The 67,305-nt window shown below is 35.4% G+C and overlaps 4 protein-coding genes across 5 annotated transcripts; 2 read left to right on the top strand and 2 right to left on the bottom strand.

Annotated features, from left to right (window-relative positions):
* Positions 1–15,960: 15,960 nt before the first annotated feature.
* Positions 15,961–44,079, top strand: LOC132049817 (probable WRKY transcription factor 70). Of its 2 annotated transcripts, none has more exons than XM_059440757.1 (3): positions 15,961–16,483; positions 16,929–17,033; positions 43,490–44,079. In XM_059440757.1, the coding sequence occupies exons 1-3, from the start codon at positions 16,134–16,136 to the stop codon at positions 44,025–44,027; spliced, it is 993 nt and encodes a 330-aa protein (XP_059296740.1). In that variant the 5' UTR covers positions 15,961–16,133; the 3' UTR covers positions 44,028–44,079. The 2 variants fall into 2 exon arrangements, with proteins under 2 accessions (XP_059296740.1, XP_059296739.1); XM_059440756.1 differs by lacking the exon at positions 43,490–44,079 and adding an exon at positions 17,155–17,918 and having other exon boundaries at positions 16,006–16,483.
* On the bottom strand, positions 28,844–30,969 carry LOC132049816 (uncharacterized). Its single transcript, XM_059440755.1, has 5 exons — positions 30,652–30,969; positions 30,427–30,567; positions 29,404–29,523; positions 29,166–29,261; positions 28,844–29,060 (listed from the first exon to the last, which is right to left on the bottom strand). The coding sequence occupies exons 1-5, from the start codon at positions 30,868–30,870 to the stop codon at positions 28,944–28,946; spliced, it is 693 nt and encodes a 230-aa protein (XP_059296738.1). The 5' UTR covers positions 30,871–30,969; the 3' UTR covers positions 28,844–28,943.
* On the top strand, positions 35,926–37,487 carry LOC132049819 (WRKY DNA-binding transcription factor 70-like). Its single transcript, XM_059440758.1, has 3 exons — positions 35,926–36,292; positions 36,540–36,644; positions 36,775–37,487. Exons 1-3 carry the CDS (start codon positions 35,955–35,957, stop codon positions 37,322–37,324), a joined length of 993 nt encoding a protein of 330 aa, XP_059296741.1. The 5' UTR covers positions 35,926–35,954; the 3' UTR covers positions 37,325–37,487.
* An 8,264-nt stretch (positions 44,080–52,343) lies between the features above and the next one.
* LOC132049815 (uncharacterized) lies at positions 52,344–53,743 on the bottom strand. The gene is made up of 2 exons (XM_059440754.1): positions 53,373–53,743; positions 52,344–53,007 (listed from the first exon to the last, which is right to left on the bottom strand). The coding sequence occupies exons 1-2, from the start codon at positions 53,541–53,543 to the stop codon at positions 52,504–52,506; spliced, it is 675 nt and encodes a 224-aa protein (XP_059296737.1). The 5' UTR covers positions 53,544–53,743; the 3' UTR covers positions 52,344–52,503.
* Between the last annotated feature and the right edge of the window lie 13,562 nt (positions 53,744–67,305).

Here is a 67,305-nt window from a genome sequence, read left to right as displayed (position 1 = left end):
CTTTGTTTGCATGGGCCCCTCGACGATGCCTTTTGGGGCCCGCCCTTAAACTTGTTGGGAGGGAAAGGGTTTCTTAACGATCGAAGCCCAAATGGAATTAAAAATAAAGATGGCTCAACCATGGCCGAAAATGGCAACTGGTGGGCTTCGGTAGGCCCACCAGACTAACTCCTTTCTCATTTTATCTTTTATTTGCATATATATATATATATATACGTGGCGGTTGACGGCAACGTTAGGAAGTCCGGAGACGTCGGCGGGAGCCTCGGGAAAGTTATCTTTTCGTTTAACAACACCGCCCGCACGGAAATGGCTCGGCCCCGGTGGGGTCCGGCGGGCTGGAAGAGCACCGTCGCGTGGTGTCGGTGCGCGCCCGGCGGCGACCGAGCATCTAGAGGATCGAGTATGGGTCCCGCCGGGGTCGTACTCTCGCCCGGATCGAATGTGAGTGAACGGCCTGCAGTCGATGGAGCAATGTGGCGAGGAAAGTCGGCAAAATAGATCCGTAACTTCGAGAAGGATTGGCTACGAGGGCGGCCACGGGGTCCCGGTCCCGAACCGTCGGCTTTCGGTGGGCGCTCGGCTTGCTCCGTGGTGAGAGCGGGTCACCGCGTGCGGCCGGGGGGACGAATGGGGAACGGTCCGCCGGGGGCCTTCCCGGGCGTCGAACAACGGAGCTTCCGGAAGCTTGGTATGGACAAGGGGATTAGTACATTTAATTAAAACAAAGCATTGCGATGGTCCGACGGATGTTTACGCAATGTGATTTCCGATGCTGAATGTCAAATTGAAGAAATTCAACCAAGCGCGAGGTAAGCAATGGGAGTAACTATGACTCTGCTTAAGGTAGCCAAATGCCTCGTCATCTAATTAGTGACGCACATGAATGGATTAACGAGATTCCCCTGTCCCCGTCTACTATCCAAGTAACAAACTACGAAAGGTGTATATATATATATATATATATATGTCTAATATTGTATATGTAAACAACATTTTGTGATATTATTGGAACCCAAACGCATTAGAACTTACGAAATTCGCATAGAAGTCAAATATTTTTTCTTAAATGATTTTTTCATGACAACTAGGTCATGATGATTATTGTATGAAAATTGATAAAATTTGGGGTTTTATAAAGTCTTTCAAGTGATCAAAATTGGAAATTATTAACATATGCATTTTTAAATGGATTTTCAGCAATAAAATTGGCACTATTTTAGGCTTGAAGCCCTTTCAAAAAATCTAGAAACAAAAAAATTGGACCGTTTGGACTAAAGAGAAATGAACTCGAAATTTCTTTGGGCTTTGATGAAAAAGGCTTGAAATTGGGCCAATTTTCATTTAAGGCCAAAAAACTGATTTCCGGAAAACAAATGACATAGAATGGATTCTTTTCAACTTATAGTGATTTAAGGTTATTTTCAAACCTTTTTTTGGGCCCAAATCCCAAACCTTAAGGCATAAAAATAAGAGAAATATATTTGGACCTTTATTTGAAGTAAGATGGTTTTGGGGTACTAACGTGGTGAAAGAATATACGATTTTTTTTCTCTCTCTAGCTCATGGTGCTGGAGTACGTTAGTTAACGTGCACCGGTTGATCATCCATGGCAAAGAGAAGGGCAAAAAGTCAAGCTAAAGTTCAACCACAAACTCAACAAGCAGATCAGGGGCAGGGACAGGGGAGAGGACGACCTCGTAGAGTCCCTCTTGCTACTTTTTTGACCTCCGTGGAAAAACAAAACGAGCCAAACCCCGATCCAAATTTGGGAAAACAACTCCGATTTTGAATCCTACCCCAGCTCTGAGTGATACTGGCGCCTTGTCAAGTTAAAATAGGGTTGCTAAGAAACTGAATTTAACTCCTCAAAACCTAACGGAACAAGGGGTGGCATCTATGGGGAATAGGGTGCCTCTAGTGGTCTCGCTTGCGATGAGGGCCAAAGAGAAGTTACAGGAATATGACAATCCTCCACAGCGGAAGCCGAGGATGGGACTGCTCCGGTTGATCCCTGGGTCAATTTGTTCAAAAACAATAGGGTTGCAGTCAATGGTATGCCTCTACGCTATGTTCCTCCTGTCTTTATAGATGGTGTAGCTGTAGCCAATTAGAAGAGGATGATGTGAGTGTTGAATTAGGGAAATGGAAATGTGCTCTCATTATATATTTTGTTGGCGAATGTCTTGGGTTCAATGCTATGCAAAAATACATATCTCAAAACTGGACCAAGGTGGCTATACCGACCTTATACCTAGATAATGATGGCTATTTCATTGCCCAATTCTAATCTGAGGAGGACATGTATGGAATCCTATATGGAGGGCCTTATACTGTCAATAATAGGCCGGTGATATTGAAAACCTGGAGTAGGGATTTTGACCTCAATTCGGAGTTTGTTGCTGAAGTACCATTGTGGATCCAGTTTCCCAAATTGCCTCTAGATTGCTGGGGATTGGGGTCGTTGAGTAGGATTGCAAGCACTTTAGGAACTCCTATCTTTGCATACGAATGCACTACAAAGCAAACTAGGCTCTCCTTTGCTAGAATGTTGATTGAAGTGAATGTTACTAAGCTACTACCACAGGAGATACTTATTAAGGACCCTAGTGGACAACAACTCACCCAAGCTGTCATCTATGAATGGAGGCCTGATTTCTGCCCCAAGTGCCAAAAAATAGGACACATATGTAAGGAACAACCAGTGGAGCAACTGCCAGCTCCACAAAGAAGAAGGAGAAGAGGCAAACAGGTTACCCAGGAATGGAAAACTACTGGGGTAACTTTACCTGCCCCTATTGCTAATACAGTGGTTGAACAACCTTCTTAGTTAGGTGAGGTAGGTGGAACACAAGTGCAAATTCAACAAGTTTTTCCCAAGACCCCTGAGGGTGCTAGTCAAGGGGTAATGATCACCACCCCTGTGCAAGCTACTGCTAATGATCAGACCACCAGTCCAGAGTATAACTTGGTGAATTTTCTTGTTCTGTCTGCAGTAACCACTAAAAATACTTATGGGTCTTTGAGTAAAGGGAAATGTGAGACTACTGCTTTACCTGTGGATAGAGTTGGAACAACTTTAACTGCTTAACATGACCTGGCTATTTTGAAATATTAGAGGTATTAATAAAAGGTATAAGCAGAAAGATTTTAAGAAGTTTTTAGTGAATAAAAGGATCAAACTAGTTGGCTTAATTGAAACTAGAGTAAAGGAGCATAATGTGAAGAGTAGAATGAAGAATATAGCTGCAGGATGGGAAGTCCTGACCAACTATCAATATGCTGCTAGTGGAAGAGTTTGGGTTCTATAGGATCCAAATTGGTTTGAGGTTAACTTTATTCAGGTCGCTGCACAGCTGATCCATTGCGAAGTTAGGGACAAAACATCTGATGAGAAGTATGTCATTACAGTGGTTTATGGGTTTAATACTGGTGAACAGAGAAGGACTTTATGGCAAGACCTGGAAACTATATCCCTGGGTATCACCTGCCCCTGGTTAGTTACTGGGGATTTTAATGCTGTGCTACATCTGAATGATAGACTCTTTGGCAATCCAGTGACCCTCCATGAGGTACAAGACTTCTCGGGCTGCATACAACAATGTGGAATTCATGAGCTTCCTTGGCAAGGAGACAAATACACATGGTCTAACAAACAATTGGGTACTGAGAGGATTACCAGCAGAATTGACAGGTGCTTTGGCATTGGATGCTTAAGTGGGGTCAAATTAACACACAATATGACCTACCTTTCATTTCGGATCATGCTCCCATGGTGCTCAATCTAAAACATAATACTCTACCTAAACATGCCTCCTTTAAATTCTTCAATATTGGGCAGACCATGCTGATTTTCTGCAGATTGTTGGTAATAAATGGGAAGGGAGAAAATCTGTCAACCCTATGCAAAATGTATGGCTTAAGCTGAAGTCTTTGCAACCAACTCTGAGAGCTCTCAACAATCAGGAATTCAAGTACATTAAATTTAAAATTGAGAGGACTAGGGAGGAGTTGGAAGTCTTGCAGAGGAAAATAAGTATACAAGTTGATGACAGCTTACTTTTGCAGGAAAAACAGGCTATTGTGAACCTTAAGAAATGGTCTTTGATAGAGGAAAGTGCCCTCAAACAAAAGTCTAGGGTGAAATGGGTGAAGCTGGAAGACTCTAACAACAGATACTTTGCTGCGGTATGCAAGGAGAGAAGCCATAGGAACCAAATTCTACAAATTACTTCCCTTACTGGTACTAAGCTATGTGACCCAGTGGAGATCAAGGAAGAATTCATTAAATTTTATAAAAGCTTAATGGGATCCTCAGCAGAAGCATTGCCAGCAGTGTGTAAAGCTACCACGAAACAGGGGCATATACTTAACCAATAGCAAAAACTTGCTCTATGTGCCGCAGTGACAGAAGCAGGCAATAGGGGATGACAAAGCCCCAGGTAAGGTTGGTTACGCTCTCTTTTTTTTTTTTAAAAGTCTTGGCCTATTGTTAAAACTGACATCATAACAGCAGTTAAGGAGTTCTTTAGAAGCAGCAACCTTTATAATCTTATAAACTGTACCATTGTTTCTCTTATTCCCAAAACTCAGTGTCCTACGACTGTGAAGGAGTTTAGGACGATTTCTTGTTGTTCTGTCTTGTATAAAATCATAGCCAACAGACTACATGATGTAATTGGTTCTATCATTTGTGATGCCCAAGCTGGATTTATTCCTGGTAGAAATATTGCTGATAATATAATTCTTGCACATGAGATAGTCGAGGGTTATAGTAGAAAGCATATTTCTGCAAGGTGTATGATCAATTGGCCTTCAAAAGGCCTATGATTCTGTGGAGTGGGTCTATTTAGAGCAAGTAATGACACAACTGGGTTTCCCTCACATGTTTGTTGCTTGAGTGCTTAATTGTGTCAAGACTGTGAGTTACTCTATAATTGTCAATGGTGAGCACACTCCACCCTTTCCAGCAGCTAAGGGAAAAAGACAAGGGGACCCCATGTCCCCTTTCTTGTTTGCTATAGCTATGGAATTTCTGAGTATGAATAATCTGAAGGGTAATAAGAAGTTCAAGTTTCACCCTCAGTGTGCCAAACTTGGTATCACACACCTATGCTTTGCTGATGATCTATTGCTTTTTTCTAAGGGTGATTTGAAATCAGTACTGGCTTTACATCAATTTTTCATGAACTTTTCAAATGCTTCTGGACTTCAGGCTAATATGGGTAAAATTTCAGTATATTTTAGAGGTGTTGATCAAAGGATGAAAGATCAGATTTTGCAGTAGCTAGGTTACTCTTTGGGTGTATTGCCTTTCAAATATCTTGGAGTCCCTTTATCTACCAATGACCATTATGCAGTGGCTTCCCCTTGTAGAAAAGATCACGGCTAAAATCTCCACCTGGACAGCTAAGAAATTATCGTATGCAGGGAGGGTGCAACTGATCCAATCTGTACTATTTGGGGTGCAAGCCTATTAGTCACAACTATTCCTCATCCCATCAAAGGTAATCTAGCTGATTGATGGCTCCTGTAGGAGTTACATCTGGTCAGGGGAAGATGTGATCACAAAGAAAGCTTTAGTGGCTTGGGAGTATATGTGCAGTCCTAAATCAGCAGGTGGTCTGAATTTGGTTCACCTGAGAAAGTGGAATCAAGCTGCTGTGACAAATATGTGCTGGGATTTGGCCCATAAAGCGGATAAGTTATGGGTCAAATGGATTCATACATACTATATAAAAGGCCAGCTTTTGAGGGACTGTCTAATCCCTAAAACAGCCAGTTGGATGACAAGGAAAATCATATGGGCCAGAGATACCATTCTGTAGACTTCTATTAATTAACGACATAACTTGATCAAATCTGCCTACCTCCAGTTGCTAGGTAATTTGCCCAGGATAGCATGAAAGTGTCTAATGTTTGGTAACCAAGCAAGGCCAAAAGCATGTTTGACACTATGGCTTGATCTACAACAAAGGTTGTTAACTGCTGATAGGTTGTTAAAATGGGGTCTTGAGGCTACAAAGATATATCTTATGCAACCAAGTGCCTGAAAATCACGAGCACCTGTTCGTCCAAGAATTTTGACATGGAGCAATAAGGGGATGTTCAATGCAGTCCACTGGGAGGATTTTATGAAGTGGAGCGTTGCCAGTAGCAAGGGCAAAAGTCAACAAGCACAAATTTGCAAGATGATTATTGCTGAAGTGCTTCACACACTGTGGAGAGAGAGGAACCAAAGAATCTTTGAAAAAAAAAAGTGTCACAGTGGAAAGATTAGCCAAGGATCTAGCATATGTTTGCACTGTTCGTGCACCAACTGGCAGCCAAGTTTTAGTTCAAAATTTTTCTTTTTAGCTACTGTTGTTTGATCGTTAGGAGTTCAAGTGTCATGTATTTCTGAACCTAGCAAGCTGTGTTGGCTAGCTAATTATGTAATGTTTCATGGTAATTAATGGAAAGTTGTTGGTTACCAAAAAAGAAAAGGGTATATTTGCACTATTTGTGTAAGGGCAGGAGTATATTTACACCATTTTATAACGGTAAGGGTATATATGCACCACTTTTTTAACAGGGGTAAATCTGCTCTAAATTGCAAAGTTAAGGGGTGTATTTGCACCTTTGCCCATTCCAATATAATTTATCACCAACCATATTTTCACTCATTTTATTCAACAAAACAAGAAATTAAAGAGGAGGTCTTTCCAAATTGCTTCTACCCTAATGTTAACCAAAGTCAATCATCAAGCTCCGATTATTATCAACCGTCCGATGATGTCCAATTAAAGCAGCGTTCTCATCAGAGTCGTCTGATCATGAGATATCATCTACCCTTGTATTACTGATACTACTAATTGTAGTTTGGAGATGGAGATTGAACGACGGAGGGTTCTATTGATTTAGGTCCTTTTGACCGTTGAAGTACGATTGATTTTTCTCAAAAATTTGTTTGTACTCTATTTTTTTTTTTTTAACATTACGTTGACGTGGTATTTACAGCGAGGTGTTACATGGTTTGACATGTAAAAACTGTTTTAACTACTAGATTTTTTCTTTCCACGTAATAGTAGGCCCAATTTTACTTACATTTCAATCGATCTTGTACGTAAGCCCTATATATATGGTTTATATAGGTCAACTTGCCCGCCCGTGGAATTTGGAGATTGAAAATATATGTAGTGTGAACAAGAAAGTGGGAGGTGCTATGCTAAACAGTGTTGCCTCCAAGTTCTATTTAATTAGTCAAAACATCTTATTAATGAAATCAAAATATCATCATCACCATGTAGTTGTGGTCGTCATCACCCCCACCTCCATCACTGTAAAAGATAAACGATATTATTCTTAATCTTTTGAGTGAATAAAAAACAATTGGTCAGATTATTTACGAAAGAGACCTGCTTTGGAAGTGAGAAAAGCGGAATTGAATATGATCAGAAGTTACATCACTTAAACTAAAATTGAGAGACCGACTTTATTCCTTCCAAACAACTGAACAAGTAATGTGCAAAGAATGGAAAATCTCACTATTTGATTTGTTAATTCTTATGGTTAATAGTTTAATTAAGTGTGAACATCCAGTGCGGATAAGTATTTACCTTAACTTACCTAATACTGGCTAGATATAAAAATTCCTATTAGTGGAACACATCTCTCGATTCATATGGATACATTTGCAAGCGTTAGTAAAAGGCCAGCCTTTGCCTGTTTGCCATACTACTTTTCTCTAGTTTAAAATCAATGTACTGTCAATGTATAATGTTTTATATTATTAGGTTTAAGTTCACTTACAATAATAAGTAAATTTTCATAACAAACCGGATATAATAGCTTAAAAGATAGAAGAATAACTTGCTACAACAGGTTGAATTATCTTGGTGGTATAAAATTCTCGATATTGTCAAAATCTATGACTTAAATTTTTTCTAAATTTTTTCTTTTCTCAACTTCAATAATTTCCTTAAATATAGATTAAAATTATACATCAATAGTATACTTTCTTTTACAATATTAATGCAATTTAACTGGTTATAATAAGTTTCACTCTATCATATTATGAAAAGTTACACATGATCAGGAGTGTATCCCATGAATAAGCTAGGTTTTGCCCTATATACATGTGTGTGTTAAAATATTCACTAAATATGTGTAATGGATTATGAACCCAGTAAATTTGGTAGAAGTGGTAGAATTACGAATATAAACCCACAAAAATTCAAACCATAGATTTGCCTCTGCCTGCGATAATAATAGGTTGATATTCAAATCATAGATTTGCCTATGCCTGCGATAATAATAGGTTGATTTTACCAATACCTGGTCATCTATGCAGAGAAATGATGGTAAAAGGAATAGAAAAATGAAGCCCATGGTATAAGGACTAAACAATTCCCCAATTTATCGTCGTAAGATATGCCGTGTATTCTGTCAGATATTTCTTACTAGTAACAAACATCACTTAAAGTCCAATGTTTATGATTTGTGAACTGTACACATGTGAACATGTCCCTCACTTCAAATTAAACTACGCCCATCTTGCATCCCAATTCAATTCATCTTCTAATTAAGGGGTTGTTACATAACTACTATTAAGGGCTTGTTTCATAACTACTATTACGGGAATATATCCTCCATATGTTAAAGTAAAAATAACCTTTGCTCGATTTGGTCAACAGGGTGTGTGAAGTTCACATGCTTAGGTAGTTAGAGTGAAGTTACTCCTTTTCACATATTAAAGTAATTGGGAGATCCATGTCAACACTCATAAAAATGTAACGACTTATGTAAGATCCACTTCTTACTTTTAAATGTCGTTGATATCAATGAAAAAGACTTTCAATTTTGCACAATTGTTGTAGCTAATCACATGTTGAAGTTACCTATATACACATTATAATAATGCTACACATTATAATAATGCCTTATAGGATTTTGAATTGTTTATGGTTTTGTTCAGTTTTCGCAAACTGGCATATGTCTATCCTCTCTGTACACACAATTGTTTTTCAAGATTCCCTATTGTTTCTATCCTTAATTTGTACACCTGCAGTTATGGGGACTAAATTAATTGGATGGTGTGGCTGATTTGTTTTTTTCCTCATATTTATCTATTCATGCTCAATTGGCTGTCGCCATAACTGATTAGTGTGGTAAGATAATGGCGATGCAAAGTTAAAAGTCAAATTGATTTCTCTTACTTTCAATTTCTTAATGAAATATGTACCTGATTAATTAAATGGAATGTTCTTCAAGAAAAATAAATCATAATGTGCTGTTCTTAAGGTTTAGCCCAGCATTGTTTTTCCAGTAGAAAAGAGCTTTCTATCTCGATGTAATTTATACTTGTACTAGATGTTGATGTCCGTGCTTCGCACGGGCCCAATAGGTCTAATATGAGTTAACAACAAATATAATATTAGTATGACAACATTTTCGTTCGAAGAGTTATATACGTATGCGAAATTATTTGGTTTCATTTCATCTCAAAAAGTTTTTGTTGGTTAGAAATTTTACATTACTCAGTCCTAACCAAAACTTTAGTAGTATAATTTTAAAGTAACATACCTTATTATTTTTTAATTATGAGAACATTCATTTCTTAAGTTGTAAAGCACTAAGAATCTAACATTCTATTTGTTTTTTTCCTATCGCTTAATGCTATAAATTTATTAGTTTGCAAAGATATATATTTGCTTCTTAGATTGAATTGTATTTTATACAACAACCGTGAGTCATTATACGTTATTCTCCGAAGATCAATCATTTCTTATTTACCATTCACAAATAAAAATTAGAAAGTTCAAATAAGATAATTCAAATGCGTAATTTATTTTCGGGACAGCAGAGTAAAAGTTGTTAGCATGATACAATATTTGCTTCGTTCTTCTTTCATAATTACAATGATATATTATTAATAAGTACTTCTATCATTTATATCAATTTAGTGAAAATATTATCGTGTAGTCTCACATCATAAATGTATTTTCTTTAAAATTTAATTTAAATTCTACTAAAGTTTATGTTATATAGTTACACATCAAATTAATTTTTTGACCCATATATTTTTCTTTTATTTCAAAATTTGTTCTTATTAATGTTAATTGGTTATATTATTTCTCAAATTGCAATTATTTTATTCATTATTTTGTCAGCTTTGTAAATAAAAATTCGCTTGAATATTTTTACTTATATTACTAATAAGTTGTATGTTCAAAACACGATTAACATAACACTATAGTTTGTGCTCCGCATCCAAAACTTTATTATATTAATGTTTGCTACGAATAAAGTTCACAAAATTTTATTAATACTTTTTAAAAGAGAAGACTTGTTTAAAATGAAACTATTTTCCCCTCTTTGAGACAAAACAATAGCAATATTTAAGCATCAGTTGATAACTTGAATTTTAATTCGATTAATTTAAAGGTGTAAAATATTCTATTGTTAATGTATGTAGATTGGACCTAAAGAATACTTATTATTTTTTTTCTCAAATTTTGATTTGGATAATTCTAAAATTAAATCAAATTTACATTAGTTTAAATTATTAAATTAATTTTACATGTTTAAAACGAAACAAAGTAGAAATTTGATTTTCTATTTAAACGAAGAACTACTATTTTTTTTATTTTTGGTGAATATTCTTGGTTTAGCTCATGTTGTCTTTTGCACCTTTTTTTAAGGAAACGTCAATTAGAATTATAATTTGACTAATTTACCTTATTTATTATTTGATCTCCATTTAATATTATTTTTTCTTTACGACATACGCACTTTTCACATTTATTTGAGTAAGAATAAAAATGAAAAAATAATTAATTTTATCTTATTTTAAAATATGAATATTTTAAGTATATTTATTTTAGTAAACATAACAAATAAATGACATGGCGGAATAGCAATACAACAATTAAATATTTAGATTAGATCTCAGGCTAATATAAGAAAAGAAAGAAAATTGTATGGTTTGGCTACGTAAGAAAATTGTATGGTTTGGCTACGTAATCTTTTGAAGAAAAGCAATAATATGGGGTCCACGTTTTTTGCTGTACAATGATTTCATTTGCTCCCACTAATGGGCTGATACGCATGTGACAATGGATCCACCATTATTGACTCAATGGGGATACTTTGAAAATTACATGAATATTATTTGATTTTTTAATATGAGGTTCACGTTTTTTTTATATTGTTTTTTTTTTTTTTTAATATAGGGTCCACTTTTTTTTTTTTACATGAGTTTGAAGGTGGTGGGGTCCAATTTTTTTTTTTTTTTTTTTTGATATTGCTTGTTTTTTTAATATGGACTTCACTTTTTTTTTACATGAGTTTGGAGGCGATGGGGTCCATTTTTTTTTTGATATTGCTTTTCTTTTAATATAATGCTCTTTTTTTTTTTTTTTTTTTTTTACATGAGTTGGAGTGCGACGACGAAACTACCTCCAAACTCATGTTTCTATAATAGTGAAAACTAGATGAAGGAATGGCCGTGGGCGGCACGGCCCAACAATCTCAATTTCAATATGATTCATTTATGTTTCAACTGCTAATGCTGTTTCTAATATTTTTCTTAAAATGTTTATTAAAGCCAATTTTATTTTTACTTATTTCAAATTTTTTGTTGCATGCATTCAACAGGAATTTAAATATTTCGATCCTGATCAATAAAAATAACATCGGAAGCATCTCTACTTCTATGTATACCATTTTTTTATATTTTCAATTTGTGATTATTTTATTCAATTCTTTTTTACTTTAAACTTCAAATTTTGAACCGTAAAGGCAACTAATATTTCTATTTTCTTTTGTGTTTTTCCCCCTTGGATTTTTTTAGCATATTTAATATCCTTTTTTTAATAGAATGTATATTATGACAAATTATAAGCCCCAAATAGAGGTCAACGATTAATTGAACAAAATTTTGGCGAAAATGAATACAATTTAAGTTCGGATATAGCTTGTTTGCGCTTTGTCTAAACTGCAATATAAACTTCTATTGTTTTAAAATTAGTAGAATCTTATACTCTTCAAGATTTACAAGTATTTTTATTTTATTACAAAATTGTTAACATAGATTAAACTATTATATTTAATATCGTCCTTAATAATCGTTTTGGGCGTCAAATGTTTTGAATAAATTCATTTTAAACGTCCTTTATGTTTTGCTATTTTACTTATATTGGTTTTCGTGAATTTTAAATGTAAGAGCCTGTTTGGATGGACTTAAAAAAAGCAGCTTATAAGCTGAAAACAGCTTATAAGCCAAAAAAAGGGCAACTTACAAAAACAGCTACCTTTTAATAGCTTCTAACAATTTATAGCTACTTTTTCTATATTTACAAATCGTAGCTAGTTTTTGTTGTATTTAGTTGTATTTCGCGTTTTTGAAATATAGAGAAATACACGGAAATACAAAATCTGGGAGAGTTCACATTTTTGAAATATACTGAAATACAAAATCTGGCAGAGTAAAAATAGGCTGTATTTATGGAATAGATTCTCTTCTTTCATTTTAAATGGTAAGTCAAATTAAATCAACCATGTATGACGCAAAACTGTTAAGTTCCATAACAAAGCCCAATGTTTCTCTCTCCAAATTACTCCATTCCAAACTTTTAGAAATACTTCCAAATACAGAAAAATATACACTCTAAATACAATGAAATATGATTGATTGTTTAAGAAATATAAAATTGTAGTATGTGTATGTACAATGGAATACAATGAAATATATCAGAAACGTTTTAGAAATTAGAAATACATTGAAATACAACGAAATATACCGAAATATATTTCCCAAGATTTTTCATTTCACCGTTTCTAATCAAAGCATCAATCATAGCTGTCCAGCCAACATTATCCTTAGTAGAAACCAGACGAAATTCATCCATTACCTTATTCACCAATCCATGATCAAGATAACATGATATCGTAAAGAGAGGCAACAATATATCTTTTTGAGGCATTTCATCAAACATCTTCTTCGCATCATTATATCTCTAAGTGCCATACTTACTTGAAAAGATTGTAACTTGAGTATATGCATATCTTAACGAGAAGGAAAAAAAATATTAACACGATTTGGCAGGAGTAGAAGTTGAGTTCCGACATATTTGAGTCGCATTTACATGTTGGTAATAACTCCAAGAAAAGTAGGAATTGAAATCAACTTCTACTAGATCATTGAATCAGATATATACTGTGCAATCACAAAAAGCTTAAGCTTTATGGTTGTGATGTTCATTATTCCAAATCCGATCAACTTGCTCGATAACCGTCCAGATCTGAGAAGAAGCCATGGATTCTGGCATCACCGATGGCAATAGGAGAGAGAATTTTTTTCTGGCATCACCGACGGCAAGAGCAGCCTTTAGCCGGCGCGGCGCCTAAAGCGAGATGCCTGAGCGAGGGTTAAAGTGAGGGGAAAGGGAAAGGAAAGAGGAGAGAGAATTTTTTAGGGTCCGGATAAGATGATAAATGTGTAGTGAGTGAGAATAAAGAGCATAATGTATTTCAAAAGTTACTGGATTAGTTATGAAATGAATTTTGGAAAAATAAAGCTACAAAAATTAAATAAAAAAATAAGGTAGTTATTATTCATAAATAAGTCTTAAAGGTAGCTATGACAGTGTAAAAATTCCAAAAAATAAGTCAAAAGAAATTTCAACTTATCTTTTTTTTAGCTTATAAGTCGCTTTTCAAACTTTATCGCTTTTTAGAAAGCTTGCCCGCAACCGCCCAATTAATTTTTCTACTATTTTAAGACAAAATAACTTTAAGTTCTACGTACCAAACACTCAAAAAAATTTTTTATAAACAACTTATAAGCCCATCCAAACGGGCTCTAAAGCTAGGCTTAAACTTATTATAATACAATAAAAAGAAAAAAGAAGCAAACGAAAAGTGAAATAAATACCTGGTCAGAAAGGTGTTAATACGTGGAGAGAGAAAAGTTGGAGTACAAACGAAAAAATCTTCAAAATTCATGTCACGTAGAACGGAAAAGATAGGTATGGGTTTTGAATGACTGATGAATGATGACAAGCAAAAGGACAATTTAGTCAACTCACTCAAAATTTAATATAGCAGCTACAGTAGAATTCGTTTTCAACCAACCATGTTATTTCATTTTAACTGAAATAACCAAATTACCCTCTAAATGCCAAAGCAAGCATGTTGACCTGCTGTGTGCTTAGCCCCATTTATAGTATAGTAGAATTTACGAGCAATATACAACTCTTATTTTAACAACCTAACATGGGACAATATAATTATTCGAAAAATTTGGAGGCAATATAGAAATATAACGTTTTCATTACGATGAGCAACAAATTACTGGAATCAAGAAATTTGATTTTTTTTTTTTTTTTAAAGGCTCGTTCAGCCTGCCAAATGATTATTACTCTTTGGTTTATAAAAACAAATTAGTAACAGCAATAGATATTCATATCATATGTATATATGAGCAGTTTTCCTTGTTCCCCATCTCCCTCTTCTAAGCCTTTTTTTTTTTCTTTTCTTTTAATCACACGTAATTTGTAAAGAAATACATAGGTTAAGGGATAGAATGTAAAACTTTAGAAGATAACGTGTAAAGCATAAAATAGGATGTAAAAAACAAAGAACCCACCAGGCCACCACAGAGACTAGTAAGACAATGAAGGTCATTTCTCTCATATACTCTCACCGTCTCAAATTATTTATCGTTTTCTATTTTTATTTTACACGCCATAGAAATATCAAATAAGGTATTTGACTAACTTTACCCTTCTTTATATCTAAGTTATAATCTATATCCATTAAATGTTTACTTTATTTGTGTATCATCACCATTAATGATAAAATTCTACTAAGAGTAAAATAAAAAAAAAATTATGCCTTGAACTCTTAAAACGATATAATAATTTGAGAAAACTCTTATCAATAACTACAATAAATAATTTGATATCGAGGGAGTACATTTGTGAATGGTTCTGACTATTTCCGTACTCAGACGCGCAAAATTAGGAAGTTCAATAACTCAACTTGCACTAATTATGACTAAACAACTACCTATAGTTTGCCCCCCCCCCCCCCCCCCCCCCCACCAAAAAAAAAAAAAAAAAAAAAAAAAAGGAAAAACTACCAATTAACTATTGCTAAAAAGCAGTTGACATTTAATGCTTGCCAGGTAGACAGAAATTTTTTAATAATATAATGTCAGGAAAAGCGTGTATGACGATATCACGGTGACAACATATGATTTACGTCATCTGCGATGTGTAACATTTTATAACACCTTACATGCTGTGACAGATTTTTATCTCTCATCTGAAAATTACTACTATAGTATATTTGTAAATAATAAAGTAGTTAAATCTTTTTAATATAAGAGAAGATTCTATTGTAATGACAAATTGAATCAAAATCACTTTACATGGCAAGTGATGTGCTATTTTTATGAGAATGCCATATGCCACATATGCGTTCGGTACAAACTGAGCACATTTAGGACACGACATTAGTGTCCCATCACATTTTGCAAATGAATTTTATAAAACTCATTCATTGACTGCGATTTATACGGTCAGATAGATTCACAATCAAAACCGATGAAATATTAAAAAGTGTTTTATGCACTCGGTCTTGGTGTTTGTTTTTCTCGACCTAATGGCAATTCATCCTTGAAAAACTTCTTACAGCTTGTTTGGATGGTTGTTACCTATTGTATTAAATTGTGTTGTTAGTTTACATATAATATTTGTTTTGCTTTTTATTTAAATTTTATTATATCGTATTTTTAAATTTATTATGTAACAACGAAAAGTCTCATTTTGTCTAATGACTCATTTGGTGTAATCGTGTAGTTACCTTTTTTCTTTCTCATTTTGTCTTATTACTGCATAATTCATAATTTATCTTTCAAATTGATGATGTGTGAGGTTATATAATTAGGGGAAACGATCTATCAACGTTACAATACAACATAATAGAGTATAATACGAAACATTATGGAACAATATGTAACGACCATCCAAACAGAGTGTTAAATTCAACCACTAGCTAGCCTTTTTCTTTTTCGATATAAATAAGCCCCTCACAGTCCTTGACTTCTTGCTATATTTCCTACCGTTGTTTTACACACATAACAAAATATGGAGTCCCAATGGCCAGAAAACTCATTGGCTTATATGAAAATGTTGATCAATGAGTTGAACTGTGGACAGGAATTAACAAACCGGCTCAAAGAGGTGATCAACAAACCTCTATGTGATAGAGGCAAGAATTTGTTGGCAGAGGATTTAGTGGAGAAAATTATGGGTTCATTTTGCAAGACTATCTCAATACTAAAGTCTAGCAAGTCCATAGATGAAGATTCTCAGGTTAATCCGATGGTGGCTGTTTCGTCTTGTTGGAAAGGTGGTCGGAGATCGCCGGATGAAGACTCAACGGGTAGTTGCAAGATATCATCACCAAAAGATCAAAGAGGATATAACAAGAGAAGGTAAGGATTTGACTTAATCTTTAATTTGTCGCCAATATGTCATCACATATAATCTGTTAGCTTGCTTTACTTGAGTCGAAGATCTATCAAAAACAACCTTTTTACCTTCACAAGATAGGCCTAAGGCTACGTATATACCACCCAGATCCCACTTGTGAGATTACACTGGGTATGATGATGTTGTTGTTGTTGTTGTTGTATATTATCTGTTTGCTAACATCTTTATGGTTTTCCAACAATTATAATTAAGAACAAAATTAAAAGAATGTGACGCTTAGTCTTTTTTCAATAGTACCAGCTCTAATTGCAATCAACAAGAAAAATAACATACCAAGTGTATTCCAATAAGTGAGGTCTGGGGAGGGTATAGGATATTTCTAGATTTTTTATTTTATTTTTGATGATGAGTGATGTCGCTAACAAATGGTTGTCAAATATTGAACAGGAAAATTTCAGTGAAAAATGTAAAAGAAACCTCAACTTTGGTGGATGATGGCCACGTTTGGCGAAAATATGGCCAGAAACAAATCCTTGATGCCCCTTTTCCAAGGTTTAATTCTCTTAACACTAAGTCTTGTTCATTAAGAAAATTAAATCAATGGTTAATGATCAATACATGCATATTTAGATTCAGATCTGGTTTACTAACATATGCATTAACATATATGCAGGAACTATTATAGATGCACCTATAAGTTTGATCAAGGATGCCAAGCAACTAAACAAGAGCAAAGAATCCAAGCTAATCCACCTCGATTTCGGACCATGTACCAAGGTCATCACACATGTAAAACTAATTACCCCACAGTTTCCCAAATTCTCTTAGATTCTCAGAAAGATCATGATGATTCTTCAACCCTATTGAGTTTTGATTCCAACACTAATTATTATTACAATCCTTGTTTTCCAACATTTCCTTCAACAAAAAAGGAAATCAAGAAAGAGGTCTCCCTAACTTGCTCCTACCCTAATCAACACCAAATCCAATCATCAAGCTCTGACTATTTTCTCCCGTTAGAATATGATTATTCGACTCTAACAGCTGAGACTTCCGGTCATGTTAAGGCGGCGTTATCATCAGAGTCAGATAATGGGGATTTCATCTCATCTGGATCAATCTACTCTTTTTCTACTAGCACAGATCAGTACTGTATGGAAATGGATATGATGCTAGGCTCAATTAACTTTGGACATTTGCCTTTTCAATTTTAATGGTAGATTTTTTTTTCACTTTTTCTTTTAAGTAGAGCTACTGGTGCATCTAGAACTTGTTCTGTGAGTTTAGTTGAATTCATTACTTATTGTGACTTGCTACAAGCGGTAAGGGGCTTGTAGAAGTGTACTATATTTTTATTTCCGATTTCGTTGACATAGAATTTGTAGCACTGTATGTTAGATGCTTTGACATGAAAAGTGATTTTTAAATTCGTTCCAAGATTTTTCTTCCTTGCGCGCACGTAAATGTGGGCCCAGATTTCAGTTTTATTTGCATTTCAATCGAACTCAAATGACACTTTTGTGAAGAAAAAAAAAAAACGGAAAGGTAATTAGACGGTAAAATTTTACTTGCAGCTTGTGTTTAATTACATTAAATAATATTATCTTATCATGCTTAAGTTATTTAACGTGGAGATCACAAGATAAAGTGAAGAGAGGGAAGTTTATGTACAAACAAATGTTATGCATTTATTAACTTGATGTAAACATCAAATGATTGAGGGTGAGTTTTTTCTGTAACACGATATAGACAATAATTTTCCGGCTTTGGAAATGGAGATTAAAATATGCAATGTGAACTAAAAATAGAGGTGTTAATCAATAGTCGAAATTCTGAAACATCCCAAAGATGTTTACACATATATCAAGATTTTTGAGGTTGAAAAAGAATACAAGAATGCAACAAGCTTGCTACATATCAGAAAGATATTAAAAATAAATGTCCAAACATCATTAAACATCTCCAGGAAGTTTGAAGGTGGAAATGAACACAAGGACGCAAGAAGTTTGCTTAGTATTGGAAAAATATTAAAAATAGATGTTCAATCACCATTAAATCAGTAAGATAGTGTTTCAAACATTTATTGAGATGTGGGTGTTTTCAAACATCGTTAGAGATGTTTAAACATCTCTCAAGATGCTTGGAGGTGGAAGAGAACACAAGGATAAAATTATAATTATAACCATTTGATGATTCAGATTAGAAAACTATCAAAAATATGTTCAACTATTTGTACTTAGAGTCACTGAAATAAATGTTCAATTATCACAAAATCAATATTTAAACATTCTAATTATCACTAAATTAATATTTAAACATTCTTAGAGCTATCATAGTATCTCTCTCAGTATGTTTGAAACATCTTGTGAGAAGTTTGAATAGCTCTAAGGATGTGTGAAGGCGAAAAGAATAAAAGGACAAAACAAGTATGATAATGGTTAGGTGATGATTCACCCAATTGAAAAAATGTCAAAAACATGAGTTTATACTTTTTTTAATTCCAAGTCAGGATTGTATTACCACTCTTTTGAAGAAACAGATATGTGAATGGGGGGCAAGACCTGACGTTTCATACAAGATGGGAGTTGTAGAACTCCAATTTGACTAGAGACCTTTGACAATAATAAACAAGAAAGAAAATGAAGCGGTAATAATCCTGGAAAGCTCAAGGTGGCTCAAATACGAGGGTGCTTGGTTTTCTCCTCTTGAACGATGGTAGTTGCCATCTATCAAAATTAATCAGACCTTTAACATACTTGCGAATCGTATTAAAGTTTGTAAAAAAGTTGTCTCCTCCAGTTGATGACCAAAAGAAGCTAGTCTGTCCGCGACTTGATTGCCTTCTTTGTAACAATGCTTAATAAAGTACCATTGGCATTTACCAATTTTTTGATATCTCCAATCACTCTCTCTATTCTCCATGGAGTCCATATGTCATGGATACAGTTGTGAACCAGCATGGAGTCAGTCTCACCAATTATCAACCCATGGCCTTGTTTAATACACCATTTCAGCCCAAACAGTAGTGTAGCCGCTTCACCCCAATTACTTGTCCCATTACCTAAAGGAATTGAGTACACCATGAGCATTTTGCCACTTCTGTCCCTGACCACATCATCTCCTCCACACTTCCCATTAATGCAACTTCCCTCACTATTAATTTTCACAAAAAGCAATGGAGGTCTAGATCATTTGATAACAATGATGCTTTTCTCGAAATAGTATTGTGAAAGAGCTTATAGATATCTTCCCATGTGTTACTAATGGAAATTCTTCTACACTGGGCACTGGCAAGTTGTGAGATATTGAAAAAAATGTGAGCCTCTGATCTAGCTACAGATGGCCTCTCATTTTCATATTTGCTGCTACACCTTGACCTCCACAATTCCCAAACAATAATAAGAGGCATGATAGAGTAGATATATACTGCTATGGGGTTTTTAGCCTTAATTATGAGTCCAGCATTTCCACAACAGAGCTTTTAGAAAGGTGTTCCTATGCTCAATACCAGCAATACCAGGGCATAGGAATTCTATCGTGGACAGCTCTCCAAGTTAAGCATGCCATCTTAAATGGAACTTCTTTATGCCAAAGCTTGACAAAAAATTGAGAGGGTTCTTTTCTCTGCCTAAATGCTTTCGAGGGTGCAGTAGCTATAGAGAACTTACCATTGGAGGATAACGTCCTAACTGGAGTGTCAGGAAGATCCTTGTGAGCACTGTTTTTGGGACTTAATAACCACCATTTGTTGAGAAAAATAGGGATTGAGATATCTTCCTATCTAATACCAAGTGGAGCGCTAGTTGTCAGTTTCGCTTCTCGAGAGTTAATTTGACAAATCTTTAAAGCAAAATTGGATTAATTTTTTTTTTTTGGGTAATACACTGTGAAATCTTATTACCACCAACAAAACCTTTTGAGTACTACAAACAAATAGCACATGGACCCTTGACTACTCTACAAGCAGAGCGTCTAGGATACATGCCTCAGCGAAAACAGAAATTAACTGCTCATTAGCTAAAGGAAGACTATACATTTCCCTGCCTGTTTAGAACCTATAAACATATTTATCCTTTCCTTAACTATAAACTTTATCTGCTGCACTGCTAAACTAGTATGCACATCTATTCCTCTGAAGATCTTCCAATTCCTGGCCTGCCAGGTAAGGTATACCATTGCCCCATACACAGCAGCTATCATTGGCTTCTTCATGTTGCACCACTGTCTCTGCTTGATCAGACTCAATGCCAGTGTTGTCTCTTGTTGTTGTATTTTTACTCCCATCCACTGCATTAGCTCATGCCAAACTGATTTTGCCCATGTACACTCAACAAATAAGTGTGTAGCATCTTCCACCTCCTGCTGGTCATATAACACACACTCAGCATTATCACACTACATTCCCATCCCCACCATCCTGTCTTTGGTTAGCAGCTTCCTATGGTAGTTTAACCAAAGGATAAACTTGTGGTTAGGTAGTAGCATTTTGCTCCAGATGAGCCCATGTGCATCAATGGTTGTTCCGTGTCTTAGCAATGCTAGATAGATCTTATTGACAGAGTACCTGCCAGTAGCATTTAGAATGTACATGTCATTGCTATACTAGTGTTTCATACCCAATTTGATCCTATTTAGGTTCTTCCAGTGCCAACTGCAACTTCAAGGTGGAACATGAGTCCAAAAATCCTCATAGGTTGCATATAGATTCCATATATCCACTTGACCCATAAAAGCTCTTTATTAGTCACCAATAACCATATGTGCTTACCCACAGAGGCTAAATTCCACTTCTTACTACTCCTGACATTGAGGCCTCCTATCTTCTTTGGGGTGTATATTGTTTCCCAAGATACCAGTGCCATTTTATTTGATTCCTCATTGCTCCCCCATAAAAACTCTCTGTACTTCTTATCCACCATCTTCAACACACTCTGTGGTAAAATAAAGACAGTCTCCCAAAAGTTGTGTAATGAGAACAGGATGGAATTAATGACCTGTAACTTCCCAGCATAAGAGAGATGCCTGACTGAGACTGCTCTAATTTTCTCTGTGATTTTCAACACTAGTTGGTGGCAGTCCAACTTATTCCATTTCTTTGGTGATAGAGGTAGGTCTAAGTACTTTATAGGAAAGGTTCCTACCTTAAATCCTGTAAATGTCAACAACCTTTCCTTTGTTTCATCATTCACACCAACCATGTAAATATTAGACTTCTCTGAATTAGCATTCAACCCTGTAACATTTGAGAAGTGCTTCAAGGCTTCCATTATTCTTGCTACAGATGGTTCTGGACATTTACAAAAGATCATTAGATCATCAGCAAAAGTCAGGTGAGTAAGTTTCACATCCTTGCATATGGGATGATATCTGAAGTCTGGCAGTTGACTCATTTGCTTCAACACCCTGCTCAAATACTCCATGACCATTACAAACAGCAAAGGGGATAAATGATCCCTTTGTCTTAACCCCCTTCTCCCTTCAAAATAACCACAACTTTTACCATTAACATTAACAGAAAAATTAGCTAATATGACACATGCCAGTATTAGTTGGATGAACTTTGGAGAAAATCCATACCCCTCTAACATTTCTCTGATTAAATTCCATTTGACCATATCATAGGCTTTCCTTAAGTCTATCTTCATTAAGCACCTAGCAGATGTCTTCCTGTTATAATGTCTAAGGAGGTCATGACACATTAAGACATTGTGTACCAAGGGCCTACCTTTAACAAAGGCTGCTTGTGTGTCATTTATCAACAGAAGCAGTACTACAGCTAGCCTTGAGCAAAGCAATTTAGAAACACACTTATATAAGACATTACAACATGAGATAGGTCGGAATTGACTAGCATTTGTTGGATTACTCACCTTTGGACTTAAGGAAATTAGAGTAGCATTCAACTGTTTCAGTAACTTGCCAGTTCTGAAAAATTCCTTAATGGCATCACACACATCCTGTCCCACCACACTCCGTATTGCCTTATAAAACCCACTTCCATATCCATCACACACATCCTGTCCCACCACACTCCATGTTGCCAGGACTCTTGTTTGCATTTATACCAAACATAACTACTTTTTTCTCCTTGTCTGTGAAAGGTTTCAACAAGCTACATTGATGCTCCATAAGAAGTTTTAGACCCTGTTGAAAGAACCCCTGATATGCTGCACACCTATGGCCCCCTTCTTCACCTAGTAGTTGCTGATAATATTTCACAAACACCTCAGCAATCATTGCTGGGTCAAGGTGAACTTTGTTGTTATCATCCTGGATTTGACAAACTGACTGGATCAATTTTCTCTGTTTAAGCACTGAAAAGAAATATCTTGTGTTTGCATCCCCCACTCTAATCCAAGTAACCTTACTTCTTTGGATCAGAAACTCTTCAGCTAGCTTAGATGACTGTCTATACCTCACCCTAAGCCTCTTTTCTTCATGTTGAAATGTATTATCAAGAGGACATTTTTGTAGTTCCTTATAGCTATGTAACATTGCTATTCTATCATCCTCTGCTTTATTAACTATATTTCTGAACTTCTGGTGGTGTAACCCTTTCAGCTTGTGCTTTAACATCTTAAGTTTCCTAGCAATATGGAACATCCTATATCCCCTTATTAGTATACTCCATCCCTTGCTATTACATCATTGAAATCAGGGTGTGAACTCCAAATATTACAATATCTAAAAGGCTTCTTCCTCTTTGTATCTTGCTGAATTGTTTTAACCACTAGAGGGCAGTGGTCACTTATTCCTTCAGCTAACACATCAGTGACATAGGCTGGCATTGTGTCCATCCATTCACCATTCACAAATACCCAATCAATCTTTGAGAAAATTCTGTCATCTTGCTTGTCATTCTACGTGTATTTGCATCCAGTCTTAGGTAACTCCACTAACCCACTAGTATCCAGGCAATCTTACAAATCCACCACCTCAGCAAATCCCACCTAATTACCTCCAATTCTATCCTCATCATGTAATATAAAATTGAAATCACCAAGAACCACCCATGGACATATCCCCAAGTTCTGTTGTGTGATATACTTCCATAGTTCCTTCCTCTCTTCTCTCACATTAAAAGCATAGACAAATGTAGCAGCAAACTTTAATTGCAAAGACTTACAAGTTATAAGACAAGTCACAGCCTAAGGTGATTCACTTTGCACCACCACCTTAAACCTGTCCTGTCTCCAAACCACCACAATCCTCCTATTATAGTGAGAACTATAAGTACTATGGTAGCCCCATCCCCCAAACATAATATTGACTACAACCTCCACTTTACTAACTTTTATTCTAGTTTCTACAAAACATAATAATCCCTGGTCTAATTCATTGCAGAGGAGTTTAACCTCATTCTACTTATTTAGGCCATTCAGGCCTCTCACATTCCATGTCAAGATCTTAACCATCTCCAGGAGGAGACACAATACACCCCCTCCCATTTTCAGCAGTTCCTGTGCTTGACTCACCCCTTCCTTATCCAAAGGTTGGAAGGAGTTGATAATAGGCACTTGATTCCCTTGGTTCTGTCATCTGTGGCCCATTTCCCCATCTACCACCTCTACCTCTAGCATAAGCACCTCTATTATTCCCACCATATTTGTAGTATTCCCCTTTACTCCCACCTTGCTGGCTCTTCCATTCTCCACCCCTTCTACCTTAGGTTGTTTTCCCCCATCCCATTCCTCTAAGTTTCATTTGTTTTAGTTATCTCTGCATCACCATTGCTTATTTCTGACCCTGGCTGTTGTTGTACTGTTTTGTCAGTGTTCTCTATTTCCTTCCTGGCTCCATCTTGCACTATGGGAGTTTCCTCACTTGCACTTTCTTTTTGTTCTTCATACGCACTTCTTCATTATGCCCATACTTATGACACAGCTTACACCAAGAGGGCTTCCAATCATAAGTCACTCTCTGTTCAATCACATTTCCCCTCTCATTTATAAGCAAAATTACCTCTGGTAGTGGCACATCTATCTTTACCTCCACAAGCAGTCTGGCAAAATTAAGCCATCTTCCTTTCAGTATTTCTATCCACCATGAGAGGCTTCCCCATCAGACTACCTAGTTTGCTCAACCCCTTTGGACTCCAATATTTGAAATCCAGTCCAGGTAGTTTAATCCAGTTAGGGACAGAGTACAATTCATCCCTAATGAATTCCATATCAGAGTCCCATGCCTTCACAATTAAAGGTTTGTTGTCAAAGCCGTATATGCCTCCTTGAATCACTTCATTTTTCCCCTCTGCATTATCAAAATGAACCATCACAATCATTCTGTATCATCACTACCTTATTTATGCCATGTTTTCCCCACATCCTTTGAACGAACCCATTCAACACAGAGAATAGGGGATGGGCACCCAACACATAGCAAATAATGGCATGTTTCCAGTATTCTATCTCAGTTGTAATGTCTTCCTCATCAATTTCAACAATCAAATTATCCCCTTCAGACTCAGGGTTCACAAATTCAAGCTTAAATCCAGCATTTATAATTTTGGTAATGTCGAAGTTATCCCATACTGATGCCACTGATTCAGTGAACTTACCATTTTGCTTTTGCACACTTTCATTGTGTTCTACTTGCTCCACCTCCTCTGCCCAGGATTGCCCGCCTGTGCTTCGTTGCGAGTTAATTGCCATCATCCATTCTCCCACTTGTTCCTTCGCTTGCACTGCCCTACTTTTAACTGGGCTAGGTTTTCGAATCGAAGATCCCTCCTTCGATTTGGTTCCACTAACGCCAGTCGCTGCCTGCATTGGAGTACCTTTTATTGGTCCTTGTTGCACAATTTCATTAATTGTTCTAGTTCTCATATTCATCGTTACTGGCCCAGTGTTACTAATTGGTGATAAACCATCACTCTGCTTTTTGTGACCGTCATTTTGATTAGCTTTCCTATCTCCATGTCACGACCCAACCCCGTAGGCCGCGACTAGTGCCCGAGCTGGACACTCATATACACACCTGTTAGCTATAATCAGCCCATAACTAGCATGATAAGGAACATATATAAAAAGGCAAGACGTCGTCTCAAAACTGTCACATATATATACATACCACAGCAACCTGTCTCCTGAGGGGTTACAACTCTTAACAGATAACATCGTACATAAGCTGGTAAGGCTATCATAACATGTGGGAATGTCCCAACTATATACATGCAAGCTGACAAGGCTGCCACTACATACAGTATCCCAAAACATATATACATACGCAAGCCGACAAGGCTGCCACTATGAATGGGAACGTCCCAAAACATAAGTCATATATACACAACTAAACAGCAACTATATACAGACCCACACATATGTCTACAGACCCTAAGAGTAACAACGGTATCATATGACGGACGGGGCCCCGCTCGTACCCACGACGTACACATATATACAACAAAAAGGATATGTACCAAAAAGCTAGGCTCGGAACAAGGGAACACTCCAAGATAGCCGAATAGATATCCTAAGTCGGCGGATCACCAAAACGAGCGTCCACTGCGGGCATGAAACGCGACCCCGAAGAAAGGGGTCGATACGGAATATGTACTAAGCATGTAAAGCATGAAATACAAGAACAGGATCATACTGAAATAAGGAGTATAGAAAACTAGTACAATAACCAGAAAACCACAAGGCTTTCCTTTGAAACATAAATTATGCGTGTCAATATCATACCTGACCCGTTATGGGACTTAGTGACATAATTAGATAATCATCCTGTACATATGTATATATAATGTGTCCCGGCCCTCTAATGAGGGACTCGGTGAATAAAATCATCATATGCCATCCTGGCCGCCATCCCCGTATCATCATATCATCATGTCATCATATCATCATATACATATATATATAACGTATCCCGACCCTTTAGTGAGGGACTCGGTGAATAATGCAGTGGAGTTGTGCACGAAAACGTGTCCTGGCCCGGGACTCAGTGAAAGACATGTTGAGACTTGCACGAGTGGAGTAGTGAGCAACCATATGCAATTAAAACATTTTCCAAGACTCAATAGAATAATTAACACGAGTATCATTTAAAAATCAGGACAATGGTTATATCAAATACTATTCGAACGTTACTCGGAACATCTTAACTAACTCTCGAATGCTTATCATAAAGTATATCAAAAGGACTCAAAAATCATATTCATATATCAATAAAGTATGAAACATTTTATAGGAGTCCAGTCACAAGTTATCATAAAGTTCCTAAGAATAGGAACGGATGTATATCGACTAGTGTCCAACGTACGAGAAAACTCGAAAAGGAGACTCAATCACTCGAGAGTTCTAACATCAAGAAGTAAATAAGAATTATAGATCACATCCAAAGTCTATGAATAGAATTACCCCAAGGTTCATATCATTTATCACTTAAGTCTAGGACATGCCAAAAGAAAGAAGGGATGGGCTTTACATACCTGTTAGCGACTATTCGTGAATCCGTTCGCCTCGTCGTTCTCTTAGCCTATTTAATATAAGAGTAACGTTATCGTTAGTAGTTACACTGTCTAGTTCACCAATCTATAGCCCATTGTTTATAGGACTTATCTTTTAGTTCACACATTCTCGTTTTAAGGTTTTCCTATTAGCTATAGACTTAACGAAAATCGGGCAGCACTTCCCCTATAGACTCGCCTATCCCGAATTTCCAATTACCCTCCTACTAACACAGAAACACCAACCATAACCTATGAATATAATCATACCTTCAACTCTTGCAATTCAATAAGAATAACAACATATTCATATCAACACAACTTCAACCTTAACTTTCTAATTCTTTCATTCCTTCACCATATAATCCGTGATAACAACAACTATAATGCAACTTAAAATGAATTCTCCTTGCCTAATTAGAACAGCCCCCTACACGGCTCAATTTATTTTTTTACATCAACATTTATAACTCCTTATATTCATCACACAACTACCAATTTATACAAACTTAAATTGTCTCCAAAATACGTATAAAAGAGGTCAAATCTTTACCTTAATCAACTTGACTCCAAGGAGCAATTCACGTTGAAATCCTTGAAGGTGTATAACACCTTAAAATCTTAATTTTTCTCCTTCACTCTCTCAATGCTCGGCCCAAGCATTCATGGCCGAGAGCTTCCTTTTTTTTTTTTTTTCTTCAATTCTTTCTTGTTCTTTGTTCTTGATTCAACTAAGGTATGGATTGTGATTTAATGAGTCATTTTGATGATATATATGTGAGCCTCCCAAGCCCTACACGTGCCCCCCTTATGTGTCATCTTTTCTCTTTTTTTTTTTTTAAAAAATATATCGGGTGGGGCCCACTTTGTTAATTAATCTTAATTAATTTACTTAATCACTAATTCTTGCTTAATAATCTAATCCCAATTAATTAATCCCTAATCTCCAATAATATATATATACCAAATAAAATTTATAAGCACTTTGTGCATTAAAACAAAAAAATCGGAGGTTAAAAGTCTCTACCTCGTATCCCAAAATAGTCTTGTCTTAAACTTGTCGCGATTAGCTTACGATATCCCAATGTACAAAAATACGGGATATAACACTCCATCACTCTTTGGCATGTTTCCCGGCACAACCGTAGTCGTAGGTCTCTTTCCCATGGTGTGGTGCACGTTAGGCTAACGTGCGCCGAGAGAGTCTAGGACACGTCATGCGCTTGCATTAGTACTATTAAATTTAGATATTCAAAACACAAAAAAGTAATATAAGCTGCTATTCTTCTTATATTAATATGGTGAAAAATACATCTTAAAAGTATTGGTCAAAGTTCAAGTAGTTTGAATCTCAAAAAGAGAAATGTGAAGAGTATTTTGAAACGAAGAGTATCTCTCATGATTTTTGATTAAATTGTTGACCATTAGGTCATACCCTTAGGTACAAATGACAAATTTTTTCCTCGTCTTTATCTACAGATTCTGTTAGGGTTTGCCCTGGATTTTCTACCTTATTTTGATTCTATCAAAATTGTATTTTACTTCAAAAAGGATTTCTTGATGGAAAGCGTTTTCTTTGTGGAAAAGGACTCTTACCATATTTATCCCTTTTCTTGGAGGAGAAGTTTTAAACTTCTATAAATAGAAGATCTTTCTTCTCATACAATAACATAATATATAGCATCCACAATGTTGTCTCTTAGGATTAAAGAGTCTTGTTTAGGAGGAGATTATTTTCTCATAGTTTTATGCTTTCTTTTATATCAGTTTTCTCATATGTAGGATAATTGGTCAAACCATAATAAGATATTATGCCTTTTTAGTATAGTTTTTTTTGTCGTCTTATTTATCTTCGTTTAAGGTTTGCAATTATTAGCTTTCGCATGACAATGATTATTTCAAACCCAACAAATTCTTGGAAACGTAATGAACCTTTTTAATTTCTCCTCAAAGGCTACAAATGTTCGATACAGAAGAATTTGATTTGCCGCATAACAAAAATTATCAGCAAATTAAAAATTTGAAGGAGCAATTTTAACTTTAGCTCTCCTAGAAAATTTATACATGATCATCCTAGCAATCTTATAGAACCAGAAGGCACTAACAAGTAGCAGTCCGAAAGCCATGGCCTGTAAAATCATATAAACATTATGTCACCAATTTGTTGTTTTAAAATAAGATTTGTCAAAGTAAGAGAATTGTATATTGGTACATTATTTAATATGTGAAGTTACCTTAATGAGGATTGGATTATCAGCAGATAGAGTCACATAGGTTAGATATGGGCCCCCTATCATCCTAGCAATGCTGAAAATCACTGCAAATAAAACCTGTAAAAGAGATCAACCATAAATGACTAACTTAAATTGTGTCCAGTAAACTAATATATCATATAAAAATGTATCCGGGGAAATATATATAAAAAAGAATCTTTAAATTGGAAAGAAATAAATTAGAAACTGAGAAGCTAACATCAGCTGCAAGATTAATATCAGTGTCTTTATATCCAAGCTCTTTGAGAATCTCCCTCAAGTGTAGAAATGGACTGGAAATCTCTGTCAACCACAATGCTGCTACCATTTCTGAACCACACTGCATATCACAGAATTTTTGATTAGTTACAAGTTAAGGGTTTAACTTAATATACACTGTCAGTCTAAATTTCTTTTTCATTATCAACATGTTTGTAACAGGGTAATCAGCCTTATTTTTCAGGTTATAATTCCGCTTTTTATGAAAAGTTACCTATAATTATTCTAACATGGTAATGTATATGTTGATCCGATTTCTTTTTTAGTTGACGCGTCTCGAACTTTAACTTAAACTTCTCAGTTTTTTCTTACGACAAGTTATTATGGCCACACAGAAATTATATGACACGTTTATTAAGACCACACGTTTCAAAAGTCATCTTATATTCAAAACAAATATTTTGACATATTTAAGTAGAAATAGCGCCCACTAACCACTTTTCAATCTTGTAACTGAAAAATAACCACTGTTGTTAGATTTCAATTTCACAGGTGAAATTTTTGGTCACACAAATATGACACATTCAAGACACAAGTTTCAAAAGTCTTATAGTCAAGACAAATGTTATGACATATTTAAGTAGAAGTAGCGTCCACTTACCACTTTCGGTTGTGTAATTGAAAATAGCCACAGTTAAGGAATTTCAAATTCTACAAGTGAAATTTCGTGAAAATGTCCTAGAGTTTCACCTATAGAATTGAATATTTCATGACAATGACTATTTTTCAATTACAGGGACTAAAAAGTGACTATTTAGATATCTTATCCAATATTTAATATATCATAAGTTTCAAAATCATCGTCTATTTATTCGGTGCACAATCAATGTATAGGTTCACCAATTTCGGAAGTTTTCATTTCTTTATTCCATGCACAATCAAATAGAATCACATAAATGGGACAGATAAGGTAAAACAGCAAGAAATATTAAAACGATTATTATAACAAGAGAATCTTACTTACCCATTCATAAGCAAGCCCAGCTCCAAGTCCAACACCACTCACCACATGGTGAATTAAGTTATCAATCTTCACTTGCTTGTCAAAAAGGCAACATACAAAATCATAAATAAGGTATGCCACTGTCACTGCTAGTGCCTTCATCTGTTCATTAGTTTTTTCAAACATCACAATTAGAACAGAACTCTACCATATTCTTGAGTAAAAAAGAAAATAACAAAAAAGTACCTGCTTGTGAGAAGATCTTGAAGCCAAAGGACAAATTGGGCAACTCCAATCTTGAACAGAAAGAGAAGCTAAAGTTACTGCTAAAATTGCATGAACTGTTGATACCAAACGATTGCAAAAATCGAAAGAACGATTTGGGAACAACTTTCTTGTCAATAAAAATAATGTCGTCCATGACACAACTCCAAATACAATCAAATTTATAATTGAATCATCCATCTAGCGGAAAATTCTAAGAACAGCACAGTTCTCTTAGGATAAAAATTAGATAATATAAGAAATTAATTATATATATGGATGAGATTCCAGATGAGAAAAATATAAGAAAAAGTGGGGTCAGTAGTATTGATAACAAAATTCACGAGTTGCATTAAATGTCTATCAAGGTTGGCAGGTAGTAGGTAGTTGAAATCCAATGCATTAATTTTCTGAAGGCTACAAATTAGTTAGATGTATGTTAACCTACTTCCGGCTAAGAATTAATTATTTCTCCATTTTCGGGAAATCATTGGTAACCTACTACGCTATCTATTTCATTTTATCAATTGGCTCCGATACAAAAAATAGATTTTTCTTTTTACTTGTCTATTTTAATAAACCAAGAAATTTTTATTATTTTTTCTCCATACTATCCTTGTACATTAAATAACTACATAAACTACTACTCCGCGCGTCCCAAAATAAGTGTCACCTTAGCAAAAATCACGCTCATTAAGAATCAATAAATACAAAATGGAGTTTACTAAACAACCACTATTTATTAGATTTTTTTTTTTTGAGAATTAAATATTAAAGAGTACTACTTCTTTAATGCTCTTATAGTTGGAAACACTTGCCAATTTTTGTCTTGAATTCCTTTGGTGGCCCTTTTTTGGGACAAATATAGATTGCTAATTAAGATGACACTTATTTTTGGACGGAGAGAGTAGTAGTCTATTTAGAGCCCAAAACATCATTAATAAGGTTAGTTTAGTAAAATACACCCATCATAAAAGTTTTCGGTGTGCCAAGTTAACATGGCCAAGTAAAACAAAATGGAGGGAGTATATTTATTGAGATCGGATTTGAAGATTTAAAATTTTTAATTATTCAACGTCTTCGGTGGAATATTTCCTTGTAAGTTGTAACTGTGTTGTCTCAGCTTATGGGCAATGGGCAAACGATTTCAATTTTATTTACTCTTAAACTGATGAAACTAACAGCAGTCCCTAAAATTAGGCCATTTTTCCCCTGTAATGTTTCTTAATTCGACGTAATTAATGTTGGGATAAAACGGTCCAAAGATACTCTCAGATGTGATATTATTGAAACTTTGGGCCAAGCCCGCACGGTTTTCTCCAAAAGGCATCACATCATTAAGAGTATCCAACTCCTTATAAGTAGCTCCTTTTTCTTTTCAACTACCAATGTGATACTTTGTTCGCACACCCAACAATCTCCTTCTCGAACTAAGTTCCACATGACTCATTACGGGTCAGGGATTCAACGTGTCAATGTGCCACCCACATTGTCAAAGTATTTACGGTCACCGATGCCCAAAGGCTGTGTATGCGTCTTCAAAGCTATGGGTAAAGGTTGTAAACCGGTCCATCACTACAAGAAAAAATATATATGGCAACAATTTTTTTTTTGTTGCCATAAATTGATTATTGTTGCAAAAAATACTTTTGACAACAAAAAAATATATTTTGTTGCTTGAACTTTTCCCAACGGCTGTTATTGCAACAATGTGCAACAACTTTTTTTTTGTTGCCAAAAGTACTTTTTGTAATAATAATCAATACTATGGCAACAAAATTAAGTTCTTTGGCAACAAAAAAATCATTTGCCAACAATAAAACTAAGTTGTTGCTAAATATAAAAATTTTTGTTGCGATTTCTATACTTTCTTGTAGTGCGCGCAGACGGCAAAGGCACTAAGTCGTTCCCACGCCACACTTCGTATCTTCATACTCGTCCCCAAACCATTTCTTTCCGATGCAGTTGTTGGGATAAAATGGCCCAAAAATACTCTTAACATGATGCGATATTGTCCGCTTTAGGCTAAACCCGCATGCAGTTTTCTCAAAAGGCCTCACATCATTAAGAGTATCCAACTCCTTATAAGTAGCTCCTTTTTCTTTTCAGCTACCAATGTAGTACTTTGTTCGCACACCCAACGATTAACTACTCCGCCATTTTTAGGAAAGGTTATACCACGGTAGCCTTTTTTTTTTTTTTGGCTTTGATGAAGGTAAGGTCCATGTTTTCATCTTCTTTTGTAACGTTTTGTGATTAATAAATATGATAGGGGTCAAGTCCAACCCTGTTACCTAAGGCACAATCCTTATAGGTGATGGCTTAGAATAAACATCCATGTCATTTTACATAACTACTAGCAAGGGCAAATTTTTATGCCTTCAGACGCAAGAAGAATTAATTTTTATGCCAATGTTAGTCCACACCCTTGATTACAGTATGATGATAACATCCTTGTACATAGTAGTCTTTAATTTTATTGTAAATCATTGAAGGACTACTCATGACTCTTTAACTCTTTTTATAAATCTGTAACAAGGTGGAGATTATTTCCAACATTCATTTTGTAGCAGAGACTAAGGTCTATGTCCTCGTGCGTATAATTATTACTTTTGATATATACAGGTTGAAGTCTTATGTAACTCCTCCATCATAAGGATGAATCACTAAGTTTTTTTTAAAAAAAAAAAAAAAAAAAAACCTATGAAGGGCATAACCCTCCATTGGGATACTGAAAGATTTTCTCATCAACTTAATGAATAATTCACGATATAACACTCAATTGTCATTATTAAAGCTAAGTGATTGTGGGATCCATGTCAACATTAAAAAATGTAACAACTAACAAGTAAATAGATTTGTGTAATTCACTTGTTACTTTCAAACGTTATCGATATCAATGAAAAAACTTCAAATTTGCACAACTAATCTAGCTAATCACAACATGAAGTTAGATATCTACATCTAATAATTACTTATAGGATTTTGAATTGTTTATGCCTATCCTCTCTGTACACAGATTCTTCTTGTTCCTATCTTTAATTTGTATACATGCAGTAATCGGCACTTTGTCTCGTCTGATTTTGAAATAGTCATCGAACTTTCGTAAAGTAGTGTCCTAACTGTCCTTTAAAGGTCCACTGACAGTACATACATTAAGGGGTCGTTTATTGTTAAAAGACAAATTATGCTCGGATTAATTATCTTTGAAATTAGTTATATTAAAATAAATTATCTTTGGGATTAGCTATTCTGATTTTATTTCTTATCGACTGTTTGGTTTGTTGTATAAAAAATAACATGCATTACATAATTTCTAAGAAGAAATTATTTATTTATAAAAATATCCTCCAACTTATTTCGTAGAAAAAGGGTTTGAGAGATCTCAAGATATTTTTTGTTTTTTTTCATTATTTTTTCCGGGAATAACTAATTCAGTTACTATTATTCCACCATCGCGGTATAACTTATCATTGTACTATTTTTAATCTTGGTATAACTTATTGCAGGATTAGTAATCAAATAAAGAGATAAGGCAGTAAAAAAAATTTATCCCAAACTATTTATGTTTGTCTAGTATAGCAAAACGACAATGAAGGTTATCTTTGTCATATACACGGTAAATGGTTCAGATTATTTTTGTAGTCAGAATACCAGGATTGGGAAATGTAGCTATACAACTTGCACTAATTACTACTCCACCAATTAACTAATTGTTAAACGTCAGTTGACATTTAATTCTTGCCAGGTAGAACATGGATGACGATATTAAGGTGACAACATATGATAAACGTCACCTGCGACGTGTAACATTTTGCTAAAGCTCCTTGCTGAGTTGCTGGACATCTCAAATTGGATAAATATTTTGCATTCATGATCGTTCACATCCAATCAATTAATTTAACTTAAACAATTACGTGATTTTTTGAGTAAAATATTAATCAATTAATTTTGATTAAGTGATAAAATTCATAGGTGAGACATATATTTGCATTCAATGGCCTTATGTGAACATCGAAGTGAGAAAGAGAAAAAAATTGTGTCAGATCAAATAGTAATACTAAGAGGCCGTTTGGACATGCAATTTAGATTCAAATTTAAAATTTTGATTTGAAATTTGTGCATGTGTATGACATTTTGAACAAAACTTCAATTTTAAAACTTGACATATAATTTAAAGTTTGTAAAAAGACAATTATTTATTGAAAAAGTAACTATCGAAGCCTTTTTTGCTCTAAAAGTAATCATAGTGAATGGGTTTTGTTCTCCTCTTGTTGTTGTATTGTAGAAATGTAAAAGAATGAGTAAATCGCGTGGTTCAAAAGAAAATATTTATTTATAAAAGGACATGAAGATATTTGATTTATTAATTGTTGCACCTTCGGATATTTCAATACCTTATTTATGAACTATGATTTGCTCATTCGGTAAGATTTTATATAAAAGTTGAGAAGTTTTGGTATTTTTCACAAATTATGAGGTTTTCGTTTACCATAAAAAGTATAACTCTTGAAATTCTACATGTCCAAACAGAATTTCAACTTCAAATCAACTTCTACCAAAATTAATGATTTCAAAGCATGATTTCAAGTTCATGTCCTACTAAGAGGGTGTTTGACTAAGCCTACAAGCTGATCAAACCGGCTTATAAACATTTTTTGACTTATCTATTCATTTAGTAAACATCCAATTAATTGCTTATAAGCCAAAATCAGTCAAAATCAGCCAAAAGTCATAAGCTGGTCATCCCCAAACTTATGACTTTTCTGCTTATGGCACTTTTAGTTTGAAATACTTAATATTTTTAAAATTCTCAAAATACCTTCCCGTAAACAAAATCTCTAACATCTTCTTCACAACATATCTGTCATTCCTACTTTTCTTTACAAATATATTTTTAAGTTCCTATTTTTTTGTAAAAATTTTAAGGATATTTTAGACATTTTAATAAAAGGATATTTTATCAGTACTTTTATTTAGCAAATACATCAACTGCTTATTATTGAAATCACTTTCAAGTTTCAACACATAAAAATACTTTTCAACACTTAAAGCCTCTCAACTAAAAAATACTTTTCAACACTTAAAGCCTCTCAACTATTTACAATCAGGCCATCCAACCGGACTTAAAAAAGTATTTTATGCACGTGGAGTTTGTCTTTCTCGTTAATGAGGAATTTATCCTTGCAAGCTTCTCAAAATTCAACCACATAATTGGAGATTCCTTTTCCATATAAATAAGGCCCTCACAAGTCACGATTCTTCACTTATCACACATATATAATATGGAGTCCCATTCCTATTGGCCAAAAAAGTCATTGGCTGATCTGAAAAGTTTAAGCAAAGAGTTGAATCGCGGCCAAGAATTCGCATACAAGCTAAGAGAGGTGATATTAAAGAAACCACTAGAAAATGGTGGCAAGAATATGTTAGCTGAAGATTTGGTGGGGAAAATCATGGATTCATTTTGCAATACACTCTCAAAAATAAACTCTACAAAGTCCAATGAATCAGTTTCTCAGGTTCCGTTGGCTGTTTTGCCTTGTCGGAAATCCCCGGAAGAGTCAACGGGCAGTTGCATGACTTCATCACTACAAGATGGAAGAGGATGCAACAAGAGAAGGTGAAAATTTGTCTAATTATATTAGTCTTTGCAATCATAGAGGTTATTAATTTATATTTTTAGGGTTGATTTATCAGATGGTCACTTAACTAACATTTCTTCTTGATCCATTTTTCTTCAACAAAAAAATAACCTTTTGAGATAATAATTATTAGTTGAGTGAGTATATGAGAAATCAGCTCTATATTTTTGTCAAAAGTATTGATGATGAGTAATGTCGCTAACAATTAGTAATCTATTTGAACAGGAAAATTCCAGCAAAAAACGTAAAAGAAACCTCAAGTTTGGTGGATGATGGACATGTTTGGAGAAAGTATGGTCAGAAACAGATCCTTAATGCCCCGTATCCAAGGTTTTCTTTTAACACTAAGTCTTGTTCATTAAGAAAAACATTTAATTACATTAAGGTTGTTTTTCGTTAATGAACAATATACTTTTGAGATTGAGATCTAATTGATTGATATTTACTGATTAATTTGCAGGAGCTATTATAGATGCACCCATAAATTTGATCAAGGATGTGAAGCAACTAAACAAGAGCAAAGAATTCAAGCCAATCCACCAAGATTTCGGACCATGTACCATGGTCAACACACATGTACAACTTACCCCACAGTTTCCCAAATTCTCTTAGATTCTCAGAAAAATCATGATGATTCTTCAATCTTGTTGAGTTTTGATTCCAATACTAATTATTACAATTACAATCCTTATTTTCCAACATTTCCTTCAACAAAAAAGGAAATCAAAGAAGAGGTCTCCTTAACTTGCTCCTACCCTAATCAACACCAAATCCAATCATCAAGCTCCAACTATTTTCCCTCATTCGAATATGATTATTTGACTCCGGCAGCTGAGACTTCCGGCCATGTTAAGGCGGCGTTATCATCAGAATCAGATAATGGAAATTTTATCTCATCTGGATCAGTCTATTCTTCTTCTTATACTAGCACTAACAGTTTAGAGATGGAGATGGATATGAGGGCTGGCTTAATTGATTTTGAGGATCTGCCTTTTCAATTTAAAATGTAGAGTTTTCTCCTAGTTAATTTCTTTTGAAGCAGAACGAGATAGAGCTAGATCTAAGACGAATTTTGTGGGTTCAATTAAACTCATTACTTTCGGCTCTAGTGACATAGACGTATGTAAAAGAATTACAACATGTAATAAATTTTTCATCCTCACTCACTAACTCTAGATTAATTCGGGTCTTCCCCCATGTTTAACTTAGATAGTATTCTTTAATTATTTCAGTGACATTACAGTTTGTGGAAGGTATGTTACATGCTTTGACATGAAAAGTGATTTTTAACTCGCTCCTTGATTTTCTTCCTTGCTTGCACGTAATGTGGGCTCAGATTTGAGTTTTTGTCGCATTTCATCAATCAAATACAAACGATTTTGTATAGAGAGAAAAAAAAAAAAAAAAAAAAAAAAAAAGAGAGAGAAGGTAACTGGATATAGGGAATTATTTCCAGGCGCTGTGGGAATGGAGGTTAAAATATACAATGTGAACCAGAAAAAAGGTGTTAACCATTAGAGTGCGTGTGTTTGGTACTAAGGAATTTGTTTTACATTTTCCTGAAAATATTTCCGTGAAAAATAAAGTAATATTTTTATTTTATTTTAATTTTCTGTAATTGGTTGGTAAAACTGAAATATAAGCAATTTTCTCCAAGTTCTATTTATTTTGTTATGCCACGTTATAGCCGAAATGAAAGTTACACTATCATCGGTCATGATATCTCCTCCTCGACGTCATAATATATATATATGGAAAAGGCTCAAATATGTCATCGAACTATCGGAAATGGCTCATTTATGACACTCGTCAATAGTTTGGCTCATTTATGCCATCGCCATTACAAAATGGCTCATCCATGCCATCGCCGTTACAAAATGGGTCAGATTTTTTTAATTAATTTGGGATTAAAAATTGGGGTGGTTTAATTAAACAACGTGAACCTCTAATTGGAGGCCACATGTCATATATGGTATTGTAAAACCGATGTTAATGAAAATGGCATGAATAAACCATTTTGGTAACGGCAATGGCATGAATGAACTATTTTGTAACGGCGATGGCATAAATGAGCCAAACTATTGATGAGTGGCATAAATGAGCCATTTCCGATAGTTCGATGACATACTTGAGCCTTTTCCGATATATATATAATGAGTCTTTTAGTTGTTATCAAAACTTAAGGTCACACACCTTAACACAAACTCACTTACAAGGCAAATTATGAGAATATATTGATGTCACTTGCACGAAATTCGACGTACGCAACTATGTACATATATATATATATATATGTGTGTGTGTGTATTATGAGAATATGAGTTCATCTGCAAACATGTAAATTATATATGCTGCATTATTGGACTATTAGAACTAAGTAAATTAAACAAAAACAATTGGATTTAGGATTTAAGTTTTGAAAAGACCTGTCTAATTCTTATCAATTAGTTAAAAATGTATTAGACAAACATTTTCCATGGCGACTCGTAATTAATTAAACCAAAATCCTAATAATAGATGGGAACATCATATTTCCCTCTTATGAACGTTCTAAGTGCTCCTACATCTTTCAAATGTTTCCAATTACGGGCCATGTTTACAAGTATATCTAGTAGATTAATCCAATCCTTTTTCTACGTCTCACTTGGTAGTTCAAACTGTCTAATCCATAGAATAATTAACCAAGAAAATTGAATTAAGTGAAGTTCTTCTTTATTATAGATCTTTTCTTTCTACGCATACAGAAATCTTATGTGAAGTTCACATCTAAAAATACTTGATGATCTTATTGAGGCGGGCTACACACTTTCATAGAGATTTGGAAAGCATATCATAAGCATTCATTATTCGCAAGTGTTTTGAGCAAGGAACGTGTAGAGAAATAAGATGGATACTTGTTCCTCATCAAGTGGCCTCAAAGTATCAATTGTTTAGTTTAGTTTCATCGTATTAGGTTTTAAAGTTGTGACCTTATTCTGCTTACTGAATGAGAAGCGTTCTGGTGTGGCGTTCTTCGTGAAATAGTTTTGTTTAACCCTAAATATGTAAGCAGTTAAATTTATATGTGGAGCCAAAGATATACAGCTGAATTCAATTGAAGATTTGAGCAGAATGACATACGATGGAATGGTCAAAGAAATCAAATCTAACCAAATGCAGGGTTCACAGGACCTCGGGTCGGGAAATCGAGGTCGGTGTCTGTTTATCACGAGTTTGCGAGGAATGTAAACGAAATAGAACTTATGAACAAATGGGAACAGAAGCTATATTCTTTATGATTATTGATCTCAATAAATTCTCTCTTCTCAATTGCCGAACCCCTTTTCTGAATGGGGGCCTCCCCTTTATATAGTAGAGGAGTTATAGACCTAGTACAATCCTAAATAAAGCAAATAATCATTGACGTATGTGTCGCGGGATTGGCGCCGGAATATCCGGGTGAGAGTGGATATTTCGGCCTTCCGTTATGGCAGCAAATTGTCCTTCCATTATTGCCTCGCACAAATCCGTTCTCGAGCTCTCGATCCCGGTGTGATGCTCGGGTTTCGCCCGAGCATAATCGTAATAACGGGAAACCGAGCATGACCGTATCCTCGGTTTTACCCGTATACAAGTTTGTTTTAAGTTAGAGATAATTTGAAGGGGTTTGCAACAGTTGAATAATTATTGGAGAAGGGATAAACGTTAATCTCATACGTTATTGAGTTGTAATCTTAATATTGACTTTTGCTTTAGTGGAGATTGGATTAAATCCTAGGGATAGATCGTAATTTTTACACCTTTTGAGCCAGGGTGCTTTTCCACGTAAAAGTTTGTTGTTCTTTATTTATTCCGCATTATCATTACTTTCGGTAAATAGGCTGAAACGCATTGTAATTTGTAAACCCAGTTTCATTTTCTAGATTCTAGACTAACTTTAGAAAAACTTGGAAGAATTGTTAAAAGTGGTAATGACCTAATTACCCTCTCCCCCTAGTGCGTATTGGTGCATGAAAGTCAAAACAACAAATAGCCTAGGTTAGATGTGCCCAATAGTTGGGAGTATATGAAGCTAACTTAGGTATGTTTAATTGTCCCATATCAATTGTGGGATGTAGATTTGTTGACCTTATATGGTCATGGCAAATTCTTCTAATGGATTAGTTTTTGGAGTTGAGTTAGATCCATAGTCCATATGATATCAAAGCCAGATCTATCTATTTTTTGGATCAATATTGGGCCCCCATTTATATTGTTCACGCTTAAGCCTGCGGTTGTGTGTCGAGTTATCCCACATTAATTGTGGAATATGAATTTGGTCTCCTTATGATTTTGAGCAATCTTTACCTTAAGAGTTACTTTTTGGAATTGAATTAAGCTCTGTACCCATTTCTTTACGAGATGTAGTTTATTGAAGTTGTTCTTTTTTATATGTTCAAGTAAAAGTGATGGGGAGATCATGTAAATAATTGTAACAAACTAATATGCGAACAAATTTATCTAAGATACACTTTTTACTTCTAAATGTTATTGATATCAATAGAAAACTTACCGCACAACTAATCTAGCTATCTAATCACGTCTTGAAGTGATAATAATGTTTTTTTAAGGATTTTGAATTGTTTATGATTCTGTTTTAGAAGATTGCTATTAGACTGCGCTGTATCCACATTGTTTTTGAATATTTCTTTGTTCCTATCCTTTGTACACATGTAGCCAACTACGCTTTGTCTCATTTGGTTCCAAAATGCTCACCAAATGTGACACAAGGAAGGTCATTTTTGTCATAACTGGTGAATGGTTCTGACTTTTTGTATTCCCCAACGCCTTAAGTTAAGAAATGGAACTACACAGCTTCCACTAATTATCACTAAATAACAATTAATTATTGTTAAACAGAAGTTGACATTTAATTCTTGCCAGGTTGAACATGGATGACATATTAGGGTGACAACATACCACAAACGTCATCAGCTGTGTAACATTTTGTTAACGCTGCTTGTGCACGACATGTCATACCGAACACAATGTCATACCGAAAATTCATAATTACCAAGTCCTTGTGTTTACGAAATAAAAAAAATTAATTTAATTTCAAGATCTTTTTTCTTTCTTTCAAATTTATACCATTAGATAGTGTGCCCCGCAGCCTTTTATTAATAATAAAATAAAAAATCTTAATAGGGATAAGTACAAGCAAGGGGGGTTATAACTTATCAATCCTAATGAAGTAACGAACATCTACTTAATAACAACCATGAAGAAAATAAGAGTTAGAGAGAATTATATATTGTTTGATCATCATAGAGTTTATAATGCACTTTATGATATGATATTATAGATAAATATGCTTAAGTAATGCAAAATTTTAAAAGTCAAGAAGAAAGTTGAGTTATCAATCTCAAACTTCCTTTTACAAATGTATGGACTAAAAAGATAGCTAGGCTGCCTTTCTAAAGTTGGTGAATTTAAAGGGTGTGTTTGGTACGAAGAAAAATAATTCTCATAGAAAATACTTTTTTGAATTTTTTTCCCCTGAAAATAAATATTTTTCTTACTTATTTTCTTGTGTTTGATAAGTAAGTAGAAAATATAATCCGGAAAGCATGTGTGATTTTGTATATAATCTAAATAAACAAAAGACACATTTTATATGATACATAAGTAAAGTTGAATGACTTTTTTGTTATAAAAATAAATTTGGTGACTTGTTGTGATACTTAAGCAACATGTTTTTTTGTTAAAAAAAAATAGTTTAATGATTTATGTGATGCTTAATTTCAAGTAATTGATCAACAGAAAGTGTTTAATGCACGTGGAGCGTGTTTGTTTTTTCGGTCTAATTAATTAAGCTTTCGATCTAACTAATTAAACTTCTTAAATTTACCGTCCAATTTATTACCTTCCCCCCCCCCCCCACCCCCCACCCCCTCCATAAATAAGCCCTCATAGTTCACTACTCTTGCTATATACAGTGAATATTACACAAAATATATGGAGTCCCAAAAGCCAGAAACCTTTTTGGCTGATATGAAAATATTAATCAAAGAGTTGAATCGCGGCCAAGAATTCGCATACAAGCTAAGAGAAGTGATATTAATGAGACCACTAGAAAATGGTGGCAAGAATAAGTTAGCTGAGGATTTGTTAGGGAAAATCATGGATTCATTTTGCAATACACTCTCAATAATAAACTCTACAAAATCCAATGAATTAGTTTCTCAGGTTCCGGTGGAGGCCCTTTTGACTTGTACTTCATCACTAAAAGATGGAAGAGGATCCAACAAGAACAGGTGAGAATTAGCATTAGTCTTTAATTTGTGGAGTAATATCTAATGGTATTGCAATCGTAGAATCACTTTCGTGGACGATGATAATGACTAATATCTAATGGTTTGATAATGACTAATATCTTATGGTACTTCAAATGATTGTCAAAATATTTGAACAGGAAAATTTCAGTGAAAAACGTAAAAGAAACCTCAACTTTCGTGGAGGATGGCCATGTTTGGAGAAAGTATGGCCAAAAACGGATCCTTGATGCCCCTTATCCAAGGTTTTTTTCTTTCCATAACTTCTATTTTTCATTGCGAAAACCATTTAATTACATTGAGTGGGAGGAACTTTCAGCTTGCTTGGATGATTGTTGTACAGTTTTGCGACATTTAAACAGCGTAATACAACATTTATATAATGTCGTTGTATCTCAATTTTCTTGTAGTGTGTTGTTAGTTTAAATATAATGTTTGTTTTGATTATATCGTATCGTCAAGTTCATCATCATTCCCATCTTGTGTAACGACCGATTTGGTGTGATCGCGTTGTTACCTTATTTTTTTTTCTCATTTGATCTTTACTTATTATCTAATAAACCCTATTTTATTTTTTACCCTACCTTTTTGTAGTAGTTCTACTCCGTATCCTACTTTTCTTGTAGGTTTATCCTTCAAATTGTTGATGTGTGACATTATATAATAACAGAAAACAATATAATTTATCCACACGTTTTATTCATCAAAATAATACAGAAAGATACAATACAATATAGTAATACGGTACATTGTGAAACAGCATGTAACAACCATCCAAACAGAATTAGAGGGGTTGGGGGAGGGGGTTAATGACCGATATATATTGACGTTGAGATTTAGGAGATTGATTTTGATTAATATACTGATGTTTGCATCAATATGCAGGAGCTATTATAGATGCACCTATAAGTTTGATCAAGGATGCGAAGCAACTAAACAAGAGCAAAGAATCCAAGCCAATCCACCACGATTTCGGACCATGTACCAAGGTCAACACACATGTACAACTTACCCTACAGTTCCCCAAATTCTCTTAGATTCTCAAACAGATCATGAGGATTCTTCATTCCTATTGAGCTTTGATTCCAATGATAACTATGAACATCTTTATTTTCCAACATTCCCTTCAACAAAAAAGGAAATCAAAGAAGAGGTCTCCCCAAGCTACTTTTACCCTAATCAACACCAATTCCAATCATCAAGCTCCGACTATTTTCTCCCGTCCGATGATTATTCGACTCCGGCAGCTGAAGTCTTCGGCCATGTTAAGGCGTCATTATCATCAGGGTCTGATAATGGGAATTTCCTCTCATCTGGATCAGTCTACTCTTCTTCTTATACTAGCACTGATCACACTATGGAGATGGATATGATGGTGGGCTCAATTGACTTTGAAGATTTGCCTTATCAATTTAAATGGTAGATTTTTCTCTCAGTTATCTTTTAAAGTAAAGGTAGAGCGTGATTCCAAGACAATTTCTGTGAGTTCAATTGAAATCATCACTTTCGACTCTAGATATGTATATATATACATACCATAAAATTTAAAATGTATATATATAACGACTCGTCCGGTCGTTAATTTTGAGTACTAAGACCATTTTCCCCCTATATGACCCTTCATGTAGGCTTAAAATGTGATTATGACTTGCGGGGATGGGTGACACATTTTCTGAGGCAATCAAATGAGTATCGGAGAAGAAAATAAAAATTAAAGTCTTTGAGAAAAAATAAAAACAGACTTGAAATCGAGGTTTGAAAGTTGACACTACAAGAAAGTACAGAAATGGCAACAAAAATTTTATATTTGGCAACAACTTAGTTTTATTGTTGGCAAATGATTTTTTTGTTGCCAAAGAATTTAATTTTATTGTCATAGTATTGATTATTATTGCAAAAGTACTTTTGCCAACCAAAAAAAAAGTTGTTGCAATAACAGCCGTTGGGAAAAGTTCATGCAACAAAATATTTTTTTTTGTTGCCAAAAGTACTTTTTGCAACAATAATCAATCTATGGCAACAAAATTTTTTTTTTTGTTGCCAAGTATATTTTTTCTTGTAGTGTGATATAGGTAATGTATCTCTTCGATGGATAGTTTGGATGAGTCCCAAGAGGTTCGGAAGTGATTCAGACACTTAAGTTGCATACTAGTTAAAATGGAAATTAAGAGTTGATCAAGGTCAAATATGTGCCTAAACGACCCCAGATTGGTCATTTGAGCGTTCCAATAGGTTTGTAGGGTGACTTTGATGTGAACTACAATTTTTGGTTTAGTTCTGATAAGTTTCAAATCGGTTTTTAACGTGTTTGGTGTTTCGGCGCCGCATAAACGTGTAACGGTCCAAAGGTTCGTTATTAATTCTAGAGATTGGAATTTGATTTCAAGACTTCCAGAAGTTTGAGAATGATTTATAGGACTGATCTGGAATATTTGTCTAATTCTGATAAGTTGCGCTCGGGTTTTTACCGCTAAACATGAAATTTAATCTTTAAAGAACAAAACAGTATATGATTGAGCAAATTAGTTCGGAATTGAGTTTTGACCGACCGATTAGGTCCGTATTGTTATTTTGGACTCATAGGAACAAAAATTGTCGAATTACGAGAGAATTAGGGAAATTTTAGTGAAAACAAAAAATGGTTGCGAAAGAAAAACGTCTTGGTGCACCTTTCGCGACAAGATTTAGACCTTTAGCGATAATAATTTCACGTTTAGCAGTTAGATTCCTATTTTATAGTTGACAGTATTTTTCTATAAGCTCATTTCACCATTTTGGGAGCTCGAAAACTTGGATTGGGGCGATCTTTGATAAAATTTTCACGATTCATCACGGGGGTAAGAACCTAACTTTCCTTTTGATCATTATTCATGATTCCTAGTATTCAACACAATTAAATTAATGAATCGAGTTGGAAAATTAGGGATTTCATCTCAAACTTAAGAGAACAAAAATTGGGAATTTAAGGGAGAATTTGGGTGAAATTTGGTGTGGGAGATTCTCGGGTTATGGGTAACCCAATTTTGAAAGAAAGGGCTCGAGGTTGATTTTTTGTTGACTTTTTAAGGTGGCTATTTTTAGGTTAAAATAGACTTGTATACTTATGTAGAACTCATATTGATTAGATTGGGAGCGTTCGAAGGCGTTCAGGAAAGACAAAGTTGTTTGGTGAGTTCTACGTGTTTCAGATAAGGTAGGTTAAGACTGAGACTTTATTAGAAGGATGTTTCCCTACTTAAATGATTAAAAAAATGTTAAGGATAAATGGGGTACCGCATTCGTAAGGTGACGAGCACTTATACAGGTACGATATCATGTTATGGGTACTTAGTCAATTGTGTGATGAATTATATGATTACGTAATTGTATCTGTGAATCCTAAGCATACTTTGACTGAGATAATGTGATTATCATGTTTGTTGACATGCATTCTTTACATCACTCCATATGTCTCATTCATTGGATAATAAATGTATTGTGTGGATTCTTTTTGGGCACCGTGTTTATGCTTAAGTGAAAGCATATGAAATTCATACTTAATTATGGGGATATCCATGCCTATTTCATTGATAATTCATTTAGACATATGCGCGATGGTATGATTCCGGGCAGAGTGATGGTATTATGGTCTAACGGGCCGATCAATATAGTTGATAGCACCATGTGATTTGGTGGATCTGGTTCCGTGCTTGCATATTGTGGTTGATAGCACGATGTGATCTAGTTCTGTGTGGGTATAGAATTTCACGGATTTCCCATAAGTCACACTCCTAAACTCCCCTGTCGAGTTAGAATGTATACCAATTGCATACATATGACAATTGCATTGCATTGTATCAGATTTCATCTATATCTAAACTTATTGAGGTGGTTTGAACTTCTTATACTTGGATTCTTGAGGTGAATTGTTCTTATCAGCTCTATCTGTATTTTATCTGGTTTTGTGGAGTTTATTCCAGTCTTATCTATTGATTATTTAACTGTTGAGAATTATATTTGTTAAAGTGTAGAAATAAGTGTTTTCAAAAACCAATCATCGCTACTACTTCGTTAGTGTCGATCAATGATACTTGTTGAGTGCACGTTGATCCCGTACTCATGCTATATTTGTTGCACTCTTTTGTGTAGATTTAGATCTTTGCACCAGTGGAGCACGCGGACTTCGGAACTCAATAGTTGTTCATTCGAGATTCGGGTGTGGTGTTGCATTTCGATTCACAGCACCAAATTTCATCTATCCTTATTTCCTTCAGTCTTTTACTATTCTAATATAGTTGTATTGTGATACATTCAGAAGTATATTCATGTTTTAGAGACTCTTGTACCTATGACACCAGGTTTTGGGGGTGTACTCGTTATTTTCTCTAGATTATGAGTATGAGACTAAGTTTATGACTTATTTAATATAATGTTCTCATTTTACTTTTCCGCTTATTAATTGAACAATGCATTAAAAATGGATTATGGATCACCTACCGAGTTAGATGTAGGTTCTATAGCAGCTTGTTAGATTTTTGGGTTGTGACAATACATTCAACAAAATCACATGAACTCACAAATATTCGATTCATGTGCATTAAAGACGAGGCAAGGTTTAATTTTCCCGCGAAATGTGTTTTATTTTATGAAACTATTGATTTTTCGTGTTTATAGGGGTGAGGGATTGGAGCAGTAGAGCCCTAAGGTAATTAAAGGCTTTGAATAAGTGGTATAATTGCATTGGTTAAAATACACCGAAAGCGAAGATCATTTGACTGGATACGTGGCAGGCATAGAAAGGATTAGAGTACGTTGAAATAATCAAAGGCGACTCGACCAGGGTTTGTAGGAGTCGTCTCAGAGTTTTTTATCGGACACATTTTTTTACCCCGATCATCGTAGTCTGAGGGAGTTTGTCGGGGAATAACGTTTCCAGGTTGAGGATAACTCAGGTAACAACTTTATCCTGGATCCTAGGGGTTTCATTTAATCCCATTAACGCCCACAATATTAACCCAGTAACAATTGAATTGTACAAATATTAAGGAGACAATGTTAGTTATCCTCTAAAGACTCACATTATTCACAATTGTAACCATCTCATTTTCACTTGAACACGAAAAACTTAACTATTCTCTCTATAAACGCAAGATTCATCGCTGTTCATCAGCATCATTTATCGCCTGATCCACGTCTTTTATTATTTCATCTCTCGTTTATAGGCATTTGCTTAATTTATTATTTCAATTATTATTTTACTGCTTGATCAACACTATCATGGGATTAATATTATTTGGATTAAGTATGTTGCTTTAGATATCATTCAAATAAATTCTACCAATTTTTCTAATAGTCAGATTTTAGGCTAAACAATAACATTTTCTTATTTCGTTGACATAGAGTTTGTAGAAGGGTATGTTATATACTTTGACATGGAAAGTGATTTTTCAATCGCTCCTAGATTTTTCTTCTTTGCTTGCCCGTAATTGTGGGGCCAGATTCAAGTTTTGGTTAGTACATTCTAATCAAACTCAAATGATTCTGTATTTTAAAAAAAAAAAAAAAAAAAGAAGAAGAAGAAGAAGGAGGTAACCAGAATTAAGCCATCAATTGTAACCTGACTGTGAAAATAAGTAAAAAACTTAAAAATACGTAATTTGAATAAGAGAAGAGAAGCTGTTAAACATTGTGCTGTGTTTGGTACGAATGAATATGTTTTTCATGACAAAAATTTTCAAGAAAAATTACGATTTTCTATCTTATTCCTTATGTTTGATTGGTGATTGAAAAAAATAAAAAAAATAAAGGAATTTTGCTTCAAAGTTTTATTTTTTATTATGCCATGAATTAAAAGATAGACCATCATCATAATCATCTTCTCGTTGTCGAAGTCATCATATATTATACGTATAAGTGTTTGAATTGTTTACAAAAACTGCAGGTTTGTTAATATGATTCGTAATTTATCATACCTAATTATATAAGGGGTTAGTGCTTCAATCCTCGCGAGTGAAATTTATTGTGGTATCAATAAGTTTAATTGGTGTATAGTTCTTGTATTGAGTTGACTAAAAGGCGTCAAATCTTTGGTGTTAATAGGTCGTTTAGAATGATTCTCTATCAAATAAGTTATCTTAAATTTAAGAAGAATCACTAATTTTGCAAGTGTGCACAGAACATTTTGTGCTTCCTATTGCTCATACAAAATTTGCTACATCTACTAGATAAACTTGTTCCATTTGCATAATTTAGGAGCAAATTTGACCCAACTAGTAATACTAATAACGAGGGCATATTTGACCCCAACTATTAACGGAGGGCAAATATGTTCCATTAATTAATTGCCAACCAACTAATCGATTGAATTGATTAATTAATTAATTAATCAATTAATCCTAGAATGCACAAATAGAAGGAAAAAAAATTCTTTTACTTTTTTTTTTTTGGGTATTTTGTAATTTAAAGATGCAATAAAATATACAAATCAAAGAAGAAAATGTTTTTGTCATTTTATGGAATAAACGATGCATTTAAAAAATGCAGAAAAGCCAAGAAAAATAATTAAAATTAAAAAATTAAGCTAAGATTAGCATTAAATTGTATTCTTTAGGAGAAGTTAAATAATGCACAAAAATTAGGTGTTCACAGATAATCCTTTCATCCTTTTAAATAAATTTGCATATTAGCAGTTGTTACATAGATGATTTTTTCTTGAAGGCAAATTGTATTCCGTTTTACCTTCGTACCATGCGCTCATTCTAAAAGTTGTTTGGATGATCCTAATTTTTTTTTTCTGACAAAAGATACTCTAGATAAAGCAGAAAATTAGTACAAACTAGGAATTATTAAAATTAGTACGTTTCTCTAATCATTACTGCACTCCCAAAAATGAGATATATAGACTACTTCCATATGTAGAGACAACAATACAAGCATGATCAGTAAGATAATCGATAATTGATACTCCATTAATAAATGCAAGTTTGCTAAAACAAATCATCATTTATTCCAGGTACTTGTTAGACAATCACACAAACTAGGACTCCCAACTACTGTCAAGCCGTGTCCTAGTTCAATGTACAGTCCTAAATGGCTCTTCCAATCTGCCACAACTTAATGAAATGACTCACACATACTATGCGTAAAAAGGGGTAAGAGGGGTGGGGGTTGGTAAGTCATAAAGGGTAAGATAATGTCATGTGGCAAAATCTGGTAACTAGTAGTAAGATTTCATTAGTGGTTTGGCACGAATGAAAAAATGTGTCACGATAATGGCATAAATGAATCAACTATTAACGAGTGGCATGGATAAGCCATTTCGAATAATTCGATCACATATTTGAGCTTTTTCCTGTGTAAAATATTAATAGACAGAGATTATAGAGGAAGAGATAAGTTGATAGGATAATTATGAGTTATATATAAATCCATGGTGCAGCAGTCGAATAAAACACATAAAAGAAGCAAACGAAAAAGCTTCTGAACGTTATATTCTAGTAATTATAATTTCCTTCAATTCCCAGTACATAATTCTTCTAATTTACTTTCAGAAAACACAAACTATACTTTCCACCACTCGGCGTATTTGGTAATATTAAGTTGGCCAGTTGAATTATGAGTACCCAAATAGGTACCATCTTTCTGCACTTGCCACACACGTTTGCTAGTATTATTCACCATGTATGCAAAAATCTTGATCATTCCATACATCAAATTGTTTGATGGAGCCCGCCAAAATAAAGTGTCCCATCCCCACAAAATGACCAACTAGTGTCCTTTCTCACCCCAGGACATTGAATACCAAGATCATCATCACGAGATTGACAATGAAGTTTTAGTTGTTGTGAATCTGGAGGAAGATTATTGAAAATGTGCACAACGTATCGATAAACAAAACGCACCCGCTTGTAATGTTATAGGGGATGATACATAAAAACAAAAGGATCTTCACTAAGAAGGACTACATGTTAAGAGACTTAAGGGATTCACCTTAAGGATTTTGTTTCCATCATTAGTAATGGACTTAAGGGATTCACCTTAAGGGATTTCTACTTGAAGACAATATAGAATTATTTTGTTTCCATCATTAGTAATGGAAAGCTAATCAATGATTTGTTTTTCATAATCTTTTCTAAATTGATTTTTATAGATCGAATATGGTAACAAAATCTCAAGTAGATTAAGAAAATAAAATTCTTAATAAATGTAACACAGGATATTTATTAAGAAAGTCATTAATTATGATATTTTTAATACAATGTTCCAACAAGTTTAACAGTTTATAAAATTTTAACCTTTGTGCATTTTCAATTTTATACTTTACTTTTAAGCTTTCAATTTCTTAAGGTTTTAACAACATAAATTACACAAAGGTAAAATAGGAAAAGATAGTATTCCACAAGTAGAATTTACTGGATTTCCGATCATTAATTGGAATGTGAAATATTTTAGTTCAAGTCACGAGTGTTAACTGGCGAAAGAACATGTTACTTTCTTACATTTTCGCCTTTAGCTTATCCATTCATCATAATGTAGCTACTCATCAGCACAGGCGAAGTTAGGATTTGAAGCTTGTGGGTTTTGAATTTTTCATTGAACTCGTAGCTCATCTTAGTTACTGGGTTCACAATTAAATATTTGTACATAGTTAATAAATTTCCTAATACAAAAACAGTGTTTAAGCAAAAGTTATAAGGTTCAGCCAAATCTGTACCGAATGTTCTAGCTCCTTCCCTGGAGTGATCAACAATCTGAAATATGCTCACATGATAGTGCAACTCCATAGATAGTGCATTAGACTTGAAGTTTGCTTATGGTTAACCAGCCTTTATTAGGAAGGCATTAACTAGACTAATTCAGGTTCACGTTGCATGGGACTTATTTAAGGGGAAGCACTCCTTGCAAGAACTTTCTCCATTTTTGGGTTGAATCCTTAACTAAGTATTTGGAAACTTGATTCACTGGTTATTGCCAACATGGTGAACAATGGAGACACTTCTAACTTGAAGTTGAAATAGATTGTTGACAGAATAGTCAACTTGAAAACTCTAATTGGAGACACTTCTAACTTGAAGTTGAAACAGATCCTTAACTTTGCGTCGTAAAGTTATATTTATTACATGTGGAAACATTGCAACTTCTGTTAATGATTAGTACTTGTTTTGAGAGATTTAAACAATAATACACCCAATAACATTTCATCCACATAACCAATAAAGTTGTTTTCTTTTCCCTGTGGGCACCTTTTTTATAATCATCCGATATTCAAAATTTATTGATCCGACTAATTTAAATTCGCAGCACGCATGGCTGATTTACATTGTAGTGTAATTTGGGTGAAGTTTGAAATAAAGATGTAAAATTTTGGCTTTAAGATGGATACATCCCCTGTTTAGGATCTATTAAATTCGTCAACTTCGATTTTCTCAAAAGAAACTTTGGGTAAGTAAGGAGACTCTTCGGAGACATCATATATCGTTCGAGTAAGCATCCATGTTGTAACTTATGGGATCAAATTATATGATTATATCTAAATTATACATCTTATAATAACTAATATCATAAACCAAAACTATCACTTTGTTACAAAAGAAACGAAAATCTAAGCTAGCTTTCCTCGTTAAATTAATCTTCCTTTATTGCTTAATATATATTATGATTGCAAACTTTCAAGCTTAGGACTCAATAAATTAGCACAAAATGCATATCCCCGACCCTCACCCCACCCCACCCACACACACACCCGAGACAACCCCAAGAATTCACACAATAATTCACTTGGCTTGTTGTAACAAAAGTTAGACTTTTGTGCACTGACAATATATAATTATTTTAAACTATATATGTTTTTACGAACTATATTGGATCATGAAGATCAACATACGCTGATATTAGTAACAACTACTATAGTTTTTTCTTATTCAGGTGCAACTCTTATTCATCGTTCTCGACCAATTTCCAGCAAAATCGCGCTCGCGCAGCCCCCAAACCAAAGCCAGCGAAGACACAACCACAGGTACAGGGCCAAACATCCAAAACAAAAGAGGAAAAGTCATACATAGCACCCTATCACCAACAAAAGCCAATGTAAATCCTCTTTCAAATATGGTCTCTGTGTACCTTGGATTTATAGAGAATTCCCCCAATGCGTTCACCAAGAAATTAGCATCAATTAAGAAACCAAGTGCCATGGAGCTACACAAGAAGCTAGCCACCAAGAAAATTGTTGCTGATCCATATTTTAGAACAATTATCTTCCCTGTCTGTGAGCCAAAGAAAGCATTAGTAAAGAGATTGCTCACTTTTAAAGTATTGTTTGTCAAAGCTGCCATTGCCAAAGTGATGAGAATTGTGATTGTAGCAGTGAGTATTGTCTCCATTAAAGCATTTCTCAAACTTTGTACAGCCAACGTGCCTTTCTTTGCGTTTCCCTGCGGAAAAAAAAATAAAAAAATCATCAATTGACGCCGCGAATTCAAGATTCAGTGAGTTCAGAATGAATAATAAAAAAAAAATCATATTAGTATACATAGTTAGAGTTGAAAGCAGAATTGAACCCATAGTAACCCCTAGATGCACGTTTGTTTATTAGAATCAGGGGCAGAGCCATAGTGGAGTGGTAACTACAAGTTCGGTAGAATTCGGTAACTTTGACTCAAATTTTATATTTTTTGTGTAACGAACGAAATTGTGATCAAGAACAAATAAGCTAAAAATCTTGATTCCGCCTCAGAATTTCGTTATACATATTTAATTAATAGAAAATTAAAACTGAAGAATGAAATGGAAGACTTGCTTGATTGAGCTCTCGCAGCCAAGATCTCCTCTTGAGCATGTTCATACCAATGGTGGTGTTAGAAGGCTTATGTTTCAAGTTTTGCCAAAGATAGGCATGGTAGCCAATTGTGATGAAAAGACTCAAGGGGACTAAAATGGTGTCCAAGAAGTTAATGGCACCCATGAATTTTAATTTCTCTATAGAGAGAGTTTGTTTGGGTTTATCTTTGAGATTTGAGATTGCTTATGGATTTATCTTTGCTTTTAGAAAGATGGGGTGTGTTGAGAGAAGTGGAGTTATACGTCATTAGCAACTAGCAAAAAAGATGGGGACCAAGTATGCATGCACTTTTGTCAAAAATTAGGTGGGGGTGTCTATAGTGGAAAATACACACAATTGACAACATATATAATGGGATCACAGGAAAATAAAATAACAAATGGAGTCTGACTGAGGTGAGATTGGCCCCAATCTTTGCCCCACATATTGGTTTATAAGCTTTTATGCGGATGTCCATCTGCTAATGGAAGTGTACGAAGGATTAAGGGTGTGTTTGGTAAGGAAACATTACCTTAAGAATGCGCGATTTTTTTTTTTTTATGGTATTTGCATTTTGTGGTAAGTAAGCAGAAAATATTGTCCCAAGAGTGCATTTGTATATAACCCCAGACAGACACTATTGATCGAGGAGAGGGTGGGGGGGGGGGGGGTGCGCATGGAGCAGGATCGGAGCGGTGAGACAAGGGTTGAGGTTGGAGCCAGGTGAAAACGAGGCGGATTCGAACCCTTGTCAAGAAAGGCGCAACAAAGACTTATAACTGGTTCATCTTTGCCACTAAACCAACAGCCCCACTTCCAATTCTAGGTTCCCAACTAGAAATTTATTATACATTTAATGGATTCTCAATATAAATATAGGACCCGAACAAAAGTTACTAGTTTCTGGGGACCCACACTCCATGCCCTAAATCCGTCCCTGTGGAGAGGAGGCAATCAGCAGAATACCACTTAGTGAACTTGTTCCCCCACCCTCAGACTTTTATCTTTGGCGGCATATATATATACATACATACATACATATTCACAACTTAATTCGAATAATGGAAAGGAAAAAATCACACGGAGGTAATTAGTTAAATGAAAATTATAGTCTATCTAACGGTTTAAACTTTAAATGAGATGTTGATACAATATAACATGGTAGCAAAACAAGCTGAGATCATGGATTCAAATTTCACTATTACTCATCAAAAGAATTCTCACATGCATGCTTATAATCCGTAAAAAAGAATCAAATACACACAAAAAACATATTGAGATATAATTAAATAAATAATTAAAATAAGTACTTTACCTACCATTGATTAAACTTTTAGATATTATGGTCACACAACTTAACACTTAAAATTAAGCAGAAACTAGTGTGTACACTGTTCTACTTTCCTCTTTTCCTTTCCTTTTTTTCGTCAACATATGATAAGCTTAACTTAATTTATACAATTATGGACTTCACAAAAGCTACTTTAACAAGAAAAGAATAGAAGATGATATTCATGCCTTATGCATGAAAAAAAAACATGAACTAATTCTAATTAGCACGTAAAAGCAAGATACGTGACCGAATGGTCACACGACACATCCTACTCACTCATGCACCTGTTGAAAATGCATTCTAATCGTGATAAAGTACTTTATAATCGCGATAAAGTACTTTATAATCGCATTCCTTTTCATGAATGAAGTTCTTGAATTCGAACTTTTCTTAATTTCCTATCTACCACCAAATTTGGGATAAAGAAGCGGTCAATTCTTAAAAGTAATACCATTATAAGGTACAGTAAGCTAGGGTAAGACAAATGATGAAGAATTATGGCATTGGTATTGATACTCTTTTCAAAGACAAAAAATAAAGTTTCATCGAATACTTTTAAGGTGGCATCTAGGATTTCTTGTTAGGTGGTATATTACTACTTTATGTCACGTCCTTAGTCTTCAACTAAGCGCACGTGCGGCACTTGACAACTCGCTCACGTTCTTGCACAACTTGCTCACGATCTTGCTATGCCAAGTCGGCCTAGTTTACTACACTCAAGATCGCTAAGGGGAATAGTAATTGAGAAAGGAAATAGAAATTTGCTAGAAGGAAGCTTTTTATTATAGAAGACTTAATTGATTTTGCTTGATGGTTTTTTACAAATGTATCTTGCACTATTTATACTACTCACCCAGGGCTAATGGATAAATAATTGTTACACAAGTCCTCTATATTTACAAGAGGTCCCCTCTCTAGAATTCTCTACATGCCTAGAATATTCTAAGGCTTCTCAAGAAAGTCTTCCTAAGTATTTTATAAGAATCTAGAGTCTCTCAAGAAAACTCTCGTAGCTCTAGTAATCTTCCCACAAATTAGCATCTTTGCCGTAAAGCATCACACATGTCTAAAATATGTGCTTATGTGGCAAGATGACTTGGAAAGGTCATCACATTCTCTCCCCGCCGATGTTGCGACGACCGCGGCGCGTGCTCGCAACATAAACTCTCGAATCTTTGTCCTTAAATTGCCACAAGTCTTCGTATCGCTCCCACGTGGCCTCCTCGGTGATTGCCCCTTCCGGTGGACCAAAAAACATGGCGGTGGCTTTCCGCCCTTGTCTTCGCGCCCGGTAATCAATGATAGCCTCAATCTCCCGATCATGAGAGACGGTAATAGTAATTGGCGCCCGACTCGACCGACCTCGGGCCGGGATCATCCTTGTCTTAGCTGGTATGGCTTGAGCACGCTAGCATGGAAGACAGGGGTGAATCTTAAGATAGGGCGGTAACTCTAACTTATATGAGATCTTGCCCACCTTGGCAACGATCCTAAACGGACCTCATCTTCCGTACCAAGTTCGTGCATGTCCGTAGTGTCTAAAGCGCCTCGGATTAAACTTCTCACCAAAGCGCGTCCCCAACCTTATAATCTGGGGACGGCGCTTGCGGTCGGCAAACTTCTTCATCTTCTTTCTTGCCTTGTCCAAGTAGGACTTAGCGATTGTCAAGTCGCTCTTCGAACCGGCAGCCGTATGGTAAGCCCCCAAACTCTTCCACTCGAACGCCGCCGAGGTAGTGAAATGTGGAGTTTGTGGTTGTTGGCTGTGGCTAGCTCAAATGGTGTCCGACACGTGGACTCACTCCGCGAGGTTATAAAGAACCGGGGCTAGGTCTAGAGCCTCGCCCGATCCTTCCGATGTGCGCTCACATAATGCCTCGAAATAAACCTCAATAAAGCATTGACCCGGTTCGTTTGTCCATCCGTTTGCGGGTGGAAACTAGTGGAAAAGTGCGGCTCCGTGCCAAGTATGTCGAACGGCACTCCCTCCAAAAGTTCCCAGTGAAGCGGGGGTCTCGATCACTGATGATATGCCTTGGTAAGCCCCAATATTTCACCACGTTCTTGAAGAATAGTTTGGCGGCTTCCTTAGCTGTACATCCTGGTGAAGCGGGCATGAAAGTGGCATACTTCGAAAATCTATCCACGACCACCATGATAGTTCCATAACCGTCGGACTTCGGTAGACAGGTGATAAAGTCCATAGTCACGCTCTCCATGGACGCCTCCGGTAGTGGCTCCAAAAGTCCTCCGGTCGCCTTTTGCTCAACCTTGTCTTGTTGGCACACGAGACAAGTCCGCACATAACACTCTATGTCCTCACGCATGCGCGGCCGCAATGCAGACCGACTCAACCAAGGCTCTAGTGCGGCCGACTCGGTGACCGGCCCATAAGGCGTCGGGGGTGGCTCTCCCTTCATAATACGTCGCCTAATATCTCCAAACTTCGGCACGTATACTCTCTCCGACCCGCGTGAGCAATATACCGTCTTCCACCCAAAAGTCGCCTCGTCTTCCCCTCGGGTGGCTAACTCCATGTTGTACGGGATCATGTCGCATGCCTTCCTTTATAGCCTCTCTGATATCCCAACTTGCCGAAGTAATGGCAGCAAGCTCGCCTTTTCTACTCAAGGCATCGGCCACAACGTTACCTTGCCCGGCTTGGCTTATACTCCAACACATAGTCGAACTCGCCCAAGAAATCTTGCCACCTAGCTTTGTTTTGGTGTGAGCTTCTTCGTGTCCGAAAGTAGCTAGTAGCCACATTGTCGGCCTTGACCACGAACTTCGACCCCGGAACAATGTCTCCAATGCAGAAGACAATGCACAATGGCGGCCATCTCCTTCTCGCCGTGTAACGCCGCTCCGTATCGTTCAACTTGCGGCTCTCGAACGCTATGGGATGCCTATCTTGCATCGACACCCCCAATGGCAAATTCGGAAGCATCCGTACGCACCTCGAACATTTTGCTAAAGTCGGCGCCGCCAGAATCGGCTCCTCCGTCCTACTGCCTTAAGGTCTTCAAACGCCTTTTGGCGATTGCTTCGTCCATCCCCATGATTTGTTCTTCTTTAACAACTCGGTCGTGGTGCCTTCCTTACTTGAATAGCCATTGATAAAACGCCGGTAGTAGTTAACAAGGCCAAGGAAGGATCTCAACTCGGTTATTTTCAGAAAGTGCCTCCCCACTCTTGGATAGCCCGTACCTTAGCCTCATCCATGCGTAGCTCGCCATTGCTAATGACATGGCCCAAGAAAGGCACCTTGGATTGTGCAAACTCGCACTTTTCCCTCTTGATGTATAGCTCGTTCTCTCGCAAGACTTGGAAAACCTTTCGTAAGTGTTCCACGTGCTCCCTACAAGGTGTTCTTGTAGATGACTATATCATCCAAGTAGACTACCACGAACCGATCCAGTAGGATGAAAGATCTCATTCACGAGAGTGCAAAATGTAGCGGGTGCGTTGGTTAAGCCAAAGGGCATCACCAACCACTCGAAGGCTCCGTACCTTGTCACACAAGCCGTCTTGGTTCGTCCCTTTCGCAATCCGAACCTCGGTAGAAAACCCTTGCGAAGATCCACTGGTAAAGTACTTGGCTTGTCCAAGTCTATCAAATAAGTCGGCACGAGCGGGATCGGGTACTTGTTTCATCGTGACCTTATTAAGTGCCCGATAGTCTATACTGTGCGCAATGATCCATCCTTCTTCTTTGAAACAACACCGTGCACCAGGGTGCCTTCGACGGGCGAATGTGGCCGGCGTCTAGTTAGCCTCCTTTAGTTGTTTCCTAAGCTCCTCCAACTCGAGCGGTGCCATGCGATAAGGGGCGAATGCGGGTGGCTCGGGCCCCCGGCTCCAACTCAATCTTATGATCCACCTCACGTCCGGTGAGGCAAGCGCTTAGGTAGCTCATCCGGCATGACATCCTTGTTTTCCTCGAGCAACTTCTCTACGCAAGGCGGCGGGTCCTCTGCGGCCCCTTGTATTCTTCCAAACTTGCAATGGTTGCCATGAATGTCGGCTCTCCTTTCTAAGACCTTGATTAGTTGCGTATAGTCGAAAGTTGTGTTTGGCCCTCAGATGCGGCATGGTCACCGTAGGCGCCCATGCAAGCTCCTTCTCGCTCCAAGACCAAGAGACGTTTGAGGTAGGGTCGATCATCGCATGGCAATGCCTAAAGAATTCTCGCCTTTTAACAATGTCAAAGATATCCATAGTAGTGGCGGTAAAATTTGTCGTGCCTTTCCCGCTCAATTTGACACTAACGCCATTAGCTACACCACGAGCATTTTCTCGGCTTAGCATTTACGCCTCGACGAGGCGTTAATCGGAGCAAGCTTCAACTCTAGTCTCTTCGTGCCGATTTCGGTCACAAAATTGTGAGTCGCTCCAAGGTGTCACTAATGTCTGAGCGAGCTTGTTGTTTATGGTGAGATCCACGTATTGATTTTTATTCTCGTCGGGTTGGATAGGTTGCTTCTTGACAGCGCCACATATGCTTATCATACCTAACTGTGCGGTGCCTGAACCCTCTCCTTGCGTCTGCTCCTTTCGTTCACTTCCCGACCATTGCATCGAGGCTCTTCAAGTCGGGGCGTACCCTCGGCCGTGTGGTCCTCCACATATGTAGCATCCCTTCTTCTTGATCTGCGCCTTTTTCTCGGCATAACCTTGACGACCACTTGACTTTTTGCCATCGAACTTGTTGGCATTTTGAGTCCTGGAGTAGTATTGTTAAGACTCTTTGTTCCTACCACGGTCTCCCCCACCTTTGGCATTGCCACCCCTTGACTCATGATCTTTGCCTTTGTCGTGTTTGTCATGCTTGAAATCCATTAAAGACTCGGCCTCCACTATGGCTTGGTCTATATCTCGACTTGCCGGCGTTGCAACTCTTGCTTAGCCCGCTTCCGCAACCCGTCCATGAAGTGAAATAACAAGTCATCGGTCGTGAGGTTGGGAATTTGAAGCATAAGGGTGGTGAACTCCCGACATAGTCGCGAATGCTCCCGTCTGCTTCAACTCTCTAAGTTTGCGCCTTGCCTCGTACAAGACATTATTTGGGAAGAATCGTCGCTTGAACTCATTCTTGAACCGATCCCACGTGTTGATTGGCATAGACCTCTGTCGGCATCGGCGACCTTTCTTCTCCACCAAAGCATGGCCTTCTCGTTAGGTACAACACGAGCGGTGTTGATCTTGGCCTCATCGTCCCTCACTTTGCCATGCACACGAAATAGTTCTCCAAGTGCCAAAGAAAGTTCTCCACCTGCTTGTGCATCACGAACCCCTTGAACACCGGTGGCTTGGGAGCTCGATCTTAGCTCTTCCTCGTCACAACAACATTGTTGGTCGCCCTCGGTCACGCCAACATTGACCTCTTCTTCGAGTGCCACTATTTTTGCCTTCATGGCATCGATAGTACTCAACGCCTCCATGAGTCCGCACTCTAAGGCGGTGATGGTTTGCTTTACCTCAATCTCGGCTTCGCATACGCCCTCCAAGTCATTTCGGATGCTTTCAATTTCTTCAAAGTATGCCCCTCAAGAATGCTAAGAGTGCCCTCCACTTTCCCAAACGTTGGCCAAATATGTCGATGGCGTCCATCCCCACATTAACCTTCATAACCCACTCTTTACCGAGCGAGGCGTCCTCGGACGGGACCTGCGTCATCCTCGCTCGCCTCGGTGGTAGATGGTTCGGGATGTAAGCCCTTCATTTGGCACAACCTCCGGGCAAGACTCCTCGTGGCTCTTGTTGGCAAGCATTCTTCTTTTTTTTGTTATGACTCTTCTCGCTGACATCTGGATGACGTTGGCTTGGGTTTTAACACGTTGATTTCTCCGTCGTTTGACATTCCCTAGTCGTAACCTTGCTCTCGATACCACGTTGTCCACGTCCTTAGTCTTGACTAAGCGCCGTGCGGCCACAATGATTCTCGACGTCGCTTGCACTTTCGTTATCAACTGGCTCACGATCTTGCTATGCCAAGTGACCTAGTTTACTACACTCAAGATCGCTAAGGGAATAGTAATTGAGAAAGACAAGAGAAATTTGCTAGAAGGAAGCTTTTTATATAGAAGACTTAATTGATTTTGCTTGATGGTTTTTTACAAATGTATGCATATTTATACTACTCATTTTGGGCTAATGGATAAATAATAATTGTTACACAAGTCCCCATATTTCTATGTGTCCAGAATTCTAATTCACATGCCTGTGTAATATTAAGCTCTCAAGAAAGTCTTCTAAGTATTTTATAAGAATAGAGTCTCTCCAAGAAAACTCTCCATGGCTGCAGAATCTTCCCACAACGCTTAAGATCTTTGCCATGTAAGCATCCACATGTCTAAAATATGTGCTTATGTGGCAAGATGACTTGGAAGGTCATCACATTTAGCTCCAAAACTGGAAGCTAGTGAGAGAAGGGTGCATATATAGCTTCATGGAGGTGTCAATATAGAGTGGAGAAATAATATGGTAATATGGAAAAGTGGAGGGGAAATGCTCCATCAATTACTCCAACAAATCCCACACCTGTACGCCACCAACCACACTTCACAGTGTCTGCTTAAATTATTTATAAAGATGCTTCTGGAACAATATTATTTGCTTACGTACTAATTAAACACCAAAAATAAATTAAAAAATTCACTTATTTTCCAAGAAAATATTTTTCAGAAAAATGCTTTTCGCGAAAATCATTTCCTTCCTACCAAACACATCCTTATAGATTTAGAACACATGATCTGTTTAAGCAAATTGTCAGTTCCGCTTTAGACCTAAGCAGGTTATAGGCTTGAAAAAATTGGCACTGATAATTCTTAACTAAGTTGTTTTATTAGTCTCAAGTTCAGACGACGTTAACCATTATAAATCAAAATATGATAGATAGATGAAAATGCTTGTGTGGAAATATATAAATTAAAGTTGTTTATTTGTCTGAGTACAAGTTCTATGCCCTGACAATATTTTTAAAAATATATATATATATACATGCAATCAAGTCATTTTTTATAAGTTAAGGTAGACAAATTAAAAATTATTTTTACTAGACAAACCACTAGTGTGCAAGAACCACTATATTTATTCTGACGCATATTAATTAATAATAGTATTACTATATTTTGAACCAAGAAAATCTATAATTAACTAAACTTTCCATTATATGTTATACTATATCGATAATATAGATATTTCATACGCTATCAATGCATAGTATTTTGATTTGATAATGGACAGTATATTTACTATTAACAATTTAACATGAATAGTTGCGTCATCAAAATGCTATATTCACACCCCAATTGTGCTCAACAACACTTCTTGGGACAACAGAAATAGGAAAAAATTGAAAAAGGTATATGAGCAAAGAGACTGATTATTTATTGATACTTGACAGAAAGATTATAATGGTCGTAAACGGACTATTTTGGAAAAAAATTACCAATTTTCCCTTAAAATTATTTTAAAATGTATGAAATTTCAAATTAATGATAGAATGGTTCATTAGTACTGATCATTTCGAATCGTGAGATTAACATAATAAGAAAAAAAAATGATGTTATTAACTTGATCGAGTTTACAAGAGGTGATGATGAAAACTAACATGTGTGTATATCTTTCCTTTGCCCCTTAAAATGCAAAGTTTAAATACACAACTGGAATACACAATGTTGTGAAAGTGAGCAAGATAGGGTTTGACTCTTGCGATGGTATTGGAGGACAAGTTTTCAGTTCAGGGGACGACAAAGTAACACTTGCACAAGGAATAACATACTTCATTTGTTCCATCAAACAACATTGTGCTAATGGTGTCAAGGCTGCAGTCACTGCCAATTAATTTACTCCAACTAGCTACACTTACCAAAATCTTTTAGTCTTATTTCATTCTAGCTAATAGTTGTACTTTGGAACACCAATAATACACAATGTCTTATTTCATGGTCCATATAAATGTGTTTGCTTGTGTACTACTTGAATGAAAAAAAAACTAGTATAATGATTTTGAGTAAAATAAATAATACTAATGAACATCCTGAAATTCTGAATATCATCTAACTCTTATATTTAAATTATTATCCTTTGGAACAAGAGCTCAAGTGATATAATGTATTTCTCGAAACATAAAATGACATGTATCTTCTTATGATTTACTTAATTAATTTTCTAGAAGAATAGACAACATTTAAGATTGACCTCCAGAAACTAAAAGATTTTTTCTTGATTCCTCCGTATAGAATTCTATTAGTGGAGGGTCACACCTCGTTTTTGACCCTTCTCTTTTTTTTTTCCAATCAATTTTCCACATAGCTCCTATTATTTTATCGCGATTATCAATCACCCTATAAATTCAAAAAACTGACTATACAAAAGGGAAAAATCGAAGAGAGAAACTAGTAATGCATGTCACACTATAAACGAGGAAAGCCTTAGGCTACAAAAAATAAAACAATTAGATCAAGCCAAATTGTCCACTTTTTATTTTATAAAAGCTCAAATTCTTGTCCATGTCGAGTAACACAACATTATTTGTCGAATTGATGGCTAATCAAATTTTTCCGAGCGTCCTATTAATATTTTCCAGATAATGAAATGTGATTTGCCATCTTGTTCTTAATATTTTATATTAAATAGTATTAATTTCTTATGAAAAAAAATATTGAAAAAAAAATTAAAATAATTACAAACATTTATTAATAATAGTGTTTGTTAAGACACCCACGTGAATAAGTGTAACAGAAAAAAAGGAATAGGCAGAAAAGGAAGACAAAGGAGTTTTAGCATCTAGTAACACCATCTAATTCGATCGACTTTTCCCAGATTCTCCATCTTTAAAGGAATGAGTTCTCTACAAAGTTCTGACTTTGAATCATTCGAGATAAGGAATAATGAATTTTATATATATATATATATATAGAGAATATAATTAATTTACACTATAAGAAAATTATAATTAACTACGAATTTCGGCGCTATTAATCTGTCGCTAAATAAGATTAACGAATTTTTTTTTTTGTAATTGTCCAGTGTCGCTCATTTCTGTTTCTTCCTTAGTAGTGTTAGAGTGAGGTATGTTCTATCAGTAAGTAAAGTAAGATACATAAAAATTATGAGATATTAAAGTTCAAATCTCAATAGAAACAAAAATATAAGTTGATTCCAACCGATGCATATATTTAAGTTTTAACATACAAAGTAATTTATGTTTGTACCGGTAAAAAGGGGAGAAGTGCGCAATTAAATAGTCTAGCTACGCACAAACTAATTGATATGGTCCCAAAGAGCTCACGGCCTTCCACTTGTAGTCAAACAAAGGAGCTCCAAGCCTTACAAGCCATGTTCATGCAAAGAGGGGCACTTGAAGAGCAAGTCATAAGTGTGTACAATGTGTAGATGATTGATTGGAAGGAAGATGAAGATGAAGGCAAAAGAGTGGAGGCCACAAAAGGTGGTTAGAGGCGTGTGAAGGCTAGAAGACCCATTTTTGGGCTATTTGCTCAAAGACCACTCTTGGGCCTTAGTTGTAATAGGGAAAACTAGAAATAAGCCCTAGACATGTTTCATTTCTTAATTAGATTGAATTTTGATGATAAACATATCTTGAGTGATTGTTTAGTTGATTAGCCATAGTTTAATCTTAGTTGTTAGAGTGCGATCTCATTGTTGATGAATGAACCATTGTCCTTGATTTCATATTAGATTACTCGTGGATTCATTTGGGTTAATTCTTCTTTGATTTCAAATAGCATAGGTTCTTAGTTGGTTAGATTGGGAGGGTTTGGTATCAAGTCCAAGTTTGCCCATAAATCTATTACTAATTGGGTTTTGCTTCTATATTTTAATTTCCGCATTTATCCTGTGATCTGATTCTTAGAGTTCCATTTAGGAATCATATCACTAATCCAAATATTATTGTTATCAAGAAATTTTTTTACAAAAATGGAATATAAGTTAGTTACTGTTCTATTCCTCCCTCCATTCCCTTTTTCCTACTTTAACTAAGTTTGAATCAAATCATATCACCACCGAAGTATATGTGATGTTTTGCATGGAAATTTAACTCCTCATCCTTGTAGCCTTGGGATTCGAGTTCTAGATATAGAAAAATTCTTGGTTGCTTTCGACGAATGGGCCATACACAACGTGAATCCAAATATAATCAGGTTCTAATGCGGATACGAAACAAGCAAACACCAAGTAGGAAATAAAAAAAAGTCAAATAATAGTTTAAACTAGCTAGAGTCGTAGGAGTAACATTTATGGAACTCTTTGCGTTGAATTCTGACGATAACGTTTTCAGAAATTTGATGTTATAGCTCTCTTTGATTTTAATTAGCTTGAACTTTGTTAGATTAATGTTAGATACTCTTTTTTGGAGGCAGATCAACAAGCCTATTTACGGATTGGACAGAATTCAATAGTTTTGGCTCAATTTTGTATTTATGGTTGAAAAAGTCACTTCATATGTGAATAATTTATCTAGGACATAGTAAGTTGTCTTTTATAAAATTTAAAACTCATAAACTCAAAATTTTAGCTCTACCTCTACATTTTTCTATTGTTCTTAGTGCAGTGTGATAGCATACAATTTTTTTAAGGAATTGAACTGCAACAAATAGATTTATTCAGTCTTTTCTAAGCTTGTCTAATGGATAGATTGAGCTATATTTAATTAGATTTTAGATGAGTCAAAAGTAAAATCAATGAGCGATGACCCAAGTCAACTCGGATTAAGATGGATTTGATCGAATTAGATTTTAGACTAAATGTATCATAACACAATAACACAATCTATCTAATTTTAAATTAACTTTGATGTTCTTGCTTTGTTATATTTTGTTTAACCACCAAATCAAAAGGTTATAGAGAGATCAGTGCATGAAAGTATAGAAAAAAATATACCTAACAAATCAAGTATTTAAAAAAAAAAAAAAAATTGAATAAAGTTTTCTTACGAGTTCAAGTGTCACGAACTACTTAGAGTTGTTTGAGTTAGCTGATTAAAAGGAATTGATACATAAAATGTCCTAAAAGATATTTTTAAATATTAAAATTATAAATCATTAATTATGTACTTAAATAGAATAATGAAAACTTATAATAAATGGTCTGTCTTAAACTCATACTCCTTCTGCTTTAATTTATGTGTCCTGATTCGGAGTACGAGGGTTAAACTAACTAATTTTTATGTGAAATCGGACATTTAATCTTCGATTTTTAAAATAAAATTTCCGCATATAAAAAATATATATCAAATATTGTAAGTCATAATCTTTCGAATTTTGAGAGTCAAACGAGTATATTTTTACTGTAATTTTTTATGTCTTTGAAATTATTAATTATTGTGACTTATAGTATATAACTTCTTAATAAACTCGATAGATTAACCCGTAAATTCCTAGGTGATAAAGCGGCCTTTTTAATGTCCAAAAATTGATAAAGGATGATACTGGCCATGACCGGGGTGTGGTTAAAGAAGAAGGTTATTAAGAATAAAGGTTAAGAGAGAGAGATGAACAGGTAACAAGATTCATGACGTATGAGTCAAAAAAATAAAAAATGGGAGATAAAAAAAACTTAGAAATATAACTACATGATAATAGGACATCTAGGAGTGAGGAAGTGCTAAGTAGGATTGTTTAAACATTTGATAAAAATCACATTAAATTTTCTACTGAGTTCTTTAAGAACTTTCTTTTAAATTTTAGAAAAACAATAACCCCCTCTCTCTTTGGTATCAGACGTATTTTAAGATTTTTGGACCTTCGGACTATATTTTATGAGACGACCATTCACTACTAGACAAAGAAGGCCATCAACTGTTAATAGACAAATTTCTATGAGACAACATAGTTTTAGTAAATACATAAGTTTTCATTATCGTATGATACACCTTACCCGATAAAAATTAAGAAACACTAGAAAACACAAGAAGATTTCTTACTGAGTACGTCAATTACTTAGACACAGTACATCGAGAAGCTCTAGAAACTAACACAGACGTTCTAAGTTTTGGAAATAATCTCCTTTGGGAAATACAGTTTACAAACGACGAAATATTTAGAGTAAGAATATATTAGATACATAGAAAGACAAGTGAAGTTTATTCCGTTAGGATAATATATGAGAGATCATTATTTAGAAGCTAAACAAGAACTAAATAAGTTATACCCAGAATATATTAGATTAAGTAATTCTAAAGAAAATCAGTCAAGGTTACAAGAATTAATAGATATAATATCAGGATTAGAATATAGACTATTAGGATACATAAGATCTAGAAAATTTTCTCAGAAACAAACACAAAAACATTTTAGACCATATTAGTTATTTTTATATGAAAACTCAGCTTTTTGTAAGACAAATAGCCATTAATTATTGGTATTTATACAGGGATATAGAAAGGAGACGAGAATTAAGAAAAGTAGAAAAAGCTTCGAGCGCTTACTTAAAAGTAATAAATACAAAAACACTGTCATCAATAATAGAAAATAGACTTTTACAAAATTTTATTAACCAAGAAACTATATCTGCAATAATTTGGGAATTACAAGGTATAAGAGACAA

This window comes from Lycium ferocissimum, chromosome 3, assembly GCF_029784015.1.
Source record: "Lycium ferocissimum isolate CSIRO_LF1 chromosome 3, AGI_CSIRO_Lferr_CH_V1, whole genome shotgun sequence".
Classification (NCBI taxonomy): domain Eukaryota; kingdom Viridiplantae; phylum Streptophyta; class Magnoliopsida; order Solanales; family Solanaceae; genus Lycium; species Lycium ferocissimum.
The sequence above is the reverse complement of the archived record's forward strand: the minus strand, read 5'-3'. Positions and strand labels throughout refer to the sequence as shown.

Coding starts and splice junctions, on each gene's coding strand:
- LOC132049816 (XM_059440755.1), bottom strand. CDS start 30,870: ATGGATGATTCAATTATAAATTTGATTGTATTTGGAGTTGTGTCATGG. Junction 29,262..29,403: donor ATATTAATCTTGCAGCTGAT/GTTAGCTTCTCA, acceptor TCTCTTTTACAG/GTTTTATTTGCAGTGATTTT. Junction 29,061..29,165: donor ATAATCCAATCCTCATTAAG/GTAACTTCACAT, acceptor ATGATTTTACAG/GCCATGGCTTTCGGACTGCT.
- LOC132049817 (XM_059440756.1), top strand. CDS start 16,134: ATGGAGTCCCAATGGCCAGAAAACTCATTGGCTTATATGAAAATGTTG. Junction 16,484..16,928: donor AGAGGATATAACAAGAGAAG/GTAAGGATTTGA, acceptor AATATTGAACAG/GAAAATTTCAGTGAAAAATG. Junction 17,034..17,154: donor CTTGATGCCCCTTTTCCAAG/GTTTAATTCTCT, acceptor ACATATATGCAG/GAACTATTATAGATGCACCT.
- LOC132049819 (XM_059440758.1), top strand. CDS start 35,955: ATGGAGTCCCATTCCTATTGGCCAAAAAAGTCATTGGCTGATCTGAAA. Junction 36,293..36,539: donor AGAGGATGCAACAAGAGAAG/GTGAAAATTTGT, acceptor CTATTTGAACAG/GAAAATTCCAGCAAAAAACG. Junction 36,645..36,774: donor CTTAATGCCCCGTATCCAAG/GTTTTCTTTTAA, acceptor ATTAATTTGCAG/GAGCTATTATAGATGCACCC.
- LOC132049815 (XM_059440754.1), bottom strand. CDS start 53,543: ATGGGTGCCATTAACTTCTTGGACACCATTTTAGTCCCCTTGAGTCTT. Junction 53,008..53,372: donor GAGAGCTCAATCAAGCAAGT/CTTCCATTTCAT, acceptor CCGCAGGGAAAC/GCAAAGAAAGGCACGTTGGC.